Source organism: Aquarana catesbeiana, linkage group LG02 (genome assembly GCF_042186555.1).
Source record: "Aquarana catesbeiana isolate 2022-GZ linkage group LG02, ASM4218655v1, whole genome shotgun sequence".
NCBI lineage: Eukaryota > Metazoa > Chordata > Amphibia > Anura > Ranidae > Aquarana > Aquarana catesbeiana.
Window position 1 is genome coordinate 15,143,661 of NC_133325.1, and position 72,089 is coordinate 15,215,749.

Sequence of the window (72,089 nt, forward strand, 5' to 3'; positions counted from 1 at the left end):
CCCAATACATGTTCAATATGGCCACCTGTAAATTACATATGGCTTCCCTCAGTAAACATGCCGGCACCAGGAGGACCGGTGAAGAAATGGCCCGGGGGAAAACAGTTTTTGGGGGGAACGGAAGAATCTCTTTAAGTTTTAAAAATGAAAGATACAAGCTGATTACTTGCCATGCACAGCTGCTCCAGATTCTGGATGCTCCAGATGTAATAAATTCCCCTCAGCCCTGGTTCCCACTGGTGGGATTTGACATGTCAAATTGCATGTCAAATCGGCGGCAATGGCACCGTCCCAATTGGGGGGCAACGCTGCATTTGTGGCGCCGCACTGATTTCAAAAAGTAGTTTCTGTACTACTTTTTGCGATTTCAGGCTGCGATTTACATTGGCATCTGTGCAGAAACCTGCACAGATGTCTCTGAAATTGTGGCCGAAATCGGGACTGACATGCGGGAGTGAAATCATGCGAGTTCACCTGAACTCGCACGGCTTCATTCCCGCAGCTCAGTGTGAACCTGGACTCATAGGGGAGAGATTTACTAAAACTGGAGCGCTCAGAATCCGGTGCAGCTGTGCATGGTAGCCAATCAGCTTCTAACTTCAGCTTGTTCCATTAAGCTTTGACAATAAAACCTGGAAGCTGATTGGTTTCTATGCAGAGCTGCGCCAGATTTTGCTCTCTCCAGTTTGTGTCAATATGGGGCAGACAGATGCAATTGGAGGAGAGCTACAGCGGTTGATTTAATAAAGACAAATACACTGTGCACTTTGCAAGAGCAGTTGCTCCAGAGGTTAGTAAATGAGCAGAAGCTCTGTTGACTTCCATCATCCAATCATGTGCAAGCAAAAATGCATTTTTTTAATTTTCTTTTTCACGTGATTGGGCGCTCATTGCGAAGTGAAGCTTTACCTAATTCACTAAGCTCTGGAGCAACTGCACTTGCAGAGTGCACAGTCCATTCGCCTTTAGTAAATCAACCCGATAGTGTAGATCAGGGGTGTCCAAACTGCAGCCCTGGGGCCTGATGCCGCCCTTTGCTTGCCTTTATCTGGCCCTTGAGGTGCTGTCTCTGCCACTGACACCAACAATGGGGCACTGACACCCAACGGTGGGGTACTATTCCTTCCACTGACACCCAACGGTGGGGCACTATTCCTTCCACTGACATCCAATTGTGAGGCACTATTTCTTCCACTAATACTCAACGGTGGGGCACTATTCCTTCCACCGATACCCAATGGTGGTGCATAATTCCTCCCACTGACAACAAAAATGGGGCACTATTCCTTCCACTGACACTAACTATTTATCCCCCCTAATACCAAAGACCGGGCATTGTTTACTCCCACTGGGCACAGTCCAGCCCCCTCCCCCAAAGTCTGAAGGACAGTAAACTGATCCATTCTTTAGAAATTTTGGAGACCCTGCCCTAGATGGTCATTTATTAGTCTCAGTGGCTGCTGGTGCTCCATTTTGGGAGGGGGGGGGACAGCAAACCATCCGGTCGTTAACCCCCCTGATGCTCGCTCGTCCGTCTGCCCACCAGACCAACACTTATCCCAGCTAGGTCCCGGGCAGCTTCTAATCCTTCCTGTGTCTCCTCCTCTATGGCTACTTCACGGCGGCTCCCCCTTCATCTTCCCCTCCTCGATGGCTTCCTCCTCTTTTTCCAATACGGTCGCCTCTCCTCTCTGCCAATTGGGTCTCAGGACCCGCTTCCTGATTGGCCGGGAGGAGAATCAGGAAGAGAATAGCGAATATTAATTTGCTATTGTCACACAAGTGGGTGGGCTCGGGGCACAGTGCACTGCGCCCTGAGCCCACCCTTTTTGAAGCCAATTAGAACCTCCGACTCTAATCACGTGCTTCGAAAAAAAAAAAAGTATTGGAATCCATGCGTCTGGCGCCCTGCATGTAGATTAGGGGCCAGATGCATGGATTAGGCGGGTGGCTCCCCTGCGACCCGTATGGATGGGCTGCCACTGAGCAGTCTGCTAATGTATTTGTTTGTTGCTGGCCGGTCTGAGTTTTGGCCGGGCTGCCTCGGTTTTTCCTGTCAGTATACATTTTGGTCAGGATTGTGCAGGGAACAGATGAAAGTAATGCAGCATGCAAGGTTCAAGAGTAAGTAACACAGAGTACAAAGGTCATTAGTATATGTAGAGCCACCCCAGTAAGGGCCGCCGGAAGATGACCGTCCCTAAAGGTTGCCCTGACCCTGCAAGCCACCCCACACCTCTGACACCCTGGTGTGATAGACTCACCCGGGACAGAGGCTTTTGGAGGGGACTGAATGCTAGCCTCTTGCCTACTGATTATGGGCCCTGGGTTTTAAGGGAACAATACTCTTTGTTAGGACCCTTGAAGTAATGTTACTTTGGATTCAAGTTCATGTCTCCCCAAGACACACAGACTGTGGGATCCCTGTATAGGGCCTAACTGCCATATTAAACATAGCGACTGCTTCATACTGTTAGGACTCATAGCCGATGCTGATGTCATCAGCCAGCCACCTCTTGGATTGGATTGTCTGCTATAATGTGTTTATTGTAAATAAGTCTAGTGTGGCTTCTAAGGGTCTTTCACTCCATTGTTGTTTGTGTTAATTAACTGTGCTATTGTGTGAAGGAGTTCTGTGTTGATATTTCTGATAATGTGTATTGTATAGTCAGAGAGCTAGGAGACGACAAAGCTGACCGTAAAGGTCATATCTCTGAGAAGTGAATAGAACGACCTTTCTGAATCAGTCTGCTCTCTTTAAACCCTGATACCACGGGCCAAGAAAGTTTGCGGCACAATTATAACACAACATTTGTAAGAAATGCAATAATCAATATCTGAGTACAGTTCCTCTTTATGTGGACAGATGTTAAGTCTGGAGATGGGAAGAAGAAGAATGGAGAAGAATGGAGAAGTCTTTGTAGCGATGTTCAGAGCCTTCACCTGGCTCAACAAGGGCCCAGGGGGATGCTGAGCAATGGCGACCAGCAATAGTGAATAGCACGTGCAAAGTGTTTCCTTTTAGAAGCTCTCATGTAAAGAGATAGAATAAAGGTGTCTGCGTGCAGTGTCTTTGTAGGGTGTATTCAGGGCGGGCTTCTGCCTGCTCACCAATCCTGATGATACCAAGGCTCAAGGGAATAGGATGTCCTGGAACAGGCTTTTGAAGAACCTGCAACCAGTGAAGGGTGCCTGGCCGTGCACCTGGTGGCGCAGGGATTCAGCTGGGTCTGTACTGGTGACGATGAGAATGACCCCCAACAGTCACTAGGCCTACAGGGAGCTGGCAATGGTCCATCTGCTTGCAGCTGTAATGCTCACTTCCTAGAGACTCCCAACTCTGTTCAGCTTGGGGCTGGATCCCTGCTCTCAGCTGAAGGCCCTGGTCCTAAGAGGAAGATTCCTCCATGGACAAGAGTATTTATGTCCTCATCCAGCATTAGTGGCAGCTGGTGGTAATTATTTTGGGGGGCAGCAAACAGTGCACCCACAGCCACCCCCCCGCCCGGTCCGGTCGGTCAGGTCCGGAGCACTTACCACATCTACGGCGAGCATCACGGGCAGTGGGCATCACTGGCAGCAAGCATCACAGGTGGCTTCCCCTTCCCCCTCCGTGGGCATCACGGGTAGCTTCCCCTTCCCCTGCTTTGCGGCTTCCGGTGGCTACTGTCTCCTCCCTCCTCCTCCTCAGCGGCCACAGAACATGTCTCCTTTTGGAGAAACAGGTCTTGGGCCCACATCCTGATGGCGGAGAGGAAATACAGTGTGAAATTCATTCGCTATTGTCACACAACTGGATGGGCTCGGTTCGCAGCACTCTGCGCCCCAAGCCCACCCTATTTTGAAGCCTATCAGAGCTTCTGGCACTAACCACGTGCTTCGAAAAAAAACCTCTCCAGACCACATATCCCACGATTCTCTGATTTCTGTAGTGGCCCCTCTCACTCTGCATTCAGGAGATGATGACACAATGACTAGGCTGAACACTAGAGGGAAACAAACTCACTGCAGGGTTCAAGATTAAGATATACAGAATTCAATGGTTAGTAGTATGTAACACAGAGTTCAAGGGTCAGAAGTAAAGCAAAGTTCAGAGGTCAGCAGTATGTAACATAAAGTGCAGGGGTCAGAAGAAAGAAACGCAGAGTGCTGGGGTCAAAAGAAAGTAACGCAGAGTGCAGGGGTCAGAAGAAAGTAGCACAGAGTGCAGGGCTCAGAAGAAAGTAATGCAGAGTGCAGGGGTCAGAAGAAAGTAATGCAGAGTGCAGGGCTCAGAAGAAAGTAATGCAGAGGGCAGGGGACAGAAGAAAGTAATGCAGAGTGCAGGGGTCAGAAGAAAGTAACGCAGAGGGCATGGGACAGAAGAAAGTAACGCAGAGTGGTGGGCTCAGAAGAAACTAACACAGGGTGATGGGGTAAGAAGAAAGTAATGGAGAGTGCAGGGTTTAGAAGAAAGTAATGCAGAGTGCAGGGTTTAGAAGAAAGTAACGCAGAGTGCAGGGGTCAGAAGAAAGTAATGCAGGGTGCTGGGGTCAGAAGAAAGTAATGCAGGGTGCTGGGGTCAGAAGAAAGTAACGCAGGGTGCTGGGGTCAGAAGAAAGTAATGCGGGGTGCTGGGGTCAGAAGAAAGTAACGCAAGGTGCTGGGGTCAGAAGAAAGTAATGCAGGGTGCTGGGGTCAGAAGAAAGTAACGCAGGGTGCTGGGGTCAGAAGAAAGTAATGCAGAGTGCAGGGGTCAGAAGAAAGTGACAGAGTGCTGGGGTCAAGAGTAAGTAGTACAGAGTTCAGAAGTCAGTAGCATGTAATGCTGATTTCAGAGGTCAGTTGTATGTAACACCGCATTAAAAAGGTAGTAGGGATGAGCTTAATATTTAGTACGAACATAAAAATGGACCGAACGAATGTTTGTTGTTTGGACATTTCTATTAACTCTCAAATGTTTACCCCTTTGGTGGGAGCCTACAGACCCTTTTTTTTATTTTGCCAGGGAATTGTTGCTCTTTTGCATGGTGCTCCCCACCTGATATACTCAGCACTAAATCTGAGATACCGACGTTTACAATTTCATATTCAGTCAATTAAGCTCTGAGCACATTGAAACTTCCTAACAAGCAGCTCCTCTCCTGGGATCATGAAGTTTGCTGATTGCCAGTAGTCCCCCCCCACCCCCTGGTAACCTTGTTCAGCTCCATCTCCAGAGGCCATAGTCCCGTTGTACTCTTATATTATAAAAAGGTGCAGGAAATCCAGAACACACAACAGGAGGCCATCAATGGGAAGCCTGAAGACACTTTGTGAGTAAACGGTTTGGATCACAAGGGAGCGTCTTGTGTCTTCTATATCATGTTGAGATTTCAGCAGATAGAAATAACGTTCTCCAGAACAGAACATCAGAGGAAAGAGATCTTCAGCTCGGTCACAATGTTCCATGCTGTGAAATGAGGTGAGAGAGGCAATAAAAAGTCCAACCCAAAGCTTGCTCCACCAGAAAAACCTTATAAACAGGTACATAGGGAACTGTCTGCACCTTTCTGTACCTTGTAATGTGCCCAAGAAAAAGGAGCAATAGGACTTTTAGTTCTATGTCTGTAGATGTTCTGTCATTGTTGGCCTTTGTTGTGGTATTGTGTATTCCTGAACCTGTTCATGATGCAAATTATTAAATAAAATAAATACATATTTTTCAAATTATAGTACATGCTACAACCACTACAGAACAGCCCAAAATACATTCTCCTGCTCCTGATGATCGCAGCAATACCACATACACTATATTACCAAAAGTAATTTTAGGAGTGTGTCTATAGGAATGTTTGACCATTCTTCCAGAAGTGCGTTTGTGAGGTCAGGCACTGAAGTTGGACAAGAAGGCCTGGCTCACAGTCTCCACTCTAATGCACCCCAAATGTGTTCTATCGGGTTGAGGTCAGGACTCTGTGCAGGCCAGTCAAGTTCCTCCACCCCAAACTCGCTCATCCATGTCTTTATGGACCTTGCTTTGTGCACTGGTCCAAACCATTTGGTGGAGGGGGTATTATGGTGTGGGGTTGTTTTTCACGGCTTGGCCCCTTAGTTCCAGTGAAGGGAACTCTTAAGGCGTCAGCATACCAATACATTTTGGACAATTTCATGCTTCCAACTTTTTTTGGAACAGTTTGGGGATGGCCCCTTCCTGTTCCAACATGACTTCACACCAGTGCACAAAGCAAGGTCCATAAAGACATGCATGAGCGAGTTTGGGGTGGAGGAACTTGACCGGCCTGCACAGAGTCCTGACTTCAACCCGATAGAACACCTTTGGGATGAATTAGAGCGGAGACTGTGAGCCAGGCCTTCTCGTCCAACATAAGTGCCTGACCTCACAAATGCTCTTCTGGAAGAATGGTCAAACATTCCCATAGACACACTCCTAAACCTTGTGGACAGCCTTCCCAGAAGAGTTGAAGCTGTTATAGATGCAAAGGGTGGGCCAACTCAATATTGAACCCTACGGACTAAGACTGGGATGTCATTAAAGTTCATGTGCGGGTAAAGGCAGGCGTCCCAATACTTTTGGTAATATAGTGTATAATATATGCTATAATCAAGAGGGAGCACGAAGTGCCCAACTCTGAGGTAGCATGGCAAAGAACCTCTTCTTGCATCTCTTGATGGTGGCTGGGTCCAATTCTCTGTAGGCGCAGGTGAAGGGGGAACACCCAATGTGAAAACTATGGCTTCCCTCCCACAAGGTGGCTTTTATATTAAATGTTTTGCTGAAATAGGCAAAACTGCCTTTGCGTATGCCAGGTCTCCCGCACACTTCGGTGCAACAGAGGTGTTCTCCAAAGCTCCTCCTTTTTCATCCCTCCGTTTGCCATAGCTGCCATTACATTTATTAAAATGTATGTCTGCGTCCAGCTGCAGTGGGAAAACCAAAGGCCATAGTCAGGCCACCCTCACACAAGTTGGCTTTAGTTTGCCACTTATTCCTGATTCAGGCAAGACGGACCTTTGTGTGCTGCATGGCGCTGTATTTTTTGAATATTTGTCACACTTAAATCATTCAGATCATCAAACAAATTTTAATATTACACAAAGATAAAGTAAATCCAAAATGCAGTTTTTAAATGATGATTTCATGTATTAAGGGAAAAAAGCTGTCCAAACCTGCCTGGCCCTATATGAAAAAGCAATTGCCCCCTAAACCTAATACCTGGTTGTGCCACCCTTGGCAGCAACAACTGCAATCAAGTGTTTGCGATAACTGGCAATGAGTCTTCACATCACTGTGGAGGAATTTTGTCCCACTCTTCTTTGCAGAATTGGTTTAATTCAGCCACATTGGAGGGTTTTCCAGCATGAACAGCCTGTTTAAGGTCATGCCAGAGCATCTCAATCAGATTTAAGTCCGGACTTTGACTAGGCCACTCCAAAACTTTAATTTTGTTTTTTGTTTTTTTGAGCTATTCAGAGGTGGACTTGCTGGTGTGTTTTAGATCATTGTCCTGCTGCATAACCCAAGTGCGCTTGAGCTTGAGGTCAGGAACTGATGGCCAGACATTCCCCTTCAAGATTTTCTGGTAGAGAGCAGAAGTCATAGTTCCATCAATGATGGCAAGTCGTCCAGGTCCTAAAGCTGACCATCACATTACCACCATCATGTGTGAGTGTTGGTATGATGTTCTTTTTATGAAATGCTGTGTTAGTTTTACGCAAGATGTAACGGGATTCACACCTTCCAAAAAGTAAAACTTTTGTCTCATCAGTCCACAGAATTTTTGCCCAAAAGTCTTGGGGATAATCAAGATTATTTTTGGGAAATGTAAGACAAGCCTTTGTGTTCTTTTTGGACAACAGTGACTTTGGCCTTGGAACTCTCCCATGGATGCCATTTTGCCCAGTCTGTTTCTTATTACCTGAGGCAAGTGAGGCCTCTAGTTCTTTAGATGTTGTTCTGGCTTCTTTTATGACCTCCTGGATGAGTCGTTGTTGTGCTCTTGGAGTAATTTTGGTCAGCCGGCCACTCCTGTGAAGGTTCACCCCTGTTCCACATTTTATCCATTTGTGGATAATGGCTCTCACTGTGGTTCGCTGGAGTCCCAAAGCCTTAGAAGTGGCTTTGTCACCCTTTCCAGACTGATACATGTCAATTACTTTCTTTCTTATCTGTTCTTGAATTTCTTTAGATCGTGGCATGTTGTGTGGCTATTTTTAGATCTCTTAGCGTGCTTAACCACTTCAATACCAGGCACTTAGACACCTTCCCGCCCAGCCCAATTTTCACCTTTCAGCGCTGTTGCAATTTGAATGACAATTGCGCGGTCATGCTACGCTGTACCCAAACAAATTTTTTATCATTTTGTTCCCACAAATAGAGCTTTCTTTTGGTGGTATTTGATCACCTCTGCGGTTTTTATTTTTTGCGCAACAAATAAAAAAAGACCTAAAATTTTGAAAAAAAACAAGTTTTTCTTTGCTTCTGTTAAAGTTTTTTGTAAATAAGTATGTTTTCTCCTTCAATAATGGGTGCATATGGCTGCACTGATGGGCACTGATATGGCGGCACTGATGGGCACCGATGAGGTGGCACCAATGAGGTGGCACTGATGAGGTGGCACTAACGGGCACTGATGATGGGCACTGATAGGCGGCACTGATAGGTGGCACTGATGGGCACTGATAGGTGGCACTGGTATGCGGCACTGATGGGCACTCATAGGTGGCACAGATGGGCACACATAGACGGCACTGATGGGCACTCGTAGGTGGCATTGATTGGTATATATGGGTGGCAATGATGGGTACTTATGTGTGGCACTGATGTGTGGCACTGATGGGCACTGATAGGTGGGCACTGATGGGCACAGATGGGCACTGACAGGTGGCACCGATGGGCAATGACAGGTGGCACCGATGGGCAATGACAGGTGGCACAGATGGGCAATGACAGGTGGCACTGATAAAGCATTGCTGGGCAGATCTGGGCATATCATTGACATAATAGTGCCAATCAGTGCCCATTTGTGGGCGCTGATTGGCACAGATTGGGCACATGTGGATGGCCATGGGGTACATACCTGGCCATCCACGTTGCCCCTTCCCTGGTGGTCCTAGTGGCATCGCTGGTAGTCCAGTGGGGTGATCTGAGGGGGGGCTGCGCTAATAAACAATCAGCGCAGACCCCCCCTGCCAGGAGAGCCGCCGATCGGCTCTCCTCTACTTGCGTCTGTCAGACGCGAGTGAGGAAGAGCCGATCAACGGCTCTTCCTATTGACAGCGTGATCAGCCGTGATTGGACACGGCTGATCACGTGGTAAAGAGCCTCCGCCGGAGGCTTTTTACCAAGATCAGTGTAGCGGTGTGTCAGACTGACACACCGCTCCACCGATCGCCGCGATGCGCGCCCCCGGGGGCGCGCTGCGGCATGTTATCCTGCTGGACGTCATATGACGTCCAGTCAGGATAACAGAACCACTTCCCGGACGTCAATCCGCTATAGGGCGGGCGGGAAGTGGTTAACTTTGTCACACAGCTTCTATTTAAGTGATTTCTTGATTCAACCAGTCTGGCAGTAATCATGCCTGGGTGTGGCAAGTGAAATTTAACTCAGCTTTCCAAAAAAAGTCCTTAATTGCAGTTTATTCATGATTTAACAAGGGGAAGCAATTACTTTTTCACATAGAGTCAGGCAGGTTTGGACCTGGTTTGTATATATAAAAACTGTAGGTGGACAAGAAAAAAGCCGCCAAATCCCGTCCTACCACCACTGCGCTCTGTATGGTAAAGAATGACCCAATGAAAGCTGCCACTTTAAAGAATATATATGGAAAATCTGAATCACCCCTAAGAAAAGGACACAAGGAGATGAAAAGTGGCGCTACCCCCTTAAAGTGGGCTTGAGGCGAGTGCTAACACCCCCTCAAATGATGTGGAGTATACCCTATATATCCTAGATCACAGTGAAAGAAGTGATACAAAAACTACAATCACAACATACAATAAAAGAAATACTAGAAGGGCAAGTGAAGTGAGTAACCACACAACCACAACCACACAAGTAAACACCTGCTAATGGTGCAATACACATGAATACCAACTAATGCATATCAAGCATGATTTAGCATGACACTAGAAGCAGGTGAAAGGAGTAGTGTGTGAATGACTACAATGACTCCTTTTGACACCCTGTGATAAATGAATATAATCCGGTATCGTGATACCAAAAAAATACACTCAAAAAAATCAATAAGATATTAGATGAGTAAACTGTGAAACAATATTAAAAAGATCTAAAAATATAAGACTATATGTGAAATAAAAATGGAAAAATGGAGAAAACTCAAAAAAAGTCCACATAAATTGTGAAGTGATGTAGAGAAAAAGTTCCAAAAATGCAGGTGTCTCCAATCCACAAAATGCTGTTGACCCGTGTCCACCACACCTCAGTGACGTGATTCCACTCCCTTGTGAATTGCAAACTCACCAGCTTATAAGGCCTCCCACTCTCGTGTTTGGCCGGCAAGAAACCTCAACCCACTCACATGGGACCAATGCGACCAATCTCTCATGCGACCAATGGTACAATGGTATCCACTGCTAAGTGCACTGAACACTTTCAGTTCGTGGATGGGTCTTCACCCGAAGGTTTTAACAGTCCTTGATTTTTGCAGACTCCCAGCTCTCCAAAACAGGTGTCTTCTCCACACAACTCCTCCTTACCACCACACCTAACACTACTTCCTGTGTGAAGTAGTGTTAGGTGTGGTGGTGAGGAGGAGTTGTGTGGAGCAGACACCTGTTTTGGAGAGCTGGGAGTCTGCTAAAATATTCAACAAGGACTGTTAAAACCTTGGAGTGAAGACCCATCCACGAACTGAAAGTTTTCGGTGCACTTAGCAGTGGATACCATTGGTCGCATGATAACCCCCATGTGAGTGGGTTGAGGTTTCTTGCCAAACACGAGAGTGGGAGGCCTTATCAGCTGGTGAGTTTGCAATTCACAAGGGAGTGGAATCACGTCACTGAAGTGTGGTGGACACGGGTCAACAGCATTTTGTGGATTGGAGACACCTGCATTTTTGGAACTTTTTCTCTACTTTTTCTCTCTCCTGCGCCCTCTGGAACGCCCGCTCTATCTGCAACAAACTCACTGCTGTTCATGACCTCTTTATCACTAATTCCTTTAATCTACTTGCTCTCACAGAAACCTGGCTCCACGAATATGACACCCCTTCTCCTGCTTCCCTCTCCCAGGGTGGCCTTCACTGGACTCACTCCCCCAGGCCTAATGGACGCAAGGGAGGTGGAGTGGGATTCCTCCTATCCCCCCAGAGCACCTTCCAGGTTATTCACCCTCCTCCCTCTTTTTCACTCTCATCATTCGAAGCCCACTGTATACGTCTATTCTCTCCCACTTCCCTAAGAATTGCTGTGATCTACCGGCCCCCTGGACCATTATCGACTTTCCTTGATGAGTTTTCTGCCTGGCTACCCTACTTTCTCTCTTCTGAAATTCCCACAATCCTTCTCGGTGATTTCAACATCCCTGCTAATACAAACATTCCTGCTACTTCTAAACTTCTTAGTCTAACCTCTTCATTTGACCTGAAGCAATGGGTACAGGCTTCTACTCACTCTGATGGCAACACCCTTGACCTTGTATTCTCTTACCTATGCACTCCATGCAACTTCTCAAACAATCCTTTTCCTCTCTCCGACCACCACCTTATTAGTTTCTCTCTCCCCCTGTCTTCCACCACCTTTCCCTCCAATCGCCTAACCGTCACCCGTAGAAACTTTCGCAACTTCAACTCCTCTCTCCTCTACTCTGCTACCGACCACCTCTACGACAAAATCTCCCCCCTGTCCTGCCCCAACCAAGCCATATCCATCTACAATAAATCTCTGTCCTCCACCCTGGACAAGCTCGCTCCCCTCACTACACGCAGAATCAGGCCTCGACCCCTACAACCCTGGCAAACAGATGACACTAAAATTCTCAAAAAACGTAGTCGCGCTCTTGAGCGTCTGTGGCGCAAGACCAAGTCTCTCAAAGACTTCAACCAATACAAATCTGCCCTCCAAAAATACTATTCTTTCCTCCACACTGCCAAGCAAACCTATTTTACAACTCTTATTAATACCTTCTCATCCAGTCCCTGTAAACTCTTCTCTACCTTCAACTCTCTACTTTGTCCTCCACCGCCTCCCCCCACTGATTTACTCACTGCCCAGGAAATCGCTAATCACTTCAAAAACAAGATTGATACAATCCGTGATGAAATCTCCACTCTACAGGTATCTCCCCCAGCTAAGACCCCATGTCAACAGATACAACTGACACTACCTCTATTCAAATCTACTACTCCAGACGAAGTTGCTAAACTCCTTTCTATCGCCCACCTAACTACCTGTCCCCTGGACCCTGTTCCCTCTCAAATGCTACGGTCACCCTCTGACCCCATCCTACACTCTCTAACCCACATCTTCAATCTCTCCCTCACCTCTGGCGTCTTCCCCGATGCTCTAAAACATGCACTGGTCACTCCCATACTCAAAAAACCATCCTTGGACCCTACCAATCTTAACAACCTACGCCCTATCTCCTTGCTCCCCTTTTCCTCTAAACTCCTTGAACGCCTGGTTTACAACCAACTGAGTGACCACCTCATTAAAAACAACCTTCTTGATCCCCTTCAATCTGGATTTCGCCCTCAACACTCCACAGAAACTGCTCTTTTAAAACTCACAAATGACCTACTAACTGCAAAAACCAACGGACACTATTCTGTACTCCTACTTCTGGATCTTTCAGCTGCCTTTGACACGGTTGACCACCCCCTCCTCCTCAAAAAACTTCACTCCATCGGTCTCCGTGACTGTGCTCTTCAGTGGCTCTCATCCTACCTATCCCAACGCACCTTCAGTGTCACTTACAATTCTACTTCCTCCACTCCTCTTCCCTTCTCTGTCGGGATCCCCCAAGGTTCTGTTCTTGGACCTCTTTTATTTTCAATCTACACCTCTTCCCTGGGTCAGCTGATAGCCTCTCATGGCTTTCAATATCATTTCTATGCTGATGACACACAAATCTATCTCTCCACCCCTCAACTCACTCCATCAGTCTCCTCACGCATCACTAACTTACTAACCGACATATCTGTATGGATGTCACACCACTTCCTCAAACTCAACTTGTCCAAAACCGAGCTTATAATATTTCCTCCCCCACGTGCCTCTTCCCCTGACTTCTCTGTGAAGAGCAATGGCAAAACCATCCACCCGTCCCCACATGTCAGGGTGCTAGGTGTTATCCTAGATTCTAAACTCTCCTTTCAGCCCCACATCCAATCACTTTCCAAAGCTTGCCGCCTCAACCTCCGCAACATCTCTAAACTACGTCCCTTTCTAACCAGTGAAACTACAAAGCTCCTGATTCACTCCCTGGTTATCTCTCGCCTTGACTACTGCAACTCACTCCTCATTGGCTTACCTTTAAATAGACTATCCCCCCTTCAGTCCATCATGAATGCTGCTGCCAGACTCATCCACCTTACAAACCGATCAGTGTCTGCTACCCCTCTCTGCCAATCCCTCCATTGGCTACCACTCGCCCAACAAATTAAATTAAAAATACTAACAATAAGTTACAAAGCCATCCACAACTGTGCCCCCAGCTACATCACTAACCTAGTCTCAAAATACCAACCTAAACGCCATCTCCGTTCCTCCCAAGATCTCCTGCTCTCTAGCTCCCTCATCACCTCCTCCCATATCCGCCTCCAGGACTTCTCCCGAGCCTCACCCATCCTCTGGAATTCCCTACCCCAATCTGTCAGACTGTCTCCAAATTTATCCACTTTTAGGCGATCCCTGAAGACTTTCCTCTTCAGAGAAGCCTATCCTGCCTCCATCTAACAACTGCATTATTTTCTCCATTAGCTCATCCCCCACAGCTATTACCCTTTTGTATAACTTGACCCTCCCTCCTAGATTGTAAGCTCTAATGAGCAGGGCCCTCTGATTCCTCCTGTATTGAATTGTATTGTACTTGTACTGTCTGCCCTAATGTTGTTGTAAAGCGCTGCGTAAACTGTCGGCGCTATATAAATCCTGTATAATAATAATAATACATCACTTCACAATTTATGTGGACTTTTTTTGAGTTGTCTCTTCACTTGCCCTTCTAGTATTTCTCTAGTATTTTTATTGTATGTTTTGATTGTAGTTTTTGTATCACTTCTTTCACTGTGATCTAGGATATATAGGGTATACTCCACATCATTTGAGGGGGTGTTAGCACTCGCCTCAAGCCCACTTTAAGGGGGTAGCGCCACTTTTCATCTCCTGGTTTGTATATACTATGGAGAGATTTATTTTGTTATATTTATCTTCTTTTGGTTTTTTATTTTTTTTTATTTTAATGCCATCTCAGCCCAGTTGACTCAAGCATGGACAGGGGCGGCAATGTAATCTGGAAACCACCCATAGAAAAAAAGTAAATTCTAGGCCTTAACACCTTCTGATTCCTCAGAAAAAGAGTTTATTTATTTCAAGATTAGCATTTGTTTATCATTTAAATTTTTTTATCATGAAAAATATTTGGTTATTTTTTCAGCATAAGGCCGTTTTTACCCTGATCATACAACGTGTACAACCATGGAATGGCAAAGCAATCATACCTATGCAATCATACCTATGAAGTGCTGTGCCAGGTGTGGGCCACTGGCTGGAGGTGGCCCAAAATGTACTTGGAGTACTAGCGTGCCCTCTTCTACCTCAGGGGGCTGGGCTCTGAGGTAGAAGGTTATCCTTCAAAGCGCGTCAGCCGGCAGTGGCCCCTGTTATCTCCTCCGTGACCTCTGGAGTTCATCATTTGTCCTATACCTATTGCTGTCATTCGGAGACTATTTACATTGCAAGATTGCCATAGATGTTTGTGAGTAGTTTTCCTTTTATCTACTTTTAATAAAATACATCCAAAGGATAATGCACAAGGCTGGTGCTCCCTTGTTTTTCTTTTCTTTTTGACTACTAGGATACCCCTATCCTTGAGGGCAGCAAGGCCTGTGACATTTATCATCATGACACATAGACTGTCTGGTTATCCACTTGTGCGCAGGAGCGTTTTTTCTGCTATCGATATTAGTCTTCCCGCCTGGGGCTGCGGCCTGAGTGGGTGTGTGTGTGAAACAGCTCCTGGCTGCTAGGCCTGAAGTCTGAGGCCTATCCAGGTGGCCGCTGGCTTCTAGGCCTGTCTGAGGCCTATCAAGGTGTCTAAGATTCTGCTGATTCCTGCTCAGCATCCAAAAACAATTCTGAGAGGGATGGAGTTCTAAGGAAGCACCAGAGGTGACTCTTCACAGACCGGGGCTCCATGAGGTGGCTGGGAGAGCTTCAAGAGAGAACGCATCCAAGATAATTCAGTATGATGCAGTGAGTAGGGATGAGCTTCGAGTTCGAGTCGAACTCATGTTCGACTCGAACATTGGCTGTTCGCAAGTTCACCGAACAGCGAACAATTTGGGGTGTTCGCGGCAAATTCGAATGCCGCGGAACACCCTTTAAAAGTCTATGGGAGAAATCAAAAGTGCTAATTTTAAAGGCTAATATGCAAGTTATTGTCATAAAAAGTGTTTGGGGACCTGGGTCCTGCCCCAGGGGACATGGATCAATGCAAAAAAAAGTTTTAAAAACGGCCGTTTTTTCAGGAGCAGTGATTTTAATAATACTTAAAGTCAATCAATAAAAGTGTAATATCCCTTTAAATTTCGTACCTGGGGGGTGTCTATAGTGTGCCTGTAAAGGGGCGCATGTTTCCTGTGTTTAGAACAGTCTGACAGCAAAATGACATTTTGAAGGAAAAAACTCATTTAAAACTACCCGCGGCTATTGCATTGCCGACAATACACATAGAAGTTCATTGATAAAAACGGCATGGGAATTCCCCAAAGGGGAACCCCGAACCAAAATTAAAAAAAAAAAATGACGTGGGGGTCCCCCTAAATTCCATACCAGGCCCTTCAGGTCTGGTATGGATATTAAGGGGAACCCCGGCCAAAATTTAAAAAAAAAAATGACGTTGGGTTCCCCCTAAATTCCATACCAGACCCTTCAGGTCTGGTATGGATTTTAAGGGGAACCCCGCGCCAAAAAAAAAAAAAAAAACGGCGTGGGGTCCCCCCAAAAATCCATACCAGACCCTTATCCGAGCACGCAACCTGGCAGGCCGCAGGAAAAGAGGGGGGGACAAGAGTGCGGCCCCCCTCCCTCCTGAACCGTACCAGGCCACATGCCCTCAACATTGGGAGGGTGCTTTGGGGTAGCCCCCCAAAACACCTTGTCCCCATGTTGATGAGGACAAGGGCCTCATCCCCACAACCCTGGCCGGTGGTTGTGGGGGTCTGCGGGCGGGGGGCTTATCGGAATCGGGAAGCCCCCTTTAACAAGGTGACCCCCAGATCCCGGCCCCCCCCGTGTGTGAAATGGTAAGGGGGTACATAAGTACCCCTACCATTTCACGAAAAAAGTGTCAAAAATGTTAAAAATGACAAGAGACAGTTTTTGACAATTCCTTTATTTAAATGCTTCTTCTTTCTTCTATCTTGCTTCATCTTCTGGTTCTTCTGGCTCTTCTGGTTCTTCTGGTTCTTCCTCCGGCGTTCTCGTCCAGCATCTCCTCCGCGGCGTCTTCTGTCTTCTTCTCCTCGGGCCGCTCCGCACCCATGGCATGGGGGGGAGGCTCCCGCTCTTCTCTTCTTCTCTTCTTCTTTTCTTCTTTTCTTCTTTTCTTCTCTTCTTCTCTTCTTCTTCATTTTCTTCTCCGGGCCGCTCCGCAATCCATGCTGGCATGGAGGGAGGCTCCCGCTGTGTGACGGCGCTCCTCGTCTGACAGTTCTTAAATAACGGGGGGGGCGGGGCCACCCGGTGACCCCGCCCCCCTCTGACGCACGGTGACTTGACGGGACTTCCCTGTGGCATTCCCCGTGACGTCACAGGGAAGTCCCGTCAAGTCACCGTGCGTCAGAGGGGGGCGGGGTCACCGGGTGGCCCCGCCCCCCGTTATTTAAGAACTGTCAGACGAGGAGCGCCGTCACACAGCGGGAGCCTCCCTCCATGCCAGCATGGATTGCGGAGCGGCCCGGAGAAGAAAATGAAGAAGAAGAGAAGAAGAGAAGAAAAGAAGAGAAGAAAAGAAGAAAAGAAGAAAAGAAGAAGAGAAGAAGAGAAGAGCGGGAGCCTCCCCCCCATGCCATGGGTGCGGAGCGGCCCGAGGAGAAGAAGACAGAAGACGCCGCGGAGGAGATGCTGGACGAGAACGCCGGAGGAAGAACCAGAAGAACCAGAAGAGCCAGAAGAACCAGAAGATGAAGCAAGATAGAAGAAAGAAGAAGCATTTAAATAAAGGAATTGTCAAAAACTGTCTCTTGTCATTTTTAACATTTTTGACACTTTTTTCGTGAAATGGTAGGGGTACTTATGTACCCCCTTACCATTTCACACAGGGGGGGGGCCGGGATCTGGGGGTCACCTTGTTAAAGGGGGCTTCCCGATTCCGATAAGCCCCCCGCCCACAGACCCCCACAACCACCGGCCAGGGTTGTGGGGATGAGGCCCTTGTCCTCATCAACATGGGGACAAGGTGTTTTGGGGGGCTACCCCAAAGCACCCTCCCAATGTTGAGGGCATGTGGCCTGGTACGGTTCAGGAGGGAGGGGGGGGCCGCACGCTCGTCCCCCCCTCTTTTCCTGCGGCCTGCCAGGTTGCGTGCTCGGATAAGGGTCTGGTATGGATTTTTGGGGGGACCCCACGCCGTTTTTTTTTTTTTTTTGGCGCGGGGTTCCCCTTAAAATCCATACCAGACCTGAAGGGTCTGGTATGGAATTTAGGGGGAACCCAACGTCATTTTTTTTTTTTAATTTTGGCCGGGGTTCCCCTTAATACCCATACCAGACCTGAAGGGCCTGGTATGGAATTTAGGGGGACCCCCACGTCATTTTTTTTTTTTAATTTTGGTTCTGGGTTCCCCTTTGGGGAATTCCCATGCCGTTTTTATCAATGAACTTCTATGTGTATTGTCGGCAATGCAATAGCCGCGGGTAGTTTTAAATGAGTTTTTTCCTTCAAAATGTCATTTTGCTGTCAGACTGTTCTAAACACAGGAAACATGCGCCCCTTTACAGGCACACTATAGACACCCCCCAGGTACGAAATTTAAAGGGATATTACACTTTTATTGATTGACTTTAAGTATTATTAAAATCACTGCTCCTGAAAAAACGGCCGTTTTTAAAACTTTTTTTTGCATTGATCCATGTCCCCTGGGGCAGGACCCAGGTCCCCAAACACTTTTTATGACAATAACTTGCATATAAGCCTTGAAAATTAGCACTTTTGATTATTCATGTTCGTGTCCCATAGACTTTAACGGTGTTCGCATGTTCGAACGAACTTTTTTCCTGTTCGCATGTTCTGGTGCGAACCGAACAGGGGGGTGTTCGGCTCATCCCTAGCAGTGAGTAAAGTTCAGTTACTAAGGGAGACAGCCTATCCTACAAAGTACATATGTGCTGGTTCAGCTTAAAGGCTCTTTTCCTGTACTGCTATCTACCTTATCTCACCTATTTTTCGCTAAGGAGTCTGCCAGTCTGTCTATTTGCTGATCGTTACTAAGGGTGTCCTGTGCCCTATCCCCTTTCTCCCACGTTTTTCCTGTTTGAGAAATAAACTTCTCTCTTGTTTAAGCATAAAAGTGATTGGTACCCAACTTACTTTTTTGCTCATCGCCCACCATGCCTAGTAACCTGCACCTTGCGAAATTATGTCAGCCCTCCCAACCCTTCTAGTCATCACCAGGCTCCTGGTAAATTGGGGTAGGTGCTACATGTATAATTAGGAAATTAAAATCAGTGTATACTTTCACAGAGTAAATTCTGAAATATTACACAGACTCGATGCACACTCACCTAGACGGTACAATCATGTGTCATCAGAATCTAGGAGAATATCTCAAAGGTTTGTTTGCCTAAATGTTTGTGGACAACTGAACATCACACCTATATAAGTTGGACACCACATGCTAGAACCATGGTCATTTCCATGGAGTTACCCAACACCACCCACCACTTTTGTTGCTATAACATGCTTAGCTCATCTGGGAAGGTTTGTCTGTGGGAATCTGTGCCAATTTGTGAGGTCAGGTACTGATGTTGGACAAGAAGACCTGGCTCACAATTGGCCTTCCAATTCAACCCAAGGGTTCTGTGAAAGTCACTGAGGTTCCTCAGCACCAAACTGGTCAAACCATGCCTTTATGAAGTCGGCTTTGTACACAGGGGCACCGTCATGCTCGAACAGAAAAGGGTCTTCACCAAATTGATATCCCAAGATATATCCCTCCTAGCATAGGTGCTAAGGTGTACTGTAAATATTTAGACTAGTGTAGTTTTCCCCTCTGCCTAACGGTCGGACTAGAGGCAAATCTATCCTCAGCATTTCTGCTTAACAGAATGCTACAGTTCATTAGATAGGACTGCTCCTTGTGTTCTGGTGCTGCTGAGTTTGCTTGGGCTTCTCCCACCTTCTAAAAATGAGTAGAGGTTTCTAGAACATAGATGAGAGCTGGGCAAATAGGCAGCATGAACCATGTACAATATACGCAGTCTCTACCAATTACAGGGGAGGTACCCCTGAGCATGCTGTGACTGGCCTAAATATTCCAGGAACATTTGAGCTCTGAGTCCTTCCCAGATAGTGGATTGCACCAGCCAGGGGTGGGGCAGGCTTGCCACCCCTGGCACTTGCTGCCATGTGGCCTCAGGTTGGTGACCTGAGGGCCTGAAGCTGAAATGGAAGTGTGGCCCTGGTACTTATGAAGAACTGACTGAAGGGGAGGCATACCTGAGAGTATCTGTTTGAGACTCCTGTTAGTACAGACCAAAGATCCAGGGGCCTGGTTCTTTTGGCTACCAATTTCTGCTAAGACAGTCAGCCAAGGGTCTAATTAAAGAGATCACTGGATGGTGATCTGAAGATCTTTGTCTACCTGTCACTTACTACAAGGGACTTTGCTCATATTTTGTATTTCTAAACTGCCATACAGGAGAAGTCTGTCATCTGATCCCAGCAAGGGACTTCACCTACTGCTCATTTCTAGATCAGCTAGAGTCCTCAAGTTGTGTAGTTTTGTTCTGCAGTATCCTACTGCAAATCCCCTACCCTATCCAAGTTCCTCTAAAATAAAACTTCAAAACAACACCCCTAGACTGGTCTTTGACTTCAACAAGCTCAAGTATGTGTACCCGGCTGTAGAAAATACCTTGTGCCTAGCTGCTAGTGCAGAAGTAAGGACTATCTGGGTAATACTCAAGCGGCTCCTATGTGGGTAGCACTACGATTTGAAATGCACAATTGTTGAAATTGCCTTTGTATGCTGTAGCAATAATAATTCTCTTCACTGGAAACCCTTGAACTCCATCACTTAAAGGGGTGTCCACGTACTTTTAGCCATATATATACTTTTAGTCATTTAGTGTAGACCTACTCATGGTTGTCATCTGTTAATTGTTCTCTATTTTATCTCTACAGATATCTCCAATCACAGCTGCTCCACCCTTACAGATAAGGATCTCATCCGCTCTATGGCCAACCAAACTGCTCATTTTGAATTTGAGCTTACTGGTTTCCCAGGAGTCCCTCAGACATTCTATATGCTGATGTCATGACCAGTGTAGTCTAAATGTCCCCTTCATTCTTATCGCTGTTACCCACTTATCTCCAACCCGTACCTTACCCACCTCAAATAATGAGACCACACTTATATTTTATGGAGTAAAATGGCCATAACAGCCTATTTTATTAAAACAAACCAACTAAATAACTCCAAACCACTATATATATATATATATTATATATACTGTATATATAAATATAATAAACAATAACATAACCTGTTAACCCCAGTCTGATGGTCTCTGACGGTGACCCACCTTTTAACCACGTATAACCACATACCACACCAATGCACTGTGGGACCTTTTCCAAACTGATAGGCCTCCAGCTGTGACCGCTCGGAGACAACCCCTTCCCACAGTGCAACCATTCCAGTATTCCATCCACCGTTCAGGAATACACCGGAGGGGCACATACAAACGATGAGCCCCCCACCCCTTTTTGATCCCTCCGTTTACTGCCACCGTCAAAGACCACCAGAAGAACACCGCCACAGCCCGAAAGGGTGACAACCTTACCCTTGAGGGCACCTCCACACCCTCAGGGCCCGTTCTATCCCTTCCTGTAAACCCATAGCCATAAGTCAATCCCCACTTAGAGAGACGAACTCCATCACTCCTCAAATAGAGCCCCACATTTTTTCCAAGCTCTCTGTGCCTAATCACAATACCCCCATTCTGTGCCACGAACCTACCCACTACTTTGTTGATACGAGTCTTACTGATGCTCACCACAGATCTAGCCCAACGCCATGTCGTTCTAGCCAACATGTCAGACCACAGCAAAAAGGGGTACCCGGGAATTTAGTGCGCAAGTGCGTGAAATCGGATTTAATATCCGCGATCAGGTCCCTGACTGTCCGGATCCCCAAATCATTCCTCATGTATCACTAACACGTCAGGTGGTCTATCCAGCCTTACGTACCTCTCCACCTCCACCATCACTCTACCCCACCTCATCCCGGGTATCCCCAACCATCTCCGATAAGCCTCCCTCCTGGAAAATACCCAATTGCCTGCCATCCGGTCTTACGTCTCCTCTCCTGGCCCCCCAACACACCTAGGAGTGCCCTATGATCCAGACAAGGCGTACTGAACCTCCATCTGAAACGACAAACAAATAACATAAAGGCAGCAACACACCTGTCAACTTAACACAACCATATCACAACATGCGAATCCCACATGCACCCTCCTTTTCCTGTAAAATATCTATATCTATTTCACGGCCAAATGAGGCCTAATATAAGACCGAAATCTCACAAATCCCATCTTCCAATTCTGCGCACAGCCGCCTCATCCAACCCACATCTGGCAGCTTCTGTAGCCGCCCCTATGCGGAAGGAGTGTGAAGCGTACCCTGCCCCGTCCAACCCAGCTGCTTTACGACATTTCCTAAAAATTGATATGAACTGAAACTTTGACAAGTAGTACCCATCCTCATGCCTCAGGAATGGCCCTGCCCCATCTGTTCTAATCTTCGGAAATTCACGCACTGCCTCAACAGGGCACACCCTAGACCCAGGTAATGTGAACAGCGACACATCCACACCCTTACCCTGGTGATCAGTTTTTTGACCTGCGCAGCCGCAAACACACTCTATCCACCTCCACCTGCACATCTTGCTCCCAACAGGCCCACTGCCAAACACTTCGATGGGCTAACCAACTCCCCTGTCCGAAAAACCCCAAAAATGCTAGCGAGAACACTGCTGTAAACAGCAACACTTCATACCGCGATTTACATATTGAACCCAACATCGCACATACGGACCCCAGGTTCGCAAAAGTGACAGGCCGTCTCACATCCTTCCACATATGCTGTTTTCGATAACCCTTTATGGCCTGCTTCACCCAAAATCTTTTTTCCAGTCCTCCCCTCCCATTAATTTGAAAAGAAACGATAAGCCCGTCATTTTTTTATCGATGGAAGAGACCGAAAAAACATTTTTCAATGTTCCTAGCTACAAAATACAATACCAGTAACCGCCCGTCAGACCCCATTTTCCCAGCCCCTGCCTCCTGTACCAACCCTGACCATTCTTTCCATACCTTCGCGTAGGCTGACCAAGTGGACTCACTTAGACTGCCGAATCCATCCCGCGGTGACTCCAAGGGCAGCTCCCAAATCCAGTCCGGGCAAGGAACTCCTTCTTTTTGTGCACCCGGAGCCAGCTCCCTGAACTTGTTCCATTGAAATCGAGACAAGGAGTCAGCTAGCAAATTGTCGACACCCGGGATGTGCACCGCATAAATAAAATATTTAATCTCAAACACCTCAACACCAGTTTCCGCAAAAGCCGTATAACTGGTTGTGGTGACGCAGACATGCGATTGACCACCTGCACTACTCCCATGTTGTCACAATTTATTCTCAACTTTAGAATCTGGCATGCCTCCCCCCACAGTTCCAAAGCCAGCACCACTGGAAAAGTTCCAGTTGCACTAAATTCTTAAGGAACTCCGCCCTCTCCCAAGACTGCGGCCAGGGGTCCACGCTCCACTGCCCTTGGAAAAATGCACCATAGCCCGTGGAGCCTGCAGCATCTGTAACCAGCTCTACATCGAAATTACTCACCGGGCCAGACATCCACACCGCCCTGTCATTGTATGAGGCTAAAAAACTCATACCACACCTTTAAATCCTCCCTGTGTTCCCCGGTCAGGCGAATAAAATGAGTCGGGGCCTTTACCCCCGCGGTGGCTGCCAACAGCCGTCGGCAATACCTGCCCCATGGGGATGATCCTGCAGGCAAAATTCAACTTACCCAGCAACGACTGCAGAGTCCTCAACTGAACTTTCCGCAGTCCGTGGATTTCCCGAATTTCCTTCTGCAAGTCCTCCAACTTACCTCTGGGCAATCGGCACTCCATCGCCATTGAGTCTATTACTATCCCCAAAAGCTAAGTTCAGCCGTTGGGCCTTCCGTTCTTTCTGCGGCCAATGGTATACCAAACCTGCCTGCAATGTGCTGCAACGTGGAAAGTAGAATCGCACACACAGAGGAAGCAGGGGGGCCTATACACAAAAAGTCATCCAAATAATGTATGACTGAACCTAAGCCGGAAACCTCCCTAATCACCCACTCCAAAAATGAGCTGAAAGCCGCGAACATGGCTTTTGGAAAAGATAAGTGGTGTATCACGCGGAACTTGTTCGGTTCCTTCTTGGGCACCACCCCCAATGGTGACACCACCAAATCCTGCCAGGGTTTGTTGGCAAAGGGCCCCCCCCATGCGCCCCATGGCCACTTCTCTTCCCAATTTGTCCTCCACCACCCCCGGATGCTGTAAAGCAGATGTCAGATTCCTTGCCTTTGGCAGAACCATCGCCAACGAACACGGGTTCTTAAAATCGTCCTGAAACCCCGAAGCCAATAACTTTGCCGCTTCCCTGTCTGGATACTTACTTAGAAAAGGAAGCATCCTTTCCACCCTCACCGGCGTCGTCCCTCTTTTGAGCAGAGTCACCGGCATGCTTCCCTCTCTTAAAACACCTGGACAATATATGGGCTCCCCCTCACCCAGAGCACTCGTGCTTGAACTTGTATGCTGCTCCAAATTTACAGGAGCCCTCATTGCACTGCCAGCATACTCCCCACTTCTTTCCGGCCGGCAGGCCTGAGGAATGTGTACCCCCGGCCTCCCCCTGAAAAAACTGAGGCGGGGCCCTCGCTGAAGACATAAGCCTCATCCAGAGGCTAATATCTTTATGATCCCAATGCAGAGACGGGCGGACTGCTCTGCACTGTCTGAACTGCTCGTTGTATCTAAGCCAAGCAGTACCACCGTACACCCTATGTGCCCCTCCTATAGCGTCCATGTAACAGAACAAAGCCGAGCAATGCTCGGGGTTCTTCTCACCAATAACGCTCACCATAATGGCAAACGCTTGCAGCCAGTTAACAAATGTACACGGTATAAGCCTGTACCTCCTTCTTTCCTCGTTCTCCTTCTTGGAATCATCAGGTTTCACCCTGTCCAAGTTAATTTTTTCCAATGACAGTAGCGAAAAATCTCCACATACTCGCCCTTGTAAATCTTATCCCGGACTTCCTGTTTTAGATGAGCTCCCAGCAGGCCCTCGAAGTAGAGGTATACCTCGCACTTTGCCGCGTTCGCAGTCCTGACCATATTGGTCCTCTCCGCCTTCTCCGTATCCCCTTTTTCCCCTGCCTTCTCGGTGACCACTCCTACCCCTGACTGCACGGGTATCGGAGCTGCCTCAAATCTACCTAACAACGCCCGCAGGCCCTCCAATAAATCCGTCAGCTGCGTACTGGACCCCGCACTGGCAGGCCTGTGCCCTGCCCCCTGCTGGCCCAGCGTATCCCCCCCCTGACTGTATCAAAGGAACTGCTGGCCTAACCGTACCCGCAGCTACCACCCCTAACACATCCTGCAATGCATCAGACAAAGACAAATTAACCATTGACTTACCGGGCTGACCAGGAGCTCCCCCAACAGCCGCCGCGTTGCTCTCCATCGCTGGTACTAGTGGTTCCTCCTCCCCTGATGCTTTCCCTTCTGACCTCTCGTCCTGTTCCAGGATGGGTGGCATAGCAAGCCCCCCGGGAGATGAAATCCCTAAGGCCGTGGTGCTTGGCAGTTGTGGGGCCCGCTTCACCCCCGAAATTCCTCCTTCTCCAGACCGGCGTCACTGACCTGACCTGGCGATGTCCTGGCTGTCATGTGTTGTTCTTCCTCCGCCATCTTGTCCCACCGAGCGCTGTCCCGGTAGGCTCCGCCCCCTCACCGACTTCCCGATCTCCCGCTCCACCACCTCCGTGTCTCTGCTCGGCTCTCCGTCCCTCATCATATCCCCCCTCTGATCGCTGTGTGCGGATGGGGATGCCGCCCTGCTTCCTGACCCACGATGTCCGTGCGGGGAACCGGCGCCATGTTAGCCCGTGGCCCCACCCACTGGATTAGGCAGGCGGCGTGTGGACCACCCAGGGCCTGCTGAAAGCTGTGGCTGATGCTGTTTTGCCGGGGGGAAGCGATCGCTCCTCTGTCGGGCTTCTGGGGAGGTGAATGGGTCTAGATGCAGGCCCTGGTGAAAAGCACGCTGGAGGCCGCGACCTCTGCGATGGGACACCTCACCTGACGGGGATCCGTCTGCCTCATCCTCCATGTCCATCCATGCCTGTCTCTGCAGCCACTCTGGTATTGCTTCAATCTCTGCCATCATGGAGGAGCAGTGAGAAAAACTGCCTCCTCCTGTAAGTTCATCTTCACACTGACCCTTTGCACCGCCCCCTCTATAAATATAACCACTCCCCTTTGGCAAAAACTTCTTTCTTACCTTCCCCTTTCTTGCCACTCCCATTACTCCTTTCCACATTAACCCCATATGTGTCTCCCTTAGACACACTGTCATGCCCGGCCCTACACTATCCCTCCTTGCAGTCCTTTCGTTCCGGGCCTCACTTTCTTTTTGTTTATTATATACAACATAATGTTTCTCACCAATGGTGCTGTGTTCATTGTGATCATCCTAAAAGAGAAGCTGCACAAACCTATGTACATTTTAATTGCCAACTTAGCATTTTCTGATTTTCTCTTCGACATGGCTACCTTGCCTAAAATGATTGCCAAGTATTGGTTTGATAACGGAAAAATATCTTTTCTCGCCTGCTTTGTGCAAGTATATTTGGTCCATTGGTTGGCTGGAATGGACCCTTTAATCCTCATGCTGATGGCGTTTGACCGGTACATTGCTATCTGCAATCCGCTGAGGTATTCGTCTACAATTACCATCAAATTGACTGTGTATGTCTCCAGTTTTATGTGGTTTTCCTTGGCTATTATCACTTTAGGCACCACAATGATTGCCAAACACCCATTCTGTGGTCCAAATAAGGTCATCAGCTTCTTCTGCAATAGCTCAACTGTCATGCGCTTGGCTTGTGATGATGTTAATTCCACTCGAGAAATTCTTTTGGTTATAACCTTGGTGTTGCTTTTAGGCACTCTAGCCCTCATAATTTTATCCTATATCTCCATCTTATTTTCAATTCTCTCCTTGAGCCATTCCGGTGGTGGGTGGAAGGCATTTCATACATGCATGACACATTTATTTGTTATCGCCTTTTTTTATATCCCACGGGTGTTTGTCTACATAGCCAATTATGTAAAGCTGATCCTCACTCCTGACCTGGGGGTCTTCCTCATTGTCCTACAATCCTATCTGCCACATTTAGCCAACCCGAAGAGATCAAGAACATTATTTCCAGTACTTTTACAAGAAATATTTTTACTATTAATAATAATTGACACTTTTCCTACTTGTATTGTTGTTGGTCTATTTGATAAATAAATTGTAAGTTTTGTCTGACTCTTCTTTTATTATATGTAGCTACAAATATTTCTTGGACATATCTTTTTTTTACTGAGTTTAACAATTCTAATATGATAAAGATAAAGCTAGATGACCATACAGCCTAATGCCGCGTACACACAAGCGGTCTTTTCGACCGGACTAGTCCGATGGACCGAGTCCGGCGGACAATTCGACCGTGTGTGGGCTTCATCGGACCTGCAGCTGACTTTTTAGGTCGAAAATCTAACGGACTTTAGATTTGGAACATGTTTCAAATCTTTACGTCGGAATTCCGCCGGACCCAGTTCCTATCGAAAAGTCCACTCGTCTGTATGCTAGTCCGAAAACCGACGCAAGGGCAGCTATTGGCTACTTATTTTAGTCCGGTCGTAAGTCATCGCATACGAATCCGTTGGACTTTGGTGTGATCGTGTGTAGGCAAGTCCGTTTGTTCAGAAAGTCTGTCTGAAGTCCGTCGGATAGACCGTCGGACCAGTCCGGTCGAAAAGTCCACTCGTGTGTACGCGGTATAAGACATGTCCCCTTTCACAAACATACATACCACCCACCATCCTACACAGGGATTTCATTGTATCTTAAAGTTCATACTGATTGTCAGGCCATGCTTTTCTGCTTCAAACCTCTAATTTCAGCTTATTTCGAAGCATACAGGGCCAAGCCAAGCTTTGACCCTCCATCTGCAACACGCAGAAGAAATTGAGATCCATCAAAGCTGCCAACAGTTCTCCAATTTTATTCCTCAACTGTTGGCGGTCCACTTCATTGCCTCATTTTCTACTCTTTGCAGACCAGAGGGACGTCACGTAGACATGTGCAATTTGTTCTGGTTCGTATACGAATTTGGATGAATTTTTGGTTATTCGGAGATTCGGATATATCTGAATCCCTTAATGAAATAGTAATGAATAGTAATGACAGCTGAAATGTAAACAAAACAATGCTGGCAATAGAAAATTCTGAAAAAAAAAAAAAACAGCGTGCCCCCCCCCCCCAATCTATACCAGACACCTTGGGTCTGGTTTGAGTTCTAAGGGGAACCCCATGCCAAAAAAAAGGGGGTCCCCCCCCCCCAAAATCCATACCAGACCCTTATCTGAGCATGTAGCTCAGCAGCCCAGGAAAGGGGGGGGGACAAAAGCGTGCGCCTCCTTAGGAACTATACCAAGCCACAGGTGGGGGCTTATGGGAACCTGGAAGCCTCCTTTTACAAGGGTGCCCCCAGATCCCGCCCAACCATGTAAATGAGTATGGGGTAAAAAATGAATAGAGACAGTAAACGAGTTTTTGAAAGTCCTTTATTAAAAAATAAAAAAACAATGTCCCCCGATGTAAATCTATCTCACGCCGCACCGCCGAACCTGAAAAAAAAAAAAAATCTCCAGCCTCATCAAACATTCCCCATGGACTGCCTTCTCCTCCATCTGACATTTCTTAAATAGCTAAGGGGCGGAGTCTCCCGATGATGTCAGTGGGTGGCCCCTGACCCTAGTGACATCATTGACCGAGCATGTCCCGGTCAGTTACGTCACAAGGGGGCGGGGGTCACCTGCTGATGTCATCAGGTGACTCTGCCCCTTAGCTATTTAAGAGATGTCAGATGGAGGAGCGGGCAGTTCACGGGGAACATCCGACGAGGTCAGAGGTTGTTTTTTTTTTTTCGGGTTCAGCAGTGTGGCAGGTGGTGTGAGACAGATCTACACCAGCATTGTTTTTTTTTTTTTTAATTGAAGGACTTTTCAAACACTCGTTTACTCTCTTTATTCATTTTTTACACATTTTTGGTGAATGGGTAGGGGTACTATGTACCCCATACTCATTCATATGGGGGGGCTGGGATCTGGGGGCCCCCTTGTTAAAGGGGGCTTCCAGATTCTGATCAGACCCCCCCCCACAACCACAGCCCAGGGTTGTGGGGAAGAGACCCTTGTCCCCATCAAAATGGGGACAAGGTGTTTTGGGGTGGGAGGGCAGAGCCCCCTCTGCCTAAAAGCGCCCCCCCCTCCCCATGTTCAGGGTATGTGGTCTGGTATGGTTCAGGAGGTGGGGACACTCACTCGCCCCCCTCCCACCCTCCCCCCCACCCTCCTTCCTGGCCTGCTCAGATTAGGAAATAAAGAAAGAAAAAAGTGCTGCGCTAGGAATCATGATATAAAGCGACTTATATCAATTAAAACTGTTAAAGTGACATATAACAATTAAATTAAATATTGAGGTGTGTCACATAAATAAATCCAAGTTAAAAAGTCCACACATGTATAATGTAAATAATGAAAAGTCTATAAGTAACATAAAACAAATCAGCCCATGTAGGTGGAAACCACAGGTGTATTAGACATCAGTATTGACAGAAGATGACCTTGCAAATCAAACCCATAAATCACCCTGGTGTAGATAGCCGCCACCAATGCAGAGCGTTAAATGCGCTTACCAGACTACGTGGACTCCAATGCCATGGGCACTGAGTCAAGCAGGCATCAGGAGAATAAGCTCTCCCAAACTTTAATGCTGTGTGATAGGACAACCCTTCCGATTCCACATCAGTCAGGGGAAACTTCTCTTTCAATCCAGTAGGTCAATCATCATGACAACAAAGGAAATCTCCACATAGTGTAAAACCAATTATGTAGAATATATTAAAAAGGAATGAAACACTTACATCCCATAAAAAAAAGGCATTTCATCTCATAATCCAATAGGCTGGGTTGCAGATATGTGGAACACAGTGTTTGGATGAGCCTCAACCCAACATGTTTGATCTAAAAAGACATCATCTGGGGTACCCTTCTGCACAACTTGAAAAAGTCCATCCAGTTTCCTCTCATCTCATCCTTGACTAGGGTATTAAGGATTAATTTCTGGCACTCATGCTGCCTTACCACCCCTCCACCACACACCACTGCCTAAATCAAGGGTGTCAAACTGAGTTTCATCGAGGGCCACATCAGCATTATGGTTGCCGTCAAAGGGCCAGTTGTATCTGTAAGACTAGATGCCCAGAGCACTCCACCCCCCCCCCCCCCCTTACTACAAATGTCAAGAGCCCCCCCCATCCCCCCCACCATCAGAAGTCAAGAATCCCCCACTCTTCCTTACATCACAGTGCACCCCCTTCCTTACCTTGTGCTGCTGCTGGGAAGAAACTGGGGGTGACTCTGGGAAGCAGAAAATGCAGGGTCTGGAGGAGGACCAGAGGAGGGCTGGAGTCAGCTCCCAGAGACGGCTGAATACTGAGATCTGGGGAGGCGGAGACAAGGGGTTGCTGTGGCTGCACAGAGAGGTGTAGGATTTGTAGGAGAAAGGGAGGGGTGCTGCGCTAACCAGAGGGTCTATACTCATTAGTTGTGGGATCAAAGGCCTCAGTATAATAGAATACATACACATATAAAATCGCATGAGTTGGAGTATATAAAACACATAGGTAAAGGTGGTGTCTAGAAATTGGGGGGAGGGGTGGTTAGTGATAGAAGTATAAACAATATATATAAAATGGTCCAAACAAGTGATGAATATAAACAATAAAACATTGACTAAAATTCATTCAGTCCAATAATGTCCAATATGTTAAAGTGCTGGTGCTCTCGTGCCTTAAGTAAACTAAAATAATGCAATGTGCTATAGACCAATAAATAAATAGAACAAAATTGCACGAGAAGAATATATCACATGAAAAATGAGAAAGGCATAATCGCCAAAATCTTCGTGTTGCTGCAAGTGCAAAAATGAAAGTTCAGTGTGGGTAATCCAGTGAGTAGACAAAATACTTGCTAGTGTCCAAAACAAATTTATATCAAGTGTCCAAAACAAAAACAAAGTGCAACTCAGGGCAAATCTAATCAATGGTGCACAAAAAAAGTGCTCAAACTCAGCAATATATAGCAGTGAGGTGATGCTATGCAGACAAAACACTCTGTGTCTTCTTCATGCAGCATGCGCTAGTGTAGGTAATGGCCCCTTACCTAGCGGTGCTAGGTCAACCGCATGTATGTTGTATAATCGCAAGGTCCTGGGTCTCTACTGCGTCCCTATGTTCCCGCTTGCCGACTCTACAGGATCCTAATTGCTGGCTGGATGTATCTAGTTATGGTCCTGGAATAGTGCGGTTCCTAGCTTCTCCACATCTCATCTCAAGTATATAAAACATAGGACAAGGTACCCAGATAGTGAAGTATGTATTGTAAGGGTCACTTTATTCATATACACATATGGAAAGAGTACTCACATTGAGCAGTTAGTATCACAGCGTTGTATCCAACGAGCGGCGAGCTCGTAATGCATTCAGCAGAGAAGGAAACGAAACAAGCCTATTCCGTCCCTACGCGTGACGTCACCGATCACGTGACTTCTTCCCCTGAGATGAGATGTGGAGAAGCTAGGAACCGCACTATTCCAGGACCATAACTAGATACATCCAGCCAGCAATTAGGATCCTGTAGAGTCGGCAAGCGGGAACATAGGGACGCAGTAGAGACCCAGGACCTTGCGATTATACAACATACATGCGGTTGACCTAGCACCGCTAGGTAAGGGGCCATTACCTACACTAGCGCATGCTGCATGAAGAAGACACAGAGTGTTTTGTCTGCATAGCATCACCTCACTGCTATATATTGCTGAGTTTGAGCACTTTTTTTGTGCACCATTGATTAGATTTGCCCTGAGTTGCACTTTGTTTTTGTTTTGGACACTTGATATAAATTTGTTTTGGACACTAGCAAGTATTTTGTCTACTCACTGGATTACCCACACTGAACTTTCATTTTTGCACTTGCAGCAACACGAAGATTTTGGCGATTATGCCTTTCTCATTTTTCATGTGATATATTCTTCTCGTGCAATTTTGTTCTATTTATTTATTGGTCTATAGCACATTGCATTATTTTAGTTTACTTAAGGCACGAGAGCACCAGCACTTTAACATATTGGACATTATTGGACTGAATGAATTTTAGTCAATGTTTTATTGTTTATATTCATCACTTGTTTGGACCATTTTATATATATTGTTTATACTTCTATCACTAACCACCCCTCCCCCCAATTTCTAGACACCACCTTTACCTATGTGTTTTATATACTCCAACTCATGCGATTTTATATGTGTATGTATTCTATTATACTGAGGCCTTTGATCCCACAACTAATGAGTATAGACCCTCTGGTTAGCGCAGCACCCCTCCCTTTCTCTTTTTAATTTTCTTTCCGGGCTTATGTTTGGGCCCTGATTTTGGTGCATGCAGCTGTCCGGGTGTAGATGGTTCATATACCTCTTGAATTGCAGTTAGAAGTCTACACGATTACTACACTTTTTTCCAAATTGGTAGCGCAGGAATAGCTCCCGTTTTTCCAGGATTTGTAGGAGTTCTGTCCTCCCCCTCTGTTGCCAACTGCTGGGAAGGGGGGGGGGGCAGAGAGGAGCCTCTCAGCAGCTGCACAGGAGGGGTGCCACAGCTGCAGGAGAGGTGAGGGTGACATGAAATGACCTGCCGGGCCTTGTGTTTGACACATATGACCTTGATAAACCACACCAAACAGCGATTAGAGTTTTAATGACCATAACAGCCACTTTAATAACAAAATATAAATAACAAAAAACAGATTGCCCTTTAATAAAATGTGAAATGGAGCCTCAAGGTCCATGTAGGACATTTTACCTGTGACAACCCATGAGGTAGATCTCCAGCCACACCACACTGACTCTGAGACAATTGCCAGTAACCTCAGGTACTACCATGAATGTACAAAAAAATAAGGGTGCTGCACCAAAGATGGGTCCCTGCCAATTCACATTTAACCCACTGCCCACCTTCAAGGACCTTGAACCCTTCCAGATGACATGACTGAACTTCTCAACCTAAAATAATCCCCAAACCACAAAAAAGGAATGAAAACACAATTAAATCAACAAGGGGGAATGAGGGTGAGAAGATTCCCCTATGTCTGTTGTCCTCCATCTGAAACTTTACAATGACCCTCCTGCCTACAACCCCTTGAAACCTCATCTGTTCCTGTCCAGTCACTCCAGTTAGGTAGGTACCTCACCTCTTTACATCCTTTAATTTACCAAAACTTCTCCCATCTCCACTCTTTTAACCCGGTCATGTAGCCTCTCCATCTATGCCTTGTGGTTTCATTCTGAGCCTAACTTTAACAAGGTGTTGACACCTACTGAATGATTTTTTTTTTTTTTTTTTGGTGCCATTCTTTGTAAACTCTGGGTGAACATACCAGAAAGTAACTAGTGTCTGAGATTCTGCAACCATGAAGTAGGCTACTGTAGCATTGCCTATAGCCAGAGGAGCTGGGGGTTAGATTGTTGAGAGTTAGGTTGGCAGAGCTCCAAGGGCTAAGTCTCCGTCGCCTCCCCCTGGTTTCTAGAAGCTCCTGGAGAGTTCTAAAACTTAGAGGGCGGAAAGGTAGAGATGAAGCCTGAATATTTATGAAGTCTCTTCCAATCCCTGGGTGAGGATGGCCCAGAAGGTGGAGAGACAGGCCAAAGATATTCTAGAGCCTGGCCATGTAGGAGCAGAGTCTAGGGTCCAGTGGCCAGGAGGGGACCCCTGTGTAGCACGGCCCCCTTGAGGACTGCTTGGATTTACCTGTTCTTCTGCATCACCATGACCCTGTGAACATTCCAACCCACATGACACTCTGGATTCTGACATCTTCCAGAACACCCTTAAATAACACGTCACACAATTCAAACAAGTTTATATTATATAAACTTTTACTGAAGCCAGTAAGGTGGTATTAATACACAGATGAGGGGAATTGTTCAGCCAAGAGCAGGATAACAGCCCAGGCTCCGAAGAATCATTTCCCCAAAAGACAACTTCAAAAACAGTTCAACAGCACTATTTACATATATGTACAATGGATCACCACTTGAAGTATAACCTGTAAATGCAGTAAAAGGTTAGCTATCTAGGTTAGGCAGTTTCACACTAAAGGGGAACCCCAGGCCGGCCTATTTAACCTTTATATCCTAATGAGAGATCAAATGAAATAGGGAATAGGATAGGGCCCTTTAAGTGGTAATAACAGCAACGTCCAAGATGCAGGCCTGATAGTCTTCACCGGCAGTTGGAGCTCATTATATTGTATCCAATAAGGCACAATGGTGTGGTGATAACCGACAGACTTAAACAGGCTAGTGATACTCCTTGAAGTGGCTTTGAGTAAAGGTGTCTATGTACAGTCTTCCAAATAGTAATGCAATAAAAGTGTTCCCAAGGTAAAGGTGTCTGTACACAATGTTTGAATATAGTATCAAGGAAGGGTTGCAAAGGATGGGCTGATACCCTCTCACCAACGACCAGACCGGCTTACACCTTGCAGACAGCGATCCAGGAAGAGACGTCCTTCAGCGAAACGACCAGCTATGACCCACGGCTGATGGATGCGGGCGACCATAGTGTAGATCTGCTAGGTGGGTGCCATGGGAATGTTCGATGAAGCAGACAGGCTTAGGCCCTCCAGGGCCGGGTTGGAATCCCTGTGTTACTGCGTGGAAGGCCGCAGCCTCTCTCCCCGCACAAGCAGATGTGCGCACAGCAGGGCCCAGGACTCCGGTCCCCTTTAAAGTTTCTCCCAGGAATCACACAAAGGAAACGCCGGTCTGAAAGACTACTAGTCCCACAATCCTTTCCGAGCGGGCTCACAGATGTGATGACAGTCACTGGCGCCCAGCACTATAGGGATGTGTCTACAGGTGCGGAATGGCAGGGAACTGTACCATATTATGACTGTAGCCCATATCACTACACCTGTGCTGGGCAGAAGGAGCCAGAACGAAGTAGACAGTGAGGAAGGGAGAGAGAACCAGCGGAAGCCTCACACCCTTTCAGCCTCAGCTAGGCTTCGCTGAGTCACTCTTGAAGCCATTGGGACCTGTCCAGCAGGTGGCCTGTTCAGCAGTCACCACATGATCTTTTTTTTTTTTTTTTTTTTTTCCAAAAAGTTTTTATTTGATTTTCAACATACAATAAAAGTATAGTACTGTGCACAGTCATATATGGTGACATTCACAGAGGCAACAAAAAACTTTGGTACAAACTTAAGTCTAGATAAGGAATAATTTCCAATGTATTTTCCCATATGGGATGGCTGGGTAAACAAGTTATACCAGATCATGACAATCTAATAGTTGGCTATCATTAGTGGATACCTGGATGGATCTGTTTGGAAAATCCCTTTGAATATTAAATTATTCGATAACAATAATACACAGAAGAGAACATAACCGGGGGGGGGGGGGGGGTGGAGGGATGGTGGGTAGGTAGGTGGGGGGGGGGGGGCACCTAATTGAGAAGTAAGACAGTTGGTAAGGTACATTATACGATTGTCCAGATGCATTTTACCACATTGACATTGAGATAGCTGGTGACAGTAATTTAAATAGAATTCTGCTAGTGCTCTTGGAGTGGCAAGTTTAGCGGCCAGTGCCGAGTTCAGGTTGGTGCAAGAGGACCTTTTTCAAGAGGAGATCTACTCCTTTTTCAAGAGGAGATTTACTCCTTTGGCATCGGTTAATAGGAGTCATAGTAAGAGAAGGAGGAGAGGCTGAAATTTGCTATTTCCTCCTGTGAGAGAGATGAGAGCATAAAGGCGTGCCATTTGGAATGGAAGCGTTCTGAGGAGTTTTTCTGTTTGAAATCCGTATTTAGGCGGTCTTTGATTAGTAAGTGCATAAGCTCTCGTTTGACTTGGGTGATATTAGGGCACAAAGGTGAAATCCAATTTTTCAAGATGGTTCTTCTTGCGATTAAGAGGCAAATCAGGGACCACCCTTTGTGTGAAGTGGTATCTTTCGAGTTCCCTGTGTGTCTTGTATTGATGTTGACGGTTTGGGACCAGGGCAGGAGTTTTGGATCCCAGTGGCCGAAGATAAGAAGTAATGGATCCTTGGGTAGTTTAAGTAGGGTCACTTCAAATATGTAGGCAAGAACCTGATCCCAGAATGTAGAGATGTAGGAGCAGGCCCAGAAGCGATGAGTCAGGGTTGGTTTCTGAAAGTTACATATTGGACAGAAGGCTTTGCTCTTGTCTGTTTTTGATGATAGGAAAAGCATATATGCTCTGTGGGCTATTTTCAGTTGCGTTTCTCTCCATATTTCGTTAGGTGTCAGCTTTTGTACGGTATTGAGACCTTGCAGGATTTTTTCCACTAGGTTTGGGTCAGGGAAGTCTTTGTTTCAATTTTTAATTGATGATGATGAGAGAGGTAGAGATGACTTGTTGAGGAGAGGTTTGTATATGTCCGAGATTTTGTATTAATTGTTCGAGATCATTTGGTCTGTGACGTTGGTTTGGAACCTTTTGTCGACTTGTTTGCACGCCTCCTTTAGAAAACTGATGCATTGACCATAGTAGAAGGTATGTGTCGTGGGTAGAGAGAAGGCTTCCGCAATGTTGGCAAAGGGTAATGGCCGTCCCGTCTGTATGTTGCAGAGGGAGGAGAATTTTGTTAGGCCTTTCCGTTCCCAAATTTTGAAAGGTTTGTGTTCTAAACCCGGTGGGAAGACCGGATTTTCTTGAATCAGGAGGTGTATCGATACAAAGGGGGATATCTTGAGTAGTTTCCTTGCTTCTCTCCATGCCACTGCTGTATCCCTTAGTAGGAGGTTATGTTGATAAAGAGGGGGGACTGACTTCCATCTGCAGTGGAGGAGGGCTACTAGTGAGTAAGGGTGGGCCATGTCAGATTCCAAAGAGAAATTTGAGTAGCGAGAGGACTGCGTTATCCAGTCTAGGCTAGTTCTAAGCAAACATGCTACGTTATAAATTCTAATATGAGGGAGACTGATGCCCCCTTCGCGCCTGGGAAGATATAGTTTTTTGAGAGCTATGTGTGGTCGTTTGTTTTGCTATAGGAATTTAGATATGGTAGAATTGAGCGAAGTCACATCTTTATGATGGAGAAGTAGTGGGATAGTTTGCATTGGGTATAGTAGTCTTGCAAAACTGACCATTTTTATTAAACGACATCTTCCCAAGAGCGAGAGGGGCAGATCCATCCAGGTATTTAGTTCCTGAGTTATTTTAGACAGTAGAGGAGGGTAATTAAGGTGGTATAGTGAAGAGGGGAGTTTTCCTATTTTTATTCCCAGGTAGGTGATATGAGATTTTACAACAGGGAAAATTGATTGCTGGGTCCATTTTGGTGTGGAGTGAGTGCCGATGGGTAGAATTTCGGTTTTGCTGTAGTTAATACGGAGACCAGAGCACAGGCGAAATTCATCAAATACATTCTTTATGGTTAACATATCTGAAGAGGGGTTGGCTGAAAATATGAGGACATCATCTGCAAATAGGGAGGTACGCAAGTCATGCGTGCCTATTTTTATGTCATGTAGGGGGGCTATTAATGTTAGATATCTGGAAAGCGGTTCTAGGGCGATATTGAAGAGGAGCGGGGATAGGGTGCAACCTTGGCGTGTACCCTTGTGAAGGCGAAGTTCTTCTGATAGAAGACCTGCTACCACTAATCTTGCTGTCGGGGCTGTGTACATGGCGGTGATAAGATGGTGGAAGGAACCAGTGAAACCCATCGCTGTCATTGTCATGGATAACCAGTCGAAACTGACGTTATCAAAGGCTTTTTCCGCGTCTAACGTGATAATGGCATGATCAGTGTCTGGGTGTTGGAGTGCATGTTCTAGGGCCAGCATGACTTTGCGGATGTTGAGGGTGGCAGTTCTTCCTTTTACGAAGCCTGATTGGCCGGAATGAATTAGAGAGGGCATAATATCTGCTAGCCTAGTGGCTACGATTTTAGAAAGAATTTTCACATCCATTTAGATTAAGAAGTGATATGGGCCTGTATGAGCCCGGTTCCTGGGGGTCTTTGCCCTTTTTAGACAACAATTTTATAATGGCCTGGTTCCCCGTCTGTATGTATGCACCCCCTGACCAAATATCCTGGTATACTTGGAGAAGAGTGGGTTCTAGGAGGGGTTGTAGGGTTTTGTAAAATTCACTAGTGAAACTGTCTAGACCTGGGGCCTTGGATAGGGTCAGGTTGCGGATGGTTGTCGAGAGTTCAGGGAGAGTTATAGGTAAATGGAATAGGCTGCGCTGCTTAATATGTGGACGTGATTATAACAGGTGAGTATAACCATGCCAAGAACATTCCTGGTGATAAACAACACTCAAAATAGATGAAAAATGCGTACAAAAAAAAAAACCAAATAAAGTGAATATTGTTAAAACAATGTAGACTAAACTCCACAAACTGCACGATTCATGGTGAATGAATAAAACAGTGAAAACTCAGAATCGAGGACCATGTAATGCTGCAAAGTCCATACTTTCAAATAACAGTCCTTATGAGAGAAATAACTTTTTGGTGAGGGAAGAAAACACCAATCTTTATGCAGAGTGAGGCATGCACAAACATATCTCCCTGGGGAGCGTGGTGATATAAGAAGTTCCTCCACCTCAGACAAAAACGCCCCTTACCAGATGGTTAGATCTCCTGTCACAGAGATCGTGTAAGCGAGTGGCAAGAGTTATAGGTGCATTAAGGGTTTCTAGTTGTGATGGAGACATTTTGGGCATGGTTATTTTTTCTAGAAAAGCGTGTGCTTTTTGTGTATCTATGGGATCTGAGGCGTAAAGTGTAGAGTAGAATTTTAGCATGACTTTGTTGATTGATTGTGGAGTGGCATGGAGGGTGCCTGTACTGTCACGAAGAGATGTGATGTGGGTGGGGCGGAATGGACCTTTGCAGAGTCTGGATAAGAGTTTACCTGCTTTGTTCCCAAACTTATGGAATATGGCATCTAGGTAGGCCTTCTTGGTTTTTTCAAGGGTATTTACCCAAGTGTCAAATTCTCTTTTTGCTGCCTGCCATTCAGTGCGTACATCTGGGGAGTCTTTAGTGTACAGTTCTCGTTGTGCCTGATGTAGGCGTGAGCTGGCCTCTTTGTATTTAGTTAGGGTGTTACGTTTAAAGGAAGTTGCATAGGAGAAGATACGGCCCCTTAGGAATGCTTTACCGGCGTCCCAAAATAGATTGGGATCGTGTATGTGAGGGGCGTTATTTGAGGAGTATTCAGCCCATGCATCGGAAATGTATTGTTGAAAGTCAGTGTTATTATGCAGGTAGGAGGGGAACCGCCAGATATTGGGGTGTGGGGGTAAGTCTAGGTTGTCGAGTGTCACCTCTATAGGGGCATGGTCGGAGATGGTTATGTCGTGGATAGTGGAATTCTGGAGGAGGGGAATAGGTTGTCAGAACCAAAGAGATAGTCTATCCTTGTGAATATTTTGTGTGGGTTGGAGTAAAATGTGAATTCCCTGTCTGCCGGGTGGGAGAGGCGCCATAAATCCTGAAGGTGGATAGATTCCATGGTGCTTGCAAAGAGAGAAGGGGCGGGGGGTTGGTGCCCGGTTTTGGACCTTTTGGAGAGGACCTGTCGTCTGTCTGATGGAGAGTATCATTAAAATCCCCTCCGATCAGATGGGGGAGATGCGTGTTTTCCAGTAGCCGACTGGACAGTTCAGTGTAGAATTGTTTGCCTGGGTTGTTGGGAGCATAGACATTATTACTAGCTCTTTGGAGCCTATTTTGACATGTGCCGTGAGCAGACGGCCCTGACTGTCACTTTTCCCTGACAAAACTGAGCAAGGGAGGTTTTTGAGTAGGAGAACGCCAGCTTTGCGTCCTGCTGCCTCTGAGCCTAAAACAGTGCCTACCCAAAGCTTCTTCATGCGATGAAAGTCTGGGGCTGATAAATGTGATTCCTGAAGTAATGCTACGTCGGTTTTGAGCCGTTTGAGATGCCTAAGGATTTTCATTCTCTTTTGGGGGGATATGAGACCCTTTACGTTCCAGGAGACTATTTTCATATTGGGGGGGGGGGGCTGGAGAGGGATATGTGCCGATAAGTTTGTTTATCATTGTGTAGGTGGTGTGATAAAGTACCAGCTGTGTCAGGAAGCATGATGTTATTATATTGGAGGTGAGTTAGGTTAGAGGTGCAAGTGGGTTGGTATGAGCCCTGGAGAAGAGGAGAAAGGAAGAGGGGGGGGGTATATCATAGAGGGGGAACAACATAAAGGAGAGCATCACAATTAAACATGGAAACTTCGCTTTTTTCCGCATGGAGTCACTGTGTAGGTCACTCCCAGATCAGGACAGTTGCGGTACGTCCCCAGAGAGCCCATGGGAAAGTGACAGGTGTCTATGTAGGCACTTGGGGGCCATAGTTCCAGGGGGGGGGGGGAGGATGCAGTTAGCCGTACACAGCGAGGCCAGGTGGGGATAAAAGAACATATTCAGAGAGGTAACTGCTAAGATAAAACTTAGAAAATTGAAAACAACTAAATATAATAGCATTATACTTTACGTGTTGCTGTACGAAAGAAGGTAAGAAAAACCTGAGGAGGGACAGAGAGATCTACTGCCCAAAAATTTGGGTGGCCAGAGAGGTAAGTTGCAAGTCTCTGTTCAGCGAGGAGTGAATCGATGCTGGTCCGAGACCGAGGATCTGAAGCGCTTGGGAGAATCTTTGCGCGGGCTCCGTTGATCCAGGGAGCGATTGATTGGAGTGCCTTTGGAAGGGGTGTGCTGTTGAGTGTTGGAGAGCAAAGACCGCATATAGGCTTCTGCTTCTGAGGGTTTCTGGAAGGATAGCTGGTCACCGCTGAGTGTCCTGAGGCGTAGAGTAGCCGGGAAGGCTAAAGTGAATTTAATTTGTTGTTTAAAGAGTTCTGAGCATATCTGTTGGAAGGCCTTGCGTTTCTTTGAGACCTCGATGGAGTAGTCGGCAAAAATCAGAACCCTCACGCCATCAATTTGGAGCGAACGAGTTTGTCTGAATTTTTGGAGGATAAGAGCCTTGTCAGAATAGTTCAGGTATTTAGCAATGATGGGTCGAGGGTTCTTGCGTTCTTCGCTATAGGACCCCATCCTGTGGGCGCGTTCCACCGTGCAAGAGCCTGTTAGGCCTAGCGCCTCAGGGATGCGTTGGGAGCAGAAATCTGTTAAAGCAGATGCTTGGAGAGATTCGGGTATCCCCACGAATCGCAGGTTGCTCCTTCTGGACCTGTTTTCCAAATCGTCGAGTTTTTGGATTATATATTGATTTGTCTTGTCTTGTGCTTGTTCTGTGGCTTGGGCTTGGTACATCTCTTCTTCCATACTTGATAGGCGATGTTCTAGCTCATTTAGCCTGGTGTTATGTTCTCCTAGCTGGGCCTTTATTTGTTTCATCCCCGCATTAACAGCCGTGCTGCCACTTACTTCCATCTCCGCCATCTGTGCGCCTGTGTGAGCGTCCGTGTAGGCCGAAGCCGGGGCCTCGATTTGCGGCTGGGCCGGCGGCGCCGTCTGGGCCGTGTTGGTGCGGGAGCCAAGGACCTCCACGAATCGGTCCATATAGTGGGTGCTAGTGCCCAAGGTGGCCGAGGGTGATTTTAGGCTTCTGGGCTGGTTTTACAGGCAGATTTTGTGTCCTCAGTGCGGGAGCTGTGAGGAGAGGCAGCTACTCCATGCGGCGCCGGAACCGGAAGTTACCACATGATCTTTACAAGGGATTGAGTGAGCAGCTTCAATTCTACATCCCAGAGCCTATAAGAGGAGAAGCAGCCAGGTGCTATACCCATCTAGCTATCTACAGAGGCACAGTTTAGAGCCAACAAAGCCCGTACAGCTACCCTGAACCTCTTGCCTGGGAATCCTAAAGAGAAGCCAGGTGCCTAAGCATTATTCTACGGAGATAGAGTACCTGCAGACAGAAGTTGGAAATGTGCTTTACCAGTTGGCCTGATTAGTTGTCCTACGGGAAAACAGCCCTGTGATCCTTTTCAGCAGCCTGAGACAGCTTCCTAGTCCTCAAATTCTAGTCCTCCATTCTGGGCATCCCATATCTTCCCATCCCCATCTAAGTGTATTCCACAATAAACTAAAAACAAAACACCCTGGACTGGTTTTTTACTACTAAGTGGATGACTGAAAATGTATGTTGCCTGGCTGTGCTTGCAAAGGGGGACCCAAAAATCCGGCGGCTCCTAAGCTAATATTTGGTAGAGCAAAAGTTTAACTTCTTGGCCATATCACCATGTGAAGAGGTTGAGGCCCTTGGATCCATAAGTTTGGCTGATCATGGGTCATCAAGCTCTGCCCACATTAACATTAAAGCGTATCTAAACCCAAGAAGAAAATACATATATAATATATTGCAGCTTGTTAATTCTTATGCCCCCGTACACATGAGCGGAATTTCCGTTGGAAAAATCTCGGATGGTTTTTCCGACGGAATTCCGCTCAAGCTTGGCTTGCATACACACGGTCACGCAAAAGTTCTCTGAACTTTCGACCGTCAAGAACGTACGGTGACGTACGACAGGTTGGGAAAATAAAGTTCCATGCTTCCGAACATGCGTCCAATTGTTTCCGAGCATGAGTGATTTTTTTGCGCGTCGGAATTGCATACAGACGATCGCATTTTCGCATAGTAACTTTTTCCGACCGAAAAATAGAGAACCTGCTCTCAATCTTTTGCTGGCTGGAATTCCACCAGCAAAAGTCCGATGGTGCGTACACACGGTCGCATTTTCCGACCAAAAGCTCTCATCTGAGTTTTGCTGGCGGCATTTCCGTTCGTGTGTACGGGGCATTAGATGAAGTAGCTGCATTAGTTTATTGTTTCATCTTATTTTCCTTTTATTCCCAGTATTCCCAGCCAATGATACTGCCAGTAACCTGCTGTCCAAGGGTCTCTGGAGGTGCAGTGTTGTCTCCCTAAGAAGGAAGTGTGGGAGGGCTATAGAGCGACCCCCCGTTCCTTTTCTCGTCACATAATTTTGAGGTATAATAGGGAGCTCAGGGGCGTTGCTAGGTGGCAAAAAGACCAGGGGCTTCAGCCCGAAGTCCGATGCTGGCACCGATGGGGGGGGGGGGGGGTGTCGGGGGGGGTGGTCATGGCACGGGGTTTTTTGGCTGAGCGCTGGGGTTGTGTTGCGGGGGGTAAGCTTACTTGCTGGTTGCTGCCTGGGGCTTAGCAGTGCCAATCAATTTTGACCACTAATCTCAGCTACCTGACACACTGACCTGACATACATACACCTACCTAACATACACTGACCTGACATACACCTACCTACCATACACTTACCTGACATACATACACCTACCTGACATGACATACACCTACCTAACATACACTGACCTGACATACATACACCTACCTAACATACACTGACTTGACATGACATACACCTACCTAACATACACTGACTTGACATGACATACACCTACCTAACATACACTGACTTGACATGACATACACCTACCTAACATACACTGACCTGACATACATACACCTACCTAACATACACTGACCTGACATACATACACCTACCTAACATACACTGACCTGACATACATACACCTACCTAATATACACTGACCTGACATGACATACACCTACCTAATATACACTGACCTGACATGACATACACCTACCTACCTAACATACACTGACCTGACATACATACACTGACATACATACACTGACCTACCTAACATACATACACTGATCTCACCTACCTGACCAGGAGACAGACTTCATGTGTCCAGGTGTCCTGCAGTTCAGTTCAGCTGTAGTGTGCGGTGTGCAGCCCACGCATCATGTGGCACAGCAGGCAGCCAGAGAAGAGGAGACTGCTTGAATTTCATCGCCTGGACCTTGGAGCTCCAGGCTTTGTCCTGCACATAGTAAGTTATACGTAGAGCCTGCCTCCCAGTCCCAGCACGGCCAGCAGGCACAAGGCGGTATGGAGAAGACTCCTCTGCCTCCAGTCCTGCTGCACACTCCGGAGTACGGTGCCCATGATCAGACACACCGAGATCCGGAGCTCTTTACTCTGCCGTCCGCCCCAGCACAGCTCAGGTCACCAACAAACCCCAGCACCGGGCTCCTCTTCAGGTTATCCTCATCCCCTCTTCTATCTTCTGATCTATCTCAGCGCCGAGTGGGTATCTTAGTGATGTGGCGCGGCGGATTGTAATTCCCGCCTTCTGGAGCCTGCAGAGCCTGATGGACGTCAATACGTCCCGCGGTCCCAGCATTGGACCAGTGGGACGTCCATCATAGCTCCAGAAGGCGGGACCTGTATGTCATTCAGCCACACTCGGCCGCACTCGGCGGATCAGATCGGTCCCCGCTCGTCAGCCGGCGGCGCTCGGGGCTGACAATTGAACAGTGCCTTCTTGACACTCGGGGCTTTTCGGGGACCAATTCGGGGCTTCAGCCCCCCCTAGCCACCCCCTCCCGACGCCCCTGAGGGAGCTGTAGTCCACAGAAGAGAACTGGACAGGGCCTACAACACTGCTTGGATTCCAGTACAGCAGAGGGAAGGGTTGTCAAATCACTAAAGGAAGTTGAAAGCACATTTGATTTCTGGAAGGATCAATGGGTATTTTTCTGTCCTTGTAGTGTTTTAAAAAGATAAGCCAAGGAGGGGGGGATCTGCATGTATTGCAGGGATGTACTGATTTTATTCCAGTCCTGTCTCCACTCTACAATAAACCAAACCTCATCATACTGAAGTGGGCAGTATAGGCTCTGACATTTGACATTTAAGGCGTCATGCACACGAGACGCTGGTGCAAACTCTGCTGAACGCGTTTGGAAACGCCCGTTTTGCCGTGTTTGCATGCCGCGTTTTACTGCGTTTGCGTCTAGAAGCATCTGCAGAGCAGAGAATGACATTTTGCAACCCAAATTTGATGCCCCGTATCTCGGGGCCACTTGGTGCTAGGAACTTGGTGTGCTAACACAGTGGAACTACAACATATCCAAATTTGGGGTTCCTAGCACCAAGTGGCCCCGAGATACGGGGCCCCAAAAGTTGGGTCGCAAAATGTCAAGCACTTCTGCAGCAGAGAATTACATTTTCCGACCTGATTTTAGGGGCCCCGTATCTCGGAGCCACTTGGTGCTGGGAACCACAAATTTGGATATGTTATAGTGTTAGTCCAACTGTGTTAGCATACCAAATTTGGGGTTCCTAGCAAAGTGGCCCCGAGATATGGGGCCCCAAAGTCGGGTTGTAAAAAACACTTATAAACGCAAACGCGGCTAAACGCGGTACCAGCGTTTAGCCGCGTTTGGCGTCTGAAACGTGGAAAACTTTTGCGTCTGAACCCATTTTTTTTTGCTTCTGGAAAAACGAGGTTAAACGCAACTGCCTAAAAACGCCAAAAAACGAGACTGTGTACATGGACACATAAGATAACATTGAATGAGTTCAGGGGCAGTTGAAAAAAGTGTCCAACTGCCTCTGAACGCGAGTTTAACAGCGTCTCATGTGCATGAGGCCTAAATCAATACGGGACCAAGCTTGGTCCTAGGAAGGGGCTGGGCTTCATTTCATATCTGGGCAGAAGACAATCACTGCTGCTATTCCTGTTATGTTCCCTGAATAGTGTGCTAGCGAGACGCAATTCCCTCGGTTGTCCACTGGATGGCAGCAGGCAGTCTTTGTATCCATGCCTGCAGTACATTGTATATTGAGCGTTGTACAGTACATTGTATATTGAGCGTTGTACAGTACATTGTATATTGAGTGTTGTACAGTACATTGTATATTGAGCGTTGTACAGTACATTGTATATTGAGTGTTGTACAGTACATTGTATATTGAGTGTTGTACAGTACATTGTATATTGAGTGTTGTACAGTACATTGTATATTGAGCGTTGTACAGTACATTGTATATTGAGCGTTGTACAGTACATTGTATATTGAGCGTTGTACAGTACATTGTATATTGAGCGTTGTACAGTACATTGTATATTGAGTGTTGTACAGTACATTGTATATTGAGCGTTGTACAGTACATTGTATATTGAGCGTTGTACAGTACATTGTATATTGAGCGTTGTACAGTACATTGTATATTGAGCGTTGTACAGTACATTGTATATTGAGCGTTGTGCAGTACATTGTATATTGAGCGTTGTACAGTACATTGTATATTGAGCGTTGTACAGTACATTGTATATTGAGTGTTGTATATTGCACCATCAGACTGACACAGAGAACACGTTGTACAGTATATTGTTTATTGGTTGTACATTGATTGCACCACTGGACAGACACAGGGAACACACTGAACAGTACATTGTTTATTGATCGTTGTACATTGCACCATCAGACTGACACAGGAAACTGATTGGACGATACATTGTTTAACCACCTCAATACCGGGGCACATACACCCCCTTCCTGCCCTTCCTTCACACTCTGAATGACAATTGCGCGGTCATTCCACACTGTAACCATGTGAATTTTTTTTTTATAATTTTCTTCACACAAATAGAGATTTCTTTTGGTGGTATTCAATCACTTCTGGGTTTTTTATTTTTTCCAAAAAAAAAAAACGAAAATTTTGAAAAAAAAAAAAAAAAGTTTTTTTTCTAGTTTCTGTCAGTAAATTTTGTAAATAAGTAATTTTTCTCCTTCATTGATGGGCACTGATGAGGTGGCAATTATGGGCACTGATAAGGAGGCAAGAATGTGCCGTACTTATGGGTACTGATAGGTGGCACTGATATGTGGCACTAATGAGCACTGATAGGTGGCACTGGTGGGCATGGATAGGCAGCACGGGTGGGCACAGATAGGCAGCACTGGTGGGCACAGATAGGCAGCACTGGTGGGCACTGATGGGCATTGATGGGCAGCAGTGATGGGCATTTATGGGGAGCAGTGATAGCCAGCACTGACTGGCATAACTAATGGCCACTGATGGCTGGCACTTGTGGGCACTGGTTGGCACTGATTGCTGGCACTGGTGGGACTTAATTGTAATGAGGGCACTGATGATCAGTGCCCTGATTACATACCTAGACGTCCACCTGTGAGGAGATGCCGCTGATCGGCTCTCCTCTCCTCACACTCTGTCAGTGCGAGGCGAGGAGCGCCGATTACCGGCATCTTCGTGTTTGGACACAGCCGATCACATGGTTAAAGAGCCGCGGGCGCGTGAGAACGGTCGTTCTGGGAGGCCGGCATATGACGTCCACCTAGAACGAGAGCCGCACCACCCAGCCGTCATTTGACAGTGGGCGGGCGGCATGTGGTCAATAATCGTACGTTGCACCATCAGACTGGCACTGGACACAGATAAAACATTACATTGTTTATTGATCGTTGTACATTGCACCATTGGGCTGACCCAGGGAACAGAATGCCCTGCTTAGCTTAGTGCCATCTCTGTATTTGCAGACGATACTAAGCTAAGCAGGGCAATAACTTCTCTGCAGGATGTGGAAACCTTGCAAGAAGATCTGAACAAATTAATGGGGTGGACAACTACATGACAAATGAGGTTCAATGTAGAAAAATGTAAAATAATGCATTTGGGTGGCAAAAATCTGAATGCAAACTATACACTGGGGGGAGAACCACTGGGGGAATCTAGGATGGAAAAGGACCTGGGGGTCCTAGTAGATGATAGGCTCAGCAATGGCATGCAATGCCAAGCTGCTGCTAATAAAGCAAACAGAATATTGGCATTAAAAGGGGGATCAACTCCAGAGATAAAACGATAATTCTCCCGCTCTACAAGACTCTGGTCCGGCCGCACCTGGAGTATGCTGTCCAGTTCTGGGCACCAGTCCTCAGGAAGGATGTACTGGAAATGGAGCGAGTACAAAGAAGGGCAACAAAGCTAATAAAGGGTCTGGAGGATATTAGTTATGAGGAAAGGTTGCGAGCACTGAACTTATTCTCTCTGGAGAAGAGACGCTTGAGAGGGGATATGATTTCAATATACAAATACCGTACTGGTGACCCCACAATAGGGATAAAACTTTTTTGCAGAAGAGAGTTTAATAAGACTCGTGGCCACTCATTACAATTAGAAGAAAAGAGGTTTAACCTTAAACTACGTAGAGGGTTCTTTACTGTAAGAGCGGCGAGGATGTGGAATTCCCTTCCACAGGCGGTGGTCTCAGTGGGGAGCATTGATAGCTTCAAGAAACTATTAGATAATCACCTGAATGACCGCAATATACAGGGATATGTAATGAAATACTGACACATAATCACACACATAGGTTGAACTTGATGAACTTGTGTCTTTTTTCAACCTCACCTACTATGTAACATCGTACATTGATTATTGATCGTTGTACATTGCACCGTTGGGCTGACACTAGAAACAGATAAAACAATAAGTTGTTTATTGATCATTGCACCATTGGGATGACCCAGAGAACAGAATGACCAGAACATTGTTTATTGATCGGTTGTATATTGCACCATCAGACTGATACAAGGATCAGATCGTACAGTATATTGTTTATTGATGAAGAAGGCAGCATTCAGGAAGAACAGTGAATATAGATAACACCCCTTCTCTGACATCATCATTGCTGACCGCAATGCAAACTGGGAGAGGTACGGTAGTTGTGAAAGGCCATGGGTGGGTCACATGAATCCATGCAGAGATACCCGAACGTAAAAGAAAGCAAAGGCGGCGTAGGCAGCGATCACAGCGCGAAGGAGTGATTATTAATTATGCTTTTAGATCTTCTTTAACCACTTGCCGACCACCTACAGAAGGCCGGCCCTATTGCGTGAAATCACGTCATTTCGTGCAATAGCCCCTCGGGGGCGCACGCGTGCCGCTGGAAGCGCGATCGCGTGCTGATTGGACAAATAGGAGCCAATCACCAGGTCTAGCGGACCCCCGATGTCCGCTGGCCACCCGCGATCGCTTCTCGAGAGAGAGAGGTAGAACGGCGGTCTGCCTATGTAAACAAGGCAGATCGCCGTTCTGACAAGGGAGTAGATAGAGATCTTGTGTTCCTGCTAAGCAGGAACACGGATCTAAGTTCTCCCCAGTCAGAGCATCTCCCCCACACAGTTAGCAAGCACCCACTAGGGACACATTTAACCCTTTGATCGCCCTTGATGTTAACCCCTTCCCTGCCAGTGTCATTTATACAGTGACAGTGCATATTTTTTTTAGCATTGATCACTGTAATAATGTCACTGGTCCTCCAAAAAGGTGTCAGTTAGGTGTCAGATTTGTCCGCCAAAATGTCGCAGTCCCGCTAAAAATCATTGATCACCGCCATTACTAGTAAAAAAAAAGAAAAAAAATTTCAATTCCATAAATTCCATAAAAATATTCTATAGTTTGTAGACGCGATCACTTTTGCGCAAACGAATCAATATGCGCTTATTGGGATTTTTTTTTACCAAAAATATGTAGCAGAATAGATATTGAACTAAAACGATGAATAAATATGAATTTTTTTTTTCTATTGGTTGTTTTATAGCAGAAAGTAAAAAAATATTGTTTTTTATTTCAAAATTTTCGCTCTTTTTTTTTTTTTTTGTTTATAGCGCAAAAAAAAAAAAAAAACACAGAGATGATCAAATACCACCAAAAGAAAGCTCTATTTGTGGGGGAAAAAGGACGTCAATTTTGTTTGGGTACAGCATTGCACAACCGCGCAATTGTCAGTTAAAACAATGCAGTGCCGAATCGCAAAAAATGGCCTGGTCATTAAGGGTGGTAAATCTTCCGGGGCTGAATTAGTTAAAGCCCAATTGAGCCTTCAGTTTGAATTAGCTAAAAAAAAAAAAAAAAAAGTGCCACGACCTTGTATAATATACAAAAAGTACTTTAACCATTTAAGGACTGAGCTTTTTTTTGAGATTTGTTGTTTACAAGTTAAAATATTTTTTTTTGCTAGAAAATTACATAGAACCCCCAAACATTTTATATATATATATATATATATATATATATATATATATATATATATATATATATATATATTTATTTATTTATTTATTTATTTATTTCAGACACCCTAGAGGATAAAATGGCGGTCGCTGCAATACTTTATGTCACACTGTATTTGCGCAGCGGTCTTACAAGCGCAATTTGTTTGAAAAAAATACACTTTTTTTACTTAAAAAAATAAGACAACAGTCAGTCCAATTTTTTCTATATCGTGAAAGATAATGTTACGCCGAGTAAATTGATACCCAACATGTCACGCTTCAAAATTGCGCCCGCTCGTGGAATGGCGACAGACTTTGACCCTTAAAAACCTCCATAGGCGACGTTTTAAAAATGTCTGCAGGTTACCAGTTTTGAGCTACAGAGGAGGTCTAGGGCTAGAATTATTGCTCTCACTCTAAGGATCGCGGTGATACCTCACATGTGTGGTTTGAACACCGTTTTCATAAGCGGGCGTTACTTACGTATGCTTTCGTTTCTGCGCGCGAGCTCGGCGGGACGGGGCACTTTAAATTTTTTTTTTTTCTTATTTATTTTACTTTTTATTTTTTATTTTTACACTGTCTTTAAAAAAAAAAAATGGGTCACTTTTATTCCTATTACAAGGGATGTAAACATCCCTTGTAATAGAAAAAAGCATGACAGGTCCTCTTAAATATGAGATCTGGGGTCAAAAAGACCTCACATCTCATATTTACACTAAAATGCAATAAAAAAAAAAATTTTTTTTTACAAAAAAATTATAATTCCCCTTTAAGACCATTGGGCGGAAGTGACGTTTGACGTCGCTTTCCCCATCTAATGTTATGGAGCCAAGTGGGGGCCATCTTTCCCTCACTCGGCATCCAGCCTCACAGGGGATAGGATCAAATCGTCTCGGCCGCTACCGATGCCTCCGGTAAGCGGGGGGGAGACGACCGGAGCGTGACTCGGGGATGGGGTAAGGGGTCCCTCTCCTGCCCTTGATAAAAGTGATCTCACAGCGAATCCGCTGCAGAGACCACTTTTATGTGAAAGCCAGAGAAAAACACCAGGCTATCTGCTGCCATAACAACGGTATAAAATGTCAAAGTACCGACGTATATCCACGGTGGGCAGTCGGCAAGTGGTTAATAGGGAGGGCAAAGGCTAAAAAAATGCCATTACAAAGATATATATAAAGAAGGGCGTACCTGTGGCTGGAGATTGCAGTCCTCTGTAAGGTTTAGGATCCTGATCACCATGGCCGGCGGTGGGGCTAACAGCTGTGGTATCCAAGGCGTTAATATTGGTTAGGTAAGTTGAGACCCTCTGGCAAGCCGTAGACATGTGACGTCTCGCTTCCAAGAGGATAGAGCCCGCCCACTTCCAGGTAGGAGTGTCCATTTCCCATTGTGGTCAGCTGTTAGCCTTACTATTGGCCAAGAGGACCACTGTGGATTGACCACTGTGTCCACTCAGGACATTCATTTGTATCTTTTATATCAGTCTGAAGTTAACCTTTTCCTTTCCTAATATTTCCCCTAACCTGTGTCCTCTCCGGGTTCCATGACTTTTGTATCTGAGGCTGGTGCATTGCAGGGAAGAAGAAGAAAAGGATGTTCATGATCTGTATCCTGTTTTGCAATGTTGTAATTATAACATGTCCTCCTGCCCGATCTGCACACATTGGCCTTTATTAATGAGAGCAGAGGGACTCACTTTTTTTGAAGTCTGAAATAAGAACTGTTGGTTTCCATATAGGGGCCAGTCACACCCTGGTTTCCAGGACATGTTCTAGGGCAGCCATTCTCAACCAGGGTTTCGTGGAACCCTAGGGTTCCTCCAGAGGTGTCTAGGGGTTCCTTGAGCTGTGGCTGATTTACCTCCTGTTTGATGGGGCCTACATAGTTCTGAGCCAATGCCACTTGGAGGAGCCAGTGGTATGACACCGATGATTTTAATAAAGAGACTTTGGGCTGCAAGAACAGAGTGGACACCACATCCCAATATTTATGAAGAATACATAGAAAAAAAAAGAAAACTGTGGGACTTTAACCACTTCAAGACCGCCGCACGACTATATACGTCCAAACTTTGAACGGGGATATCGTTATTATGGCAGCAGCTAGCTGCCATAACCCCGGTATCCCCGTTTTCGTGCGGCGGCCGGCTTTCAGATAAAAGTGGTCCCTGCGACGGATTCGCTGCAAGATCACTTTTATCGGTGGCGGGAGAGGGGCCCCCCCTCCCGCCGCGATCCGGTGCCCTCCGCCGCTTACCGGAGCCGTCGGTAGCGGCGGAGGCGAACGCGTCCTATCCTGTGGTGTGTCTGGAGACGAGTGAGGCCAAGATGGCACTCACTCGTCTCCATGACACTGCTGGGCGGAAGCGACGTCAAAACGTCACTTCCGTCCACGCCTCTTAAAGGTATATTTTTTCAAATGTCATTTTTCTAAATGACTTTTTTTTTTATTTTTATTGCATTTTAGTGTAAATATGAGATCTGAGGTCTTTTTGACCCCAGATCTCATATTTAAAAGGTCCTGCCATGCTTTTTTCTATTACAAGGGATGTTTACATTCCTTGTAATAGGAATAAAAGTGACACCATTTTTTTTTAAAAAAAAAAACAGTATAAAAATAAATAAAATATTGTAAAATAAATAATAAAAATAAAAAAAAATTTTTTAAAACCCCCCCTGTCCCGAAAACGGTGTTCAAACCACACATGTGAGGTATCGCCGCGACCGGTAGAGCGAGAGCAATAATTCTAGCCATAGACCTCCTCTGTACCACAAAACATGCAACCTGTAGAATTGTTTAAACGTCGCCTATGGAGATTTTTGAGGGTAAAAGTTTGACGCCATTCCACAAGCGGGCGCAATTTTCAAGCGTGACATGTTGGGTATCAATTTACTTGGCGTAACATTATATTTCACAATATAAAAAAAAAATTGGGCTAACTTTACTGTTGTCTTATTTTTTTTATTCAAAAAAGTGAATTTTTTCCAAAAAAAGTGCGCTTTTAAGACCGCTGCGCAAATACGGTGCAAAAAAAAGTATTGCAATGACCGCCATTTTATTCTCTAGGGTGTTAGAAGAAAAACCATATATAATGTTTGGGGGCTCTAAGTAATTTTCTAGCAGAAAAATCTGTTTTAAACATGTAAACACCTAAAATCCAAAACGAGGCTGGTCCTTAAGTGGTTAAAGGCGTCGCAGAAAAAGTATATAATATTTTTTAATTATAAAAAATAGATTTTATTAATGACAATAAAAATATTATCGTAAAAAATCCCTTGTTACATATACAATTCATTTCATATACATATACAGACATTACCGCTCTACATGTTTCGCTTCAAATGAGCTTCTTCAGGAGTACCTAGAGTGCTGTATGAAATGATTACTAAGAGATAAATAAAAAACAACAACAAAAATGTGATTAATTACTACAGAGTATTGCGAGCGCTGCTAGGTATGAAAACCCATTGCAGCGCAGCAATCGCAACAACCTGTGCAAGAGGGAGACAAAGGTAGGGACCTAGCTGATGATTAGCTCAAACCAAACAGGGGCAACAATAGACTTAAACCTAACGGGCTTCGGTCACAATTCAAACTTGATCAAATTTGGGTTTCAACTACAGATTTATATAGATATACAACTTTGTGTTGGGCAATGGGGATATGTCCCGGTATATCTTTTATACATGTACTCGATATATATTGGGACTCATTCACTCTATATTTACATCGCCCCCCTGTGGTTACTATGTCCTTTACATCGAGTTGTCTGTTGGGATTATTCAGAAATTGAACGGCTCGGCGTCTTATTTTGCAAACTCTTCATACTCGGTAGGTCCTTCCATGCTTCAAAAATATTTTTTGATAGTAAAACTCCTTTTTGGCAATATTTATTGTAAAAACAAGTATAATTTTGTGCACCGATATTTTGATAATTTGTAACTAATTGTAGACCTGTAGTAATTAATCCATTTTTGTTTTGTTGTTTTTTATGTATCTCTCATAACAATCATTTCATACAGCACTCTAGAATCTCCTGAAGAAGCTCACTCGAAGTGAAACATGTAAAGCAGTAGTGTCTATATATGTATATGAAATGAATTGGGTATGCAACAAAGGATTTTTTACGGTAATGTTTTTATTGTCATTAATAAAATATATTTTTTATAATTAAAAAAATACTATATATTTTTTTCTTCGACGCCTTTAATGACACCAATGATCTTTATAGTTCTCTGTAAGGGGGCTATTCTTACACTGACCACCAAAGTAAAGGGCATTGTTCCCACTGACCCCCAATGAATGGGTTTTATCAGGGGTTCCCCAAGGCCTGAAAATAATGTTACGGGTTCCCCTGGGGTAAAAGGGTTGAGAAAGGCTGTTCTAGGGCACTGGTGGCTGGTGGTATAATCTCTCGGTCGGTTGGATACAAGTCTTGCACTTACCCCTTTTCTATGATGCGGCCAGCACTTCCATCCGGGCAGTGGGTTCCCCTCCTCGGCATCATGGCGGCCATGCATCTCCTCCCTCCTCCTCCTAGGCCAATGGGCTCACTTCTCCTTTCGGACAATCGGGAAATGGAAAATTAAAGCCCATTAGAGCCAAAAAAAACACCATTGGAATCCATGTAGATTAGGTGGGCCGGAGGCATGGATGGACGGGGGGGGTGGGGGGTGGCAGCTTTCGTGCTCCCCTAATGGACAAGCCGCCACTGTTCCAGGGTGTGGCTGAGCTCTTGTCCATATGGAGCAACAACACAGACAGTTATCAGTTATAGAGAAGACTTGGAGTGAAGTGTTCATTTCACATAAGGTGAAAAAAAATGTTATGCAAAAAAAAAAAAATGTTTATGTGATGAATTTTAGGTGACAGGTTCTCTTTAACCACTTCAATACCGGGCACTTTCCCCCCTTCCTGCCCAGACCAATTTTCAGCTTTCAGCGCTGTCGCACTTTGAATGACAATTGCGCGTTCATGCAGCGCTGTACCCAAATGACATTTTTATCATTTTGTTCCCACAAATAAAAGCTTTCTTTTGGTGGTATTTGATCACCACTGGGGTTTTTTTTGTTTTGCTAAATAAATTTAAAAAAAGACCGAAAATTGTGAAAAAAAAAAAGTTTTTCTTTGTTTTTGTTATAACATTTTGTAAATAAGTCATTTTCTCCTTCACTGACAGGCACTGATAAAGCGGCACAGATGGGCACTGATGATGAGGCACTAATATGCAGCACTGATGGGCACTGATAGGCGACACTGATGGGCACTGATAGGCGACACTGATGGGCACTCATAGGTGGCACTGATGGGCACTGATAGATGGCTCTGATAGGCAGCACTGATGAGGAGGCACTGGCAGGCTTTACTGCTGGGCACTGATTGGCATCTACAATGGCCACTGATTGGTACTGACTGTCATCTTTAAACATCATATCTGGTGGTCCTGGGTGGCATTCCTGGTGGCCCTGGGTGGGCATCCATGGTCAGCATGTCATATTACTATATGGCAGGCGGGAAGTGGTTAATGAGACATGCAGGGTCTAAAAGGCCCCCAATGTCTCCTCTGGGCTCCACTGAATGTATTGCAATGCAGATCGCACCGCAATACATCCCTTCCCAGCTATGCTGACCGGGGAAAGTGACAGGGTGACCCAGAAGTGACGTCATACACGTCACTTTCTGAGTCACCAAAAAGAAAGGTCACAGCTGTCCCCTCTTCTCCCTCTCCTCCACCCACCGGCAACCGCCATGTCGGTCCTGGGTCCGCAGATGGGCAAGCGCAGCCTGGAATACATGGCAGGGGCATGGGGGGGTACCAGTACTGGGGGCAGCCGCCTGAATGCAAACACCTGACAGGCAGGAGTCTGCTTGTCAGATTTACACACAATCCTAAAGGCTGCAGCCACCAAATTGTGTGTGAAACCCCCTACTGTCAGGTCTGTACAACATACAAACATGGCAGTGAAAGGGTTAAAAAATATAAAAAATACTGATAGGCGCCCCTCTAGGAAGAGCGCCTGTAGGCACATGTCTACGGTGCCCAGTGGAAAATCTGGCCTTGGTCCAGCCTCTCGGCACAGGAAATTAGTACTTCATTTAGCTCCTCAACTAGGAAAGGTTGGAGAGTAGAACTTTATGGAGGACACCTTCATAGATCAGGAGGACATTAAGCCTCTTGTGAAATACTGAGAACCCCTTCTGCACACAAGGACACAACATTTTATTGTTCTGCCTGGGAATCTGCATTCATCTTTATGATTCAGTTGAGTTTGCACCCTGACTAGAGGCACAAAAAAAGCCTTTAAGGAATCCATGTGTAGCACCCCCTAGCTGTGTTGCTAGAGTGCTAGGATTTTTGTTTGTTAGTGTAGGTAAATTTCAGGCTTGGCTGGAAGCCAAGCCTGTGTGTTTTTTCCCTGGGTTGGGCAGAGACCCTGGGAGAGCTGGATGATTCACGGGCAGCATTACTGAGACTGCCCCCCTACATCTAGAATGTACTGGAACCTTCTAGAAGAATGGGACGGGAAGTAAGGTGGAGCAGGCTGAAGTATTCTGAGAGCCCTGACTAGGGATGAGCCGAACACCCCCCGGTTCGGTTCGCACCAGAACCCGCGAACGGACCGAAAGTTCGCACGAACGTTAGAACCCCATTGACGTCTATGGGACTCGAACGTTCGAAATCAAAAGTGCTCATTTTAAAGGCTAATTTGCATGGTATTGTCCTAAAAAGGGTTTGGGGACCCGGGTCCTATCCCAGGGGACATGTATCAATGCAAAAAAATTTTTTAAAAACGGCCGTTTTTTCGGGAGCAGTGATTTTAATGATGCTTAAAGTAAAAAAAAAAAAGTGAAATATTCCTTTAAATATCGTACCTGGGGGGTGTCTATAGTATGCCTGTAAAGTGACGCGTGTTTCCCATGTTTAGAACAGTCCCTGCACCAAATGTCATTTTTAAAGGAAAAAATCTCATTTAAAACTGCTTGCGGGTTTAATGTCATGTCGGGTCATGGCAATATGGATGAAAATCAGTGAGACAAACGGCATGGGTACCCCCCAGTCCATTACCAGGCCCTTTGGGTCTTGTATGGATATTAAGGGGAACCCCGCACCCAAATTAAAATAAGGAAAGGTGTGGGGCCACCAGGCCCTATATACTCTGAACAGCAGTATACAGGCGGTGCAAACAAGACAGGGACTGTAGGTTTGTTGTTAAGTAGAATCTGTTTGTAATTTTGAACATTTTTAACGTGTTTAGCTCCAGCCAAAAAATCTTTTCTAAGCTTTTTGGAAAACATAGGGAAGGGTTATCACCCCTGTGACATTTGTTTTGCTGTCTTTCCTCCTCTTCAGAAGATTTCACCTCACTTTTTTGTCCCAATGAAAAATGTTTTTTGAAAATTTGGGTTTTTTTGTGGAACAAGGATTGGAAAGCATCAGTGGAAAGGAGAAATTGTTTTCCCATATTAACTCTTACAGGAAAGAATTTCCCTTCCTAGGGGTAGATTTCATCTCACTTCCTGTTGTCTCCTTCCGTTTGCAAGTAGGAGTCGTTTGTAAGTTAGATGTTTGAAAGTAGGGGCCTGCCCTATATACTCAGCAGAAATTTGGGCCTTAGGTGTTGCTGTGGCCACAACACTGTAAGCCCTCACAGGGCCCTGCTGTGAAATATTAGATCAAGAATTGTAATTACATGCCCCTGTTGAACAGGAGCTGAAAAATTAGGCCTTAGGCACTGGTGCTGGTGCCACAACACTGCAACCCCTCACAGACACTCTAGTTGGAACGCAGGAACGAGCCCTGCTGCAAAGTATTGCTTCAAAAATTGTAATTACACGCCCCTGTTAGACAGGGGCAGAAAAATTGGGCCTTAGGCACTGGTGCTGGTGCCACAACACTGCAACCCCTCACAGACACTCTAGTTGGAACGCAGGAACGAGCCCTGCTGCAAAGTATTGCATCAAAAATTGTAATTACACGCCCCTGTTAGACAGGGGCAGAAAAATTGGGCCTTAGGCACTGGTGCTGGTGCCACAACACTGCAACCCCTCACAGACACTCTAGTTGGAACGCAGGAACGAGCCCTGCTGCAAAGTATTGCATCAAAAATTGTAATTACACGCCCCTGTTAGACAGGGGCAGAAAAATTGGGCCTTAGGCACTGGTGCTGGTGCCACAACACTGCAACCCCTCACAGACACTCTAGTTGGAACGCAGGAACGAGCCCTGCTGCAAAGTATTGCATCAAAAATTGTAATTACACGCCCCTGTTAGACAGGGGCAGAAAAATTGGGCCTTAGGCACTGGTGCTGGTGCCACAACACTGCAACCCCTCACAGACACTCTAGTTGGAATGCAGGAACGAGCCCTGCTGCAAAGTATTACATCAAAAATTGTAATTACACGCCCCTGTTAAACAGGGGCTGAAAAATTGTGCCTTAGGCACTGGTGGTGGCGCCCAGAACCAAAAATGTTCTTACAAGCTATCAGCGTGATGATTGAGGAGGAAGAGGATAATTACTCAGGGATAGTCACTCAGCATCAGCATAGGCAGTCTTTGAAGGGATCTGAGATTTCAAAAAAAATTATTCGGTTACATCAGCATCAGGTGCTTGGTAGCTGGTGGTGATCCAAGACTCATTCATTTTTATGAAGGTCAGCCGATCGACCGAGTCGGTGGACAGACGCACCCTGTGATCGGTTACCACGCCTCCAGCAGCACTGAATGTGCGTTCCGAAAGAACGCTGGATGCAGGACAGGCCAGTAGCTCAATTGCATACTGTGCAAGCTCTGGCCAGTGATCCATCCTCAAGACCCAGTAACCCAGAGGATTTTCGGTGGGAAAGGTGTCCAAGTCTGATCTTGCCCCTAGGTATTCCTGCACCATGTAAAACAGACGCTGGCGATGGTTGCTGGAACCGATCATACCTTGGGGCTGCGGACCAAAAAATTGTCTGAACGCATCGGTCAGACGGCCACCTTCTCCACCGCTCCTTCTTTGACTGACCGAAGCCTCAGCAACACGTTGTCCAGAAACAGGAGTTTGTAACCTCCCAGTCTCTGGGAACGCGTTGCACAGACCTTTCTGCAAGGCCTCCCGAAGATGTTTCATCCTCTGCTCCCTCTGCGATGGCAAGATAAGGTCCGCAACCTTACCCTTGTAACGTGGATCAAGGAGGGTTGCCAGCCAGTATTGGTCCTTCTCCTTGATACCACGAATACGAGGATCCTTACGCAGGCTTTGCAGGATCAGGGAGGCCATGCAGCGTAGGTTTGCTGAGGCATTCGGTCCGGAGTCCTCTGGGTCACTAAGAACGACATGGTCCGCAGCCACCTCCTCCCAGCCACGTACAAGTCCATGTGTTTCTTGGGACTGATCCCTTAAAGACTGCTGCTGATGCTGAGTGCCAGGCTCCACCTCCATACTGACACAATCTTCCTCCTCCTCCTCTTCCTCCTCGTCCTCTTCCTGTGTGATCGGCGGGCACGCAGGAACACTGTCTGGATAAAGGGGGCCTTGAGAGCTAAGGAAGTCCTCCTCTTCCTGCCTCTGTTCTGCCTCAAGTGCCCTGTCCATTATTCCACGCAGCGTGTGCTCCAACAGGTGGACAAGGGGGACAGTGTCACTGATGCATGCACTGTCACTGCTCACCATCCTCGTGGCCTCCTCGAATGGTGACAGGACAGTGCATGCATCCCTGATCATGGCCCACTGGCGTGGGGAAAAAAAACCAAGCTCCCCTGACCCTGTCCTGGTGCCATAGTCGCACAGGTACTCATTGATGGCCCTCTGCTGCGTGTGCAGCCGCTGCAGCATGGCCAACGTTGAGTTCCACCTGGTGGGCATGTCACAGATTAGGCGGTTCTTGGGCAGGTTAAACTCCTTTTGGAGGTCCGTCAGCCGAGCACTGGCATTATATGACCGGCGGAAATGCACACAGACTTTCCTGGCCTGCCTCAGGACATCCTGTAAGCCCGGGTACCTGCCCAAGAACCGCTGCACCACCAAGTTAAGGACGTGAGCCAAACAGGGCACATGGGTCATTTGTCCCTGTCGGAGGGCAGAGAGGAGGTTGGTGCCATTGTCGCAAACCACCATTCCTGCCTTAAGTTGGCGTGGCGTCAACCACCTCTGAACCTGCCCCTGCAGAGCTGACAAAACCTCTGCCCCAGTGTGGCTCCTGTCCCCCAAGCACACCAGCTCAAGCACCGCATGGCATCTTTTGGCCTGCGTACTTGCGTAGCCCCTTGAACGACTACGGAGCACCGCTGGTTCCGAGGAAGAGGCCATGGAGGAAGAAGAAGAGGAGGGGGTGGAGGAGAGAGGTGTGTCACAATCAGCATTTTGGAGGCGTGGTGGCGGAACAACCTCCAACACTACTGCACCTTGTCCTGCATCCTTCCCAGCTGCCAGCAGAGTCACCCAATGCGCCGTGAAACTTAGGTAACGTCCCTGTCCATGCCTGCTGGACCATGAGTCAGCGGTAATATGCACCTTACCGCTGACCGCCCTGTCCAGCGAGGCATGGACATTGCCTTCCACATGCTGGTAGAGAGCCGGAATCGCCTTCCGTGAGAAAAAGTGGCGTTTGGGTACCTGCCACTGAGGAACCGCACATTCCACAAACTCACGGAAGGGGGCAGAGTCTACCAACTGAAAAGGCAGCAGTTGAAGTGCTAGCAATTTTGCCAAGCTAGCATTCAACCGCTGGGCATGTGGATGGCTGGGAGCAAACTTCTTTCGGCGGTGCAGCAGCTGGGGCAGGGAAATTTGCCTGGTACAATCTGACGTCGGTGTACCAAAAGCAGATTGCCCACAAGTACTTGGCTGTGACACACCTAATTCTACACCTTCATTCCTCTCACTGCAGGTCTCAGAGAGGACTGAAGGTCTAGTGGGGTTGGAAATCTCAGCTGATGAGGAGCAAGGAGAGATCCTCTTTGTTCTTTGGTGTGGGTCTTTTAGATACGCTTGCCAACGAACTGCATGGCAGGTCAACATATGTCTGGTCAAGCATGTGGTACCCAAGCGGGAGATGTTTTGGCCACGCGAGATACGCTTGAGACATATGTTGCAAATAGCAGCGGTGCGATCTGATGCACTCGTCTCAAAAAAGGCCCACACCAAAGAACTTTTTGAATAACGCGCAGAGACTGCAGCGCCCTGCACATGTGGAGCTTTGGGGTGTGATGCAGTTAATGTGCTGCCCTTAGGCTGGCCCCTGGAGGGCATCCTGCCTCGTTGGTGATGTGCCGCCGCCTCCTCCTCCTCCTCCTCCTCCTCCTCCTCCTCCTCCTCCTCTCTCCTATCAGGCACCCACGTTGAGTCAGTGACCTCATCATCCCCTCCCTCCTCATCACTGGAGCAAACCTGGCAGTATGCTGCAGCAGGGGGAGCATGACTGCCAGATTGCTGTCCTTCTTGGGCACCCCCTCTGTCCGTGCTCATGTTACTGCCTTCATCGAGCTCAGTATCGTCATCAGAGCCTTCCAAACGCTGGGCATCCTCCTGGAGCATGTACCCAACACTGTGGTCAAACAGTTCGAGGGAATCCTCATGAGGACATGGTGGAGCTAGGGAAGGAGTCACTGATGACATTGAGCTGAGGGAAGAGGCCGCTGCTTTGCCAGACAAAGCACCCTGGGCATGGGTGAGAGAGGATGAGGAGGATGAGGACGGCTTGGTCATCCACTCGACCAAGTCTTGCGCATGTTGCGGCTCAACACGGCCAGCTGCCGAAAAAAAGGCCAAGCGTGTCCCATGGCCACGTGCTGATGAGGATGCACCGTCTCCACGACCAGCACTAGACACAGAGCCTGCTTGCCCTCTCTTATTGGCTTGTGACTGTCTGCCTCTCCTTCTTGGCCTTCCAGACATACTAATGGCCTGTAGCTGCACTAAGCTGGGATAGAACACCTGTAATTTTCTTCAAGTAGCTTTATATACTGTAACCAGACAAGCCTGCCTGTCAGTAGGAAGATAACAGGAACGGATCTAGCTGAACACTGTGAGCAGGACGCACTGTACTAAATGTAAATAGTCTAGCTGCCTGACCGTGGTACTAATAGGATCAAATAGAACACCTGTAATTTTCTTCAGGTAGCTTTATATACTGTAACCAGACAAGCCTGCCTGTCAGTAGGAAGATAACAGGAACGGATCTAGCTGTACACTGTGAGCAGGACGCACTGTACTAAATGTAAATAGTCTAGCTGCCTGACCGTGGTACTAATAGGATCAAATAGAACACCTGTAATTTTCTTCAGGTAGCTTTATATACTGTAACCAGACAAGCCTGCCTGTCAGTAGGAAGATAACAGGAACGGATCTAGCTGAACACTGTGAGCAGGACGCACTGTACTAAATGTAAATAGTCTAGCTGCCTGACCGTGGTACTAATAGGATCAAATAGAACACCTGTAATTTTCTTCAGGTAGCTTTATATACTGTAACCAGACAAGCCTGCCTGTCAGTAGGAAGATAACAGGAACGGATCTAGCTGAACACTGTGAGCAGGACGCACTGCACTAAATGTAAATAGCAGGAACGGATCTAGCTGAACACTGTGAGCAGGACGCACTGCACTAAATGTAAATAGCAGGAACGGATCTAGCTGAACACTGTGAGCAGGACGCACTGCACTAAATGTAAATAGCAGGAACGGATCTAGCTGAACACTGTGAGCAGGACGCACTGCACTAAATGTAAATAACAGGAACGGATCTAGCTGAACACTGTGAGCAGGAAGCACTGCACTAAATGTAAATAGCAGGAACGGATCTAGCTGAACACTGTGAGCAGGACGCACTGCACTAAATGTAAATAGCAGGAACGGATCTAGCTGAACACTGTGAGCAGGACGCACTGCACTAAATGTAAATTGCAGGAACGGATCTAGCTGAACACTGTGAGCAGGACGCACTGCACTAAATGTAAATAGTCTAGAAGATAACAGGAACGGATCTAGCTGAACACTGTGAGCAGGACGCACTGCACTAAATGTAAATAGCAGGAACGGATCTAGCTGAACACTGTGAGCAGGACGCACTGCACTAAATGTAAATAGCAGGAACGGATCTAGCTGAACACTGTGAGCAGGACGCACTGCACTAAATGTAAATAGCAGGAACGGATCTAGCTGAACACTGTGAGCAGGACGCACTGCACTAAATGTAAATAACAGGAACGGATCTAGCTGAACACTGTGAGCAGGACGCACTGCACTAAATGTAAATAGCAGGAACGGATCTAGCTGAACACTGTGAGCAGGACGCACTGCACTAAATGTAAATTGCAGGAACGGATCTAGCTGAACACTGTGAGCAGGACGCACTGCACTAAATGTAAATAGTCTAGAAGATAACAGGAACGGATCTAGCTGAACACTGTGAGCAGGACGCACTGCACTAAATGTAAATAGCAGGAACGGATCTAGCTGAACACTGTGAGCAGGACGCACTGCATTAAATGTAAATAGTCTAGATAGAAGATAACAGGAACGGATCTAGCTAAACTGAATACAGTGTATATATATATATGCAACACCTGGGATGCATATATATACACAATACACTGTAAGTGCAGCTAACTGACTGACTGTTCTGCCTAATCTATCTAACTCAAATCAAATGACACTGTCTCTCTCTCTCTCTATCTCTCAGCACACCGGAACACACACTACACAGGGCCGCCGTGCAGGCGGCCTTATATAGTGTGGGGTGTGTACTAAATCCCCTGAGCCATAATTGGCCAAAGCCACCCTGGCTTTGGCCAATTACAGCTCTCTCTACTGACGGCGCTGTGATTGGCCAAGCATGCGGGTCATAGTGCATGCTTGGCCAATCATCAGCCAGCAATGCACTGCGATGCCGCAGTGAATTATGGGCCGTGACGCGCCACATGAATTTAGCGCGAACGGCCCATATCGTTCGCAATTCGGCGAACGGGCGAACAGCCGATGTTCGAGTCGAACATGGGTTCGACTCGAACACGAAGCTCATCCCTAGCCCTGACCAATTCCCAACAGAGGGATGGCAGGGGGACAGGTCCTCTCAAATACTCAGGGTCAGCCCAGCAGGGGCAGTGGAGAGAATGGGTAGAAGCCGAAGATAGATTGTTAGGTTGTTGGTGGTCTTTGAGGGAGTTCCTGGGGGGGGGGGGGGGGAACCTTGGGCCTGGGCTCGGGTGCGTACCCTCTTCAAGATACATGGAGGTGTCTTGGCCAGGAGGCATGGGAGCAAGGAGAGGACAGTGGGAGGACTGCCGGGCAAGTCTCCAGGAGGAAAAGGTACAGCCAAGAGGGCTGGTGAGTGACACACAGTCAAGAGGACTGGGAGGCACGCCTGGGAGGACTGGGATGGGTGCAGAGCCAGTCTGGGGGATGGTGGTGGCACGGGCAGTGGAAAGGGGCAGCTGCAGTCAGGAGGGCTGGCAGTGCCTGAAGAGGTGGTATTGGGAGCAGCAGCCACAGATAGGACAGCTAGCACTAAAGACTTCTATTTTTTTTGGCTACACCGTAGGAGCCAGTGGTCCCTACCTGCAAAGGGCAATCGCCCAGATTCAGACTGTGCTAAATCTGAAACTGTGCTAGCTGGTCCTGGGAGTTGTTGTTCTGCAAGTTAGTCTGTGCTGGAGGTAGAAGAGTCAAGTGTGTATATACTGGATGTATATAGTTCAAGTCCCTAAAGCGTTCTACTGATCAAATGGGCATCCCATATCTGTCCTTCCCTATCCAAGTTCAATTCCCCTAATGAAAAAAAAAACAAAGCTGCAAGGACTGTTTCTTGTCTCTGAAGCGAATGGAAAATTTGTGTGCAGGGTGGAAGATGACCATATTCACCAGCTGCCCGTATGGGGCTTGCCCTACACATGTTCTACACAAACCTGCCACCACCTCCTGCCCTCTGAACCCATCATCTAAGGTTTGGACGGGTGTTTGTACAGTCCGTGTTTTATTCTATTTTTGGTTTTCAATAAATGCCGAGTGGGGTTGTTGCCTTTCTACTGCAGAGCAAACGGCTCAACTTTTTCACTTCTTCCCTTTCTTTATTGTCCGGAAACTCCAGAAGGTCAGTGTCAGTGCAGTGATTCTTGTTTGAACATCAGAATCCACCACCTTCCTTTTAGTAGCGTACTCTGGAAACGGTATATTGGAAAAGACACCTAATAAGTGAACATTCGCTTGTGTAGAAATCTCATATGTGGTAAATTCTGGTTAAACTTTGCAAATTCTCATTGTGAAGAGCATGATGGTTTAAAGACACACCCTCCCCCCAACACCCTAAAGAAAACCATACACTGTGCAAATTTCTTTCCTGCTACCACGGGTTCTCTCATCTCCACCATAATCACCTGCACTGGTGACTTTGCCACGATGACCCTCAGTGCAGCTCCTCTAATAGTAGAGAACAAGGATGATCCTTACCTTGACCGGTAATGAAATGTATATTCCTTGCCCATCTCCATCAAGGGTGACCACCTGTTTCACAATGTTCTTCATCTAATGCCAGCTCTGGTGACCACACCACTACCTGGCCCAATCCTGCGATCCTGGAACTGGCTACTCCTCTGGGGAACTGCACCCGATTTTGTCCATATTTTGAATAAGCATTTCAGTTACCGTATTTATCGACATATAACACGCACAGGCGTATAACACGCACATTCATTTTAAGAGGGAAGTTTCAGGAAAAAACTTAAATTTTAAATAAGGAACTTTGAAGCAAAATAAGGGTCAGTGCCCATCTGCAGCCTCACCATTGCCATCAATGCAGCCTGATTAATGCCCACGTGCAGCCTCACAAGTGCCATCAATGCAGCCTTATTAGTCCACATCAATGCAGCCTCACCATTGGCATCAATGCAGCAGCCTCACCATTGCCATCAATGCAGCAGCCTCGCCATTGCCATAAATGCAGCAGCCTCGCCATTGCCTTCTATTGACTTCCTATTACAGAGGCCACCAAGTAAACAGGAGATTCTCACTGTATGTAATTTGACGGCACTCGTTACGCCACACCCCCCCCCCCCCCCCCCGTTGCCTCCGTGGCAGCTGAAATTGAAGTATTGGCGTATAACACGCACACGCTATTTGCACCCGATTTTCATGGTGAAAAAGTGAGTGTTATATGCCAATAAATACAGTAAATCTGCCTGGAAATATCTATGGCTGGCTGGGTTTATCCTGAGTCTACCCAACCATCACAATGCACTGAATGTCCAACCCCCAAGAAAGAGGAGACAAGGAAGACCGCCGACAATCAACAGTTTATCAAGTGTACATTTTCAGAAAACAAAAGCCACACAAATGTAAAATATATCCATGTTTTTAGTAAAATAAAAAAAGATGAGGTTGTGTCAAGTAAAGAGATACACAACGTAAAAAATAAAAACCTCGGCAGTGAATAAAGTGCCACAAGAAGAAAGCTCTAGTTGTTTTAAAAACATTATAGAAATGTCATATGGATACAGTGCTGCATGACCGCCATTGTCATTCAAAGTGTGACAGCGTTGGAGGCTGAAAATTGTCCCGGGCAGGAAGGGGGTGAAAGTGCCCCGTATTGAAGGGGTTAAAACCCCTTATAGGTCATCGGTTTTGAGGTAACTGAAAAACGGGCCTAAAATGATTGATCTCTAATGTGCATGTAGTAACGTGTGTAGTGCAGTTGACATTTTCACGTGTCATTTAATTTTTTTCTTCTGTAATGAGAGTTCGGATGGAAAGTGTCTTTTTCTCTTTGTGGAAATGCTGCATACCGGGGAGGAAGGTGGGGGTGACCACAGAACCGCTGTACAAGAAGGAAACCACCACACATCAGTTATGTAGAGTCCAGATAAAACTTTATTGCTTATTTATTTTTGTTGTCTTCATTTGAAAACAAACAACACATTTCAGGGCTCCCTTCATCAGGGATATAACATGACATGTATGGGAGTTTTATTAGGTCCACTTTGCTAGTAGCGGGTTTTGCCTTCATTCTTTGTGGCATACATTTGTGCTCATAAGTTCACAGCAGAATTTATGATTTCTTGGCCATTTTTCAGAGAATATGAATAATAACACAAAAACTTTTCTTTCACTCATGGTTAGTGTTTGGCTGAAGCCATTTCTTATCAATCAACTGTGTTTACTCTTTTTAAATCATAATCACAACAGAAACTACCCAAATGACCCTGATCAAAAGTTTACATACCCCAGTTCTTAATACCGTGTATTGCCCCCTTTTAACATCAATGACAGCTTGAAGTCTTTTGTGGTATTTGTGGATGAGGCTCTTTATATTCTCAGATGGTAAAGCTGCCCATTCCTCTTGGCAAAAAGCCTCCAGTTCCTGTAAATTCTTGGGCTGTCTTGCATGAACGGCACATTTGAGATCTCCCCAGAGTGGCTACATGATATTGAGGTCAGGAGACTGAGATGACCACTCCAGAACCTTCACTTTATTCTGCTGTAGCCAATGACAGGTCAACTTGGCCTTGTGTTTTGGATCATTGTCATGTTGGAATGTCCAAGTACGTCCCATGCGCAGCTTCCTGGCTGATGAATGCAAATGTTCCTCCAGTATTTTTTGATAACATACTGCATACATCTTGTCATCAATTTTGACCAAATTTCCTTTGTAGCTCACACATCCCCAAAACATCAGCGATCCACCTCCGTGTTTCACAGTAGGAATGGTGGACCTTTCATCATAGGCCTTGTTGACTCCTCTCCAAATGTAGTGTTTATGGTTATGGCCAAAAAGCTCAATTTTGGTCTCATCACTCCAAATGACTTTGTGGCAGAAGGTTTGAGGCTTGTCCCTGTGCTTTTTGGCGTATTGTAAACGGGATACTTTGTGGCATTTGCGTAGTAATGGCTTTCTTCGACCATGCAGCCCATATTTCTTCAAATGCCTCCTTATTGTGCTTCTTGAAACAGCCACACCACATATTTTCAGAGAGTCCTGTATTTCACCTGAAGTTATTTGTGGGAGGTTTTTTTGCATCCCGAACAATTTTCCTGGCAGTTGTGGCTGAAATTTTAGTTGGTCTACCTGACCGTGGTTTGGTTTCAACAGAACCCCTCATTTTCCACTTCTTGATTAGAGTTTGAACACTGCTGATTGGCATTCTCAATTCCTTGGATATCTTTTTATATTCCTTTCCTGTTTTATACAGTTCAACTGCCTTTTCCCCGCTGATCCTTTGACAATTCTTTTGCTTTCCCCGTGACTCAAAATCCAGAAACATCAGTGTAGCACTGGATGAAAGATGCAAGGGTCTGTCAGGAGTCCAGAAACTCATTGACCTTTTATACACACACACTAATTACAAGCAAACAGATCACAGGTGAGGATGGTTACCTTTAATAGCCATTCAAATCCCTTTGTGTCAACTTGTGTGCATGTTATCAGGCCAAAATCACCAGGGTGTGTAAACTTTTGATCAAGGTCATTTGGATAGTTTCTGTTGTCATTATAATTTAAAAAGAGTAAACACAGTTGATTGATAATAAATGGCTTCAGCCAAACACTAACCATGAGTGAAAGCAAAGTTTTTCTGTTATCATTTATATTCTCTGAATAATGGCCAAGAAATCATAAATTCTGCCAGGGTATGTAAACTTATGAGCACAACTGTAGATACAGCAAAGTGTTGGAAACGTTCCTCAGAGATTTTACTCCATAGTGACATTACAACATCAAGCAGTTGCTGCAGATTTGTCGGCTGCACATCCATGATGGGAATCTCCCGTTCCACCAGAACCCAAAGGTCCTCTATTGGATGAGATGTGGTGAGTGTGGAGGCCATTGGGGTACAGGGACCTCATTGTCCAGTGGTGAGATGATTTGATCTTTGTGACATGGTACATTATCTTGCTGGAAGGAGCCATCAGAAGATGGGGACACTGTAGTCATAGAGGGATTGACATGGTCAGCAACAATACTCAGGTAGGTTGTGGTGTGTAAACGATGCTCAATTGGTACTAAGGGGCCCAAAGTGTGTCAAGAAAATATCCCCCACACCATCACACCACCACCACCAGCCTGAACTGGTGATACAAGGCAGGATGGATCCATGCTTTCATGTTGTTTACACCAAATTCTGACCCTACCATCTGAATGTCGCAGCTGAAATCGAGGCTCATCAGACCAGGCAACGTTTTTCCAATCTTCTATTGTCCAATTATGGTGATCCTGTGCCAATTTTAGCCTCAGTTTCCCGTTCTTAGCTGACAGGAGTGGCACCCTGTGTGGTCTTCTGCTGCTGTAGCCAATCTGCTTCAAGGCCCCTCAGGCTGAGCCTCTACACACATGGCTACTTCATGGCCTGAGGCTTAGGCCTAACCTTCAGCTGCTGCTTCACAGACAGCCCCCAGGCCTCAGCCAGGGGGTTAAAAGAACACTTATGATCACGTGACTCATTCCTCTTAAATAGACTCTCCCAGCATGCTTAGCCACAAATATGATTGGCTGAGAAATTATGTCTATTTACAACCTGAACTCATTGTGGTCTTGTCATTCTAATGCCAAAGGCAGCAGTGCCACCTATTGACAGAAGAGAGAAATGCACCAGGTTCAGGCTTTAGGGTAAAAAAATCAGCGGATACAACTACCAATTACAACAAGGAACAAAAGGGAGAGATAATTCATCAATGAGGAACATGCAATAGTCAGAAAATATATATAAACGCTATTTATTGAAAACTCAATATAAACACCAATCCAAAAATATACTGTAAAAACAGGTACCATCACCGATATATAAAAATGACAATATTGTCATAGACAGACACAGATGGCCACCACTCACATGAACCACACACACCTCTCATATGAATTCATTCAGGATAGATGTACATGAATGAATTCAAAGTAAAAAGCTAAGTGGTCTCATCTGCTGGATTACTGGAAGTCCTTATAAATCAGAGGATAGCAGCAGATGGTAAGTAAAGGGGGATTCTTGGGTTGTGGATGGTGGTGTAGCAGCCCTGAGTATCACGATCTAATGAAGATTGGGACAAAAGGAACCGGAGATGAGGGAGGGAAAAGTAGAGGGAACGGGAATAGAGGGACCCAATGCTGACTCGACAATAGCTTGAACACTGGACACTACAGTCCTTGTCAGTGAGAGTTTCCCATTCCAATCCCTTCACAGCTATTGTCAATGCTCTTAATCATTTATTAAGCCTTGGCTTGGAAGAGAAATTAATTACTAAAAATGAGTTGAATTATTTGCGGATTCAACAGTTTAATATTCCAACATTTTACATCATCCCCAAGCTCCACAAGTCCCTGCAGAACCCACCCGGTAGACCCCTAGTGTCTGCTGTCAACGGTCCCCTTGAGAAAGTTGGTCAGTTCGTTGACGCACTTATCAAGGAACTAGCATTTGATTTACCCTCATACGTGCAGGATACAAGGGATGTACTGTTGCGACTGGACGCTATGGTTGTGCCTGCCGGAGCGCTTCTGGTAGGGATTGATGTGGAATCGCTATACACATCAATGCCCCACGTTTGGGGATTACGAGCAGTCCAATTTTTCCTTGAGGGGAAATACCCACTTCTCGGACAGCAGAACGAATTTATAGGTGAGATTCTCACCTTCCTACTGGAACATAACTGCTTCCAATTTTTGGGAACTTTCTATCAGCAAATTAGGGGGGGGCCTCGATGGGAGCCCCATGGGCCCCCTCTTACGCATGCCTCCATTTAGGCATGTGGGAGGAGGAGTTGGTCTATCCGTCACCAACGTACCTCGGCCACTGCCACATGTGGCTGAGGTACATTGATGACGTCCTCATGATCTGGGGCGGCTCTGAACAAGAGCTGCAGCAGTTCATGAATGAGCTCAATACTAATGATCGTAACATTAAGCTGTCTCATCTGCTGGATTACTGGAAGTCCTTATAAATCAGAGGATAGCAGCAGATGGTAAGTAAAAGGGGATTCTTGGGTTGTGGATGGTGGTGTAGCAGCCCTGAGTATCACGATCTAATGAAGATTGGGACAAAAGGAACCGGAGATGAGGGAGGGAAAAGTAGAGGGAACGGCAATAGAGGGACCCAATGCTGACTCGACAATAGCTTGAACACTGGACACTACAGTCCTTGTTGGTGAGAGTTTCCCATTCCAATCCCTTCACAGCTATTGTCAATGCTCTTAATCATTTATTAAGCCTTGGCTTGGAAGAGAAATTAATTACTAAAAATGAGTTGAATTATTTGCGGATTCAACAGTTTAATATTCCAACATTTTACATCATCCCCAAGCTCCACAAGTCCCTGCAGAACTCACCCGGCAGACCCCTAGTGTCTGCTGTCAACGGTCCCCTTGAGAAAGTTGGTCAGTTCGTTGACGCTCTTATCAAGGAACTAGCATTTGATTTACCCTCATACGTGCAGGATACAAGGGATGTACTGTTGCGACTGGACGCTATGGTTGTGCCTGCCGGAGCGCTTCTGGTAGGGATTGATGTGGAATCGCTATACACATCAATGCCCCACGTTTGGGGATTACGAGCAGTCCAATTTTTCCTTGAGGGGAAATACCCACTTCTCGGACAGCAGAACGAATTTATAGGTAAGATTCTCACCTTCCTACTGGAACATAACTGCTTCCAATTTTTGGGAACTTTCTATCAGCAAATTAGGGGGGGGCCTCGATGGGAGCCCCATGGGCCCCCTCTTACGCATGCCTCCATTTAGGCATGTGGGAGGAGGAGTTGGTCTATCCGTCACCAACGTACCTCGGCCACTGCCACATGTGGCTGAGGTACATTGATGACGTCCTCATGATCTGGGGCGGCTCTGAACAAGAGCTGCAGCAGTTCATGAATGAGCTCAATACTAATGATCGTAACATTAAGCTGTCTCATCTGCTGGATTACTGGAAGTCCTTATAAATCAGAGGATAGCAGCAGATGGTAAGTAAAAGGGGATTCTTGGGTTGTGGATGGTGGTGTAGCAGCCCTGAGTATCACGATCTAATGAAGATTGGGACAAAAGGAACCGGAGATGAGGGAGGGAAAAGTAGAGGGAACGGCAATAGAGGGACCCAATGCTGACTCGACAATAGCTTGAACACTGGACACTACAGTCCTTGTCAGTGAGAGTCTCCCTGGGCCATCAATACCTCACAGCGCTGAAGACAGGGAAGGGGAGTTCCTGAATAAAGGATGCAATGAGCTGTGGCTGGTTGATCCAGGTTGAGCAGTGTAACTGGTTTAGTGAATCATAGATACTGGGTAGTAAGTACTATGTACTGATTGATACAAACAGACAGGATCTCACCCA

At 46.3% G+C, this 72,089-nt stretch overlaps 1 protein-coding gene across 1 annotated transcript; it reads left to right on the forward strand.

The window, feature by feature from the left end:
- Positions 1-20,621: 20,621 nt before the first annotated feature.
- Positions 20,622-27,030, forward strand: LOC141126427 (olfactory receptor 2A12-like). The gene is made up of 2 exons (XM_073612369.1): positions 20,622-20,701; positions 26,142-27,030. Exons 1-2 carry the CDS (start codon positions 20,622-20,624, stop codon positions 27,028-27,030), a joined length of 969 nt encoding a protein of 322 aa, XP_073468470.1.
- The last annotated feature ends 45,059 nt before the right edge of the window (positions 27,031-72,089 follow it).

What these genes read in the sequence shown, in the direction of transcription:
- LOC141126427 (XM_073612369.1), top strand. Translation starts at nt 20,622, where the DNA reads ATGGCCAACCAAACTGCTCATTTTGAATTTGAGCTTACTGGTTTCCCA. An exon ending in ACATTCTATATGCTGATGTC is followed by an intron (nt 20,702 to 26,141) that starts ATGACCAGTGTA and finishes TCCGGGCCTCAC; the next exon opens with TTTCTTTTTGTTTATTATAT.